Genomic DNA, 60,948 nt, shown 5'->3' with positions numbered 1-60,948 from the left:
TGCCTGTAGCAGTATAACCAATAGCGACACTACAAGGGAACAAGCACTTCATTCAGATAGGATTGTTGAATTGTTTCTCACTACTCTTCAGCAAGGACAGATCCTCCCAACAGCAGGGTGATGTAAAAAAAAATCACTGATAAGCCGAGCGAGCCGAGCGAAAAGAGGGGGAGGGTGTGTCCCCCTCCCAGGGTGAGAATTTTTTGCATTTTTATGTTGTAAATGGCGCAATTTGATGCGTGTTTTTGCGCGTCTTATGGACTTGAAACGGCCACACTTGTTTAATTAAGGTAGCAGGATATTTAGATTTGGATTATTATTGAACAACTTGCCTATAAAGACATTAGTGGTAGCATTTGAATAAACTTCTTGTATTACTTAATGAATTTCATGAATGCTGTCTCTTGTAAAGCAATCAAACAGAAAAGGCATGCACACGTCGAGGGTTTACATAAGGGATATTTTTCCTTCCACACTGAGGTGATTTTACATTTTCAGACCTGAAATTCAGCGATCTGGTGCAAACTTTTGTTGCAATACTTGGAGTTTTTTCTTGCTCCCCCCCCCCAATAAAAAAAAAAATAATGGAAACAATTAGGGCTTTTTTCAGGGAAGTGTTAATAGCAAAATCACAGGATTTAGCTATTATTCCCCATGTGCATCACCGTGTGTGTATGTACAAAGTCTAGAGGGGGAGGGTGTGGGAAGGGGATGCCCCCTCCCACTCGACGGAGCTATTGAGTTTTTAAAACTGAAATAAAGCGATCTGAAGCACACTTTTTGTGGGAAATTCGGAAATTGTCATTCCCCAAAGTGTACTTAGTCTATAGATGGGACCAATCAACGGGAGGGTGGCAAGATACCTCTCCCATTATTAGAGAGAGTTTTTTTTTTTTTTTTTTCATTTTTAGAACTGAAATTCAACAATCTGGCGCACACTTCTGTTGGAATATCTGAAAATTTGTCAAATAGAGAAGTGCAAGTCTGCAGAAGGAGACATAGCAGGATGATGTGGGAGAGGATAAGCCCTATTCTTCCTCCTACATGAGGGATATTCTGTATTTTCTGATTGCAGTTAAACGTTTTTGTGTACACACTTTGTGGTACATGTTTGGAAAACTCGAAGTGTAGCCATAGTCTACTAAGTTTGCACGGGAGGGGGGGGGGGGGGGATGGGGAGAAAGCGGAGGAGAGTGCTATCCTCACCCTCCCCGTACAGGGAGCTTTTGCCTTTTTAAAATTGAAATTGAGATCTAGACCTATATTTCGTATACGCATATTATTTGATGGAATATTTGGGAAAGTATTTGAAAAAAAAAATGATCGGGGGAACCGAGAGAGGAAAGGCTTGATTAAAAGGGCATATTCCCCTTGTACACGACGGAACTTTTGATTTTTTCGGAATGTAAGTGATAAGGCCTGTCTAAAATGACAGAATTTTCTATATACTTTTAAAATAACCGTTGAAAGTATTGCCATGAAAATTGTAGTAAGTAAAAAGTAGTGAGAAGAAGTAAGCAAAAGTAAAAATGCTCAAATTCCTTAATACTTGCTCTCTTAAACAATAAAAGACATCCATTCATACCTAGTTCAAGGAAAGTAAACATTCGACGCATTAAATTCGCATTAAATTTAGTGACAAATTTGCCATTTTTTCTGCCAATTATGTGAAACTGTCGTGTAACATTGTCAAGACTTACTCTACACCTGCTAAGAGAACAATGTAATATGGCGGAGGAATACCGGTCGCCATTAGGACATCTTTATTTGTGTGGGTTTTTTTTTTATTATTTGGTACAGATGTCACTGAGGATATCCCTCATATTATGTTATCCAGGTAAAGTACTTGTGCTTTCGTTCAACATGTCTTTTTTAGATATTATTTTTAAACAATTTTAGATCATTTTACATATACCTTAATATCGGTGACGTCACTTTTTCATGTTGTACATTGTACATAGGTGTATTCCTTTTGAATTACATACTAATCGGCCTTCATGTCAGTTTCATACATATGGGACTATGGTAATTGATGATTACAATGTATTTACGTGGGAAACAGTAATAACTGTGGAATTCGTCTATCCTCTGCACAGCTAGAATTGTAAATTTATATAATACATCATGTTGTTATACAATATTCTTGTTCCCTGGACAACTTGCTAAATACAATATACATAGCATACAGTCTAGTGAAAGTTTACGATACGACTTACTGTGAATTCTTCCTTTATTTTCACACCACTTTTACAGTACAGTGTATTACTTTACAGGAACCAACCATGAACGATAGAAAGTGATGCACAGACCAGGAAGGTGGACATGGAGAAAAACGTATAAAATTAATTTTCCACGTACACTCAGTACGAATCTACTGTTTATTAAATTGTTTGTTTGTCATATACCATTCCAAGTCAATGAAAGTAAATTAAGTTGTAATCTTTTCAAATATATCTTCATAAAATTGACTCATTGTAGGATACAATTTGTAGTTTGCTCGTAAGCCGGTTCTTTAATATTATATACACATTACCCTTTTAATTGAATGGATGACTTAAAGGTAGGGGATACCTTTTACAGACCTCCCAAAATGCAGCAAAACATTAAATATGAACCTCAGGGGACTTGTTTAGGCCACTGCTGAGAAATTTGGAAGTCAACAGTTATCTACAATTTGAATAATGCACAAAACTCAACTACTCAGTAGTTCTGTGTGTCAGCCACACTTAAACCTTTTTGTTGCAGTCTGCTGTATTTTTTTTTGATATCTATAAACGCAAATCTAAAAGTATAAGAGCTGATGTAATAACATATAGAGTGTGTGGCAAGAATGTATATAGAAATGTTTGTAAGTTTTGATGAACTTTCTTCACAAAATATACATGATGGACACACATGCAGTGCATGGGCCTGCAAAGGTAGCCTAGTAATGTACTGGAATTTACGGTGAGCCCCGAAAAAAATTCAATTCAAAATCTAACGGTCAATAAAAATGTACTAAATGTTACCTTCCACTTTCAATACTTTCTGGAATTTTCTAAAATGGTACTCTCTCCAACATACTACTGTATTTATGCAAATGGGATTCCCTACCTTTAAAGTGAAAACATAGTTTTGGTAAGGGTTTGAGAACCCGTCTGGCCCCATTTCATATTTGCTTGCAATATATCGAAAGAGTCTACAGAGAAACTTACCTGGCTGACGCGGTTTGCCGGAATGATGAGTCGTTTTGGAGTATTTTGAGAAAAATAAAAGTTGGAAAACCGACTTTTATTTCAGAAGGATCCAGACTAACTCGGTCTCAGGGAAAACTCGACCCTATTTCAGACAATTTACACGCAGTTTGTGATCGCCATATTGTACTGTATAGTACCAAACGAGGCCTAACTGAACAGACAGGAGAGTGCGTGCTAATCCTGTACAAACAAATGGACAGCGCGCGGTCCTCAAGCCTATACGCACATCACCTCACTAGTGGTCTTGCTGAGACGCACGGTCTTTGAAGTTTTTGTTGTTGTTTATCAAGCGTCTTTGATTGTTTTTAGAGGTGCTTGATAGGCGCACACTAATTTTGCATGCGCGCCAAAGAGGTTTTTGATGCGCGCGTTGTAACAACTCGGACCATACTGCGAGCATAGTAGCCAGAATGCGAAGCGCTACAATGTAGTTTATACAGGCCGCTCCCATAGTACAACACTACAATCCAGAGGGACAACCAATACAACTCATCCCGCCGTCAAAGCGAGGCCGAGTTATCCCCGAGTCCGAGTTTAGCCTGACCCCGTTCGGGTAAGTTCTGAGACTGAACCTTTTTGGTTAATATTTCGCATTTTCGTCGTTACCCATTGAATATCTTGTTATTACAGCGTTATTCCGCACATTTCCTAGGCATACGTTCACATTTGGGAGCGAAATTTGACAGAACTTAGTTTGGGCTTTAAGCAATTGCTTGCCCTAAATCTTTTACTAAACAAGCTTGTGCTTGTGCTTGAAGCAATTGCTTACAAGCAATTGCTAGTTTTAAGCATTTGGCCTTTTGGTTTTCAAATTTTATCTTGGGAGATTGAGCGCTGTGTCGAGCATGGCTTCAAAGCAAACAGGAATGTTGGACATTCCATTGTAATGTTGTAGAACCCAAACGTGTTTGCATCCATGGAATTGCCACTCCTTCCAGACACACATCCCTGTGCAAAGCTTGTCTTGTGTACACGGCATTGACAACTTTTCTATTACTAATTTGCACCAATACAGACACATCAGTGCACACACAAAGAATAGAATAATGCTGTTGTCACAGTTATATAAGCACAGTGCAAGTGCAAGCATACATGACTGCACATTCCCTCTTTTTCAGTTGTGGTCTGTCACTCCAGCTTTAACTTCCCAGTGAGCACTCTGGACATCTAATACAATGTAAGAGAAATTGGAGTCCACAAAAAAAGAGCCCGCTCTGCAGTGCCTGGTTGGCAGGTAGTTGTATAATCCTCTCCAGTATATGGCTATTTTCAAAGACAGGGTTCATACACTTCCACATTTTCAAAATTCCCTGACTTTCCATGACTTTCCAGAGCAGAAAATGTAAATTTCCATGACCATTTCACACAATGTACACATCTTATTCTAAAGTGTGTAAAAATACATCATCATAATACTAGGAAGCAAAATAAGTGTGTATACAGGGCTGTACACTAACCCATTTTTTTCTGCCGGTCCAACCTGTCTCTGTCGAACCAGTAAATGCACTGTTTTACCATTTTTTACTGGTCCGAGCAGAAAATTTACTGGTCAAAAACAACAACCTAAAAAAACATTAAATGACTTGCGAACTTATTTTGTTTTTAATGGACTACTATTACCCCCCCCCCAAAAAAAGTACATTTTATAGATTAGTATTTTGTAAACTTGCATTGTTTATTGCACAAGAAAGTGAAAAATAATAAGAAAAAAAATGAATGTTTGTTTGTGAATTACAGTGTAAAATCAGATCGTATCAGATGCGTTTGTGACTTTTTCTAAACATCGGCGCACGTATGCGTTTCTTAACTTTAGAGTATGCAAAGAATGCAGCTGTTGAAAAACTGGCAAAATTGTCAAACTAGCATGGGGGTTTGGAAGTGTCATCAATTGTTTGCAATATTGTGTTATTTTTAGTTTGGTGAGAATTTTAAAAACACAAGACCTGGAGGTCTCACGCTCACCCGAGTATTGCAAGTTCACCTTCCATACATTCTTGCAGACTCTTACCTGAGAAAATAGGAAATTTGGACAGGGGGCAGTTTTGACAGCTGGGGCATGGTGTATATTTCCATATTTCATTTCGGCCAAGTACACCGTACTTAGAAAGTTGGACAATGCAGTTTTGGAAAAAAAAAGACTTAAAGCTCTATCACTTCTGATTGTCGAGAAGAATATTATTGAATATTCCTTAATTTAGGAGGTTTAGGCCCCTTGGGGCCCCAAGGGGAGCATGATGCCCATTTGAAAACATTGAGATCCTATCCTCCTAGGAATGCTAATAAATTTAGGCCCGTATTTAGATCCCTCCCCCCCCCCCCAACCCCCTGGGAGCCCTGGATCTGCAATGAACAAACTTGGAACTACAGTCATCAATGTACTAACTCATGATATTAACTTGCTTTATCACTTCTGGTTATAGAGAAGAACATTTGTAAATATTTCTCTTTTTTGGGGGTGAGGTGGGGTGGGCCCCCTAGGGACCAAAAAGGGGAGCATGGTGCCCAGTTGAGCAAATTGAGATCCTAACCCCTTAGGCACGCTACCTGCCAAGTTTGGTGAAAATTCATCAATGGGTTTTCAAGAATGTGAACATGAACAATTCAAGTCCCCCATTTGGACTCATCCCACCCCCTGGGTCCCAAGGGGGGCACCCCTGATTCTGCCATTTACAAACTTGAAACAACAGTCGTCAATAAACTAACTCACTGTATTAAGTTTGCTATATTCTGGTTCTAGAGAAAAGCTTCAAAGATTCCTTAAGGGGGGTGGGTTGGGCCCCCTGGGGATGCTACCTGCCGTTCGTTGAAAATCGGTCATGGGGTTTTAAAAAAGAAGATGAAAATGTACAATAAAGGCCCCTAATCGGACCCCTCATACCCCCTTCCCTGGATCCCAAGGGGGGGGGGGGCACCCCTGATTCCACCATGAACAAACTTGAAACTACAGTCATCAATGTACTAACTCATAGTTTTAACTTAGCTCTGTCACTTTTGGTTCTATAGAAATTTTGAGGGGATTGGGCCCTCCCTGGGGCCCCTCAGGTGGGGCATGGTGTCCATTTAAACAAATCAAGATTCTATCCCCTAGGGATACTACCTGTGAAGTTTGGTGAAAATTGGTCATGGGGTTTTCAAGGAGACAATGAAAATGAACTAGAAATGTCGCTATGGCTTCTGGTATGCCTCTGCCATAATGCATGGTTCTCCTAATAAGTCTATTGTACAGTGTCTTGACAATGTGGGATGACAGTTTCACATAATTGGCAAAATATTGAAAAGACAAGTTTGTCACAAATGTGTTGAATGTTCACTTTCCTTGAACTAGGTTTGCTATATTTTCTTTGAGTGCAGGTACATGTATTTGGAGATTTGAGGATTTTTACTTGGCTTTTTGACCCTTTTATAAGTTTATGCAATGACTAAGTACAAAGTTTTATGATGATACCTTGAGTCGCTTTTGAGATATGGAGGAAGAAGTGAAATTTAGCTCTTCCACTTGAGCTGTGACTTTTTGACCTTTGACCGTTTGGCACGAAACTTCCCAGAAAATCTCTTATGGGTAATACATGTATACATCAAGTTTGAAGAAAAATTATGCTGGCAAGGCATAAATAGAGGGAAATAGTGAAATTTTGAGGAGTTGACCTTGACTTTTGACCCCCTGACCTGCGATTCCTGACCCCCAAATTAAGTAGATAATCACTGCCAATCAGTACATGCAGGTAAAAAAAAGTGAAATTTTAACATTTTCATGTGACCTTTGACCTTTCACGTTGACCTCACGACCCAAAACTCTCTCTGGGGAATCTTTATGTGGTAGTACATGTATACACTAAGTTTCAAGAAAATACCTTCAGTCATTGCATAGACATGGGAGAAATAGTGAAATTTTGAGCATTTGACCATGACCATGACCTTTTGACCTTTGACCTTGAGCATGGGCACTCAAAAGTTGAAAAGCACAACTTCGCCCACTCATACATATACATTTCAAGTTTCATTAGGATACGTTTTTTTAGTTACAATTGATTACGGACGGACGGAAGGACGGATGGACAGACAACCCGAAAAAAACAAGAGACCTGCGGGTCTAGCGCTCACCTGAGTATCGTAAGTTCACCTTTTACGCAGTCACTAAAAATCTAAATTATTCACAGCTCTACTAAAATTTGACCAGGCATTCTCAAGTAGAATATGAAAATGTACAATAAGGGCCCAAATTTTCTAAGATTCCTTAATTTGGGGGGATTGGGGGCCCCTTGGGGCCCTCTGGGTGGGGCATGGTGCCCATTTTGATAAATTGAGATCCTGACCCCCTAGGGATGCTACCTGCCAAGTTTGACGAAAATCCATCATGAGGTTTTCAGGAAGAAGATGAAAATGTACAATTCAGGCCCCCATTTGGACCTTCCCAACCCCCCCCCCCCCCATCTGCCCCCAAGAGGGGCACCCCTGGATTTGCTATGAACAAACTTGAAACTACAGTTATTAATGTACTCACTCATCTATAGTATTATCTTAGCTCTATAACTTCTGATTCTAGAGAAGATATTTAAAGATTCCTTCATTTTGGGGGGTTTGGCCCCCCTGGGGCCCCTGGGTGGGGCATGGTGCCCATTTTAACAAATTGAGATCCTAACCCCCTAGGGATGCTACCTGCCAAGTTTGGTGAAAATTGGTCATGGGGTTCTCAAGAAGAAGATGAAAATGTATAATTTAGGCCCCATTAGGACCCCTCCCCACCCCCCTCCCCTGAGTACCAAGGGGGGCACCCCTGACTCTGCCATGAACAAACTTGAAACTACAGTCATCAATGTACTAACTCATAGTATCAACTTAGCTCTATCACCTCTGGTTCTATAGAAAGATTTTTTTACAGATTCCTTAATTCTGGGGGGTTTGGGCCCCCCTGGGGCCCCTGGGTGGGGCATGGTGCCCATTTTAAGAAATTGAGATCCTAACCCCCTAGGGATGCTACCTGCCAAGTTTGGTGAAAATTGGTCGTGGGGTTCTCAAGAAGAAGATGAAAATGTATAATTTAGGCCCCATTAGGACCCCTCCCCACCCCCCTCCCCTGGGTCCCAAGGGGGGCACCCCTGATTCTGCCATGAACAAACTTGAAACTACAGTCATCAATGTACTAACTCATAGTATTAACTTAGCTCTATCACTTCTGGTTCTAGAGAAGAAGATTTTTACAGATTCCTTAATTTTGGGGGGTTTGGGCCCCCCTGGGGGCCCCCTGGGTGGGGCATGGTGCCCATTTTAACAAATTGAGTTCCTAACCCCCTAGGGATGCTACCTGCCAAATTTGATGAAAATCAGTCTTGGGGTTTTCAAGAAGAAGATGAAAATGTAAAAAGTTTACGCACGACGGACGACGGACGACGCACGATGCACGACGGACGCCGGACGAAGGGCGATCGCAATAGCTCACTTGAGCCTTTGGCTCAGGTGAGCTAAAAATGCCTCCGGCGACACTTCATGGCGGAGGCATAAAAAGTTTACACACGATGAACGACGTACTACGCCGAACGAAGAGAGATCGTAATAGCTCACTTGAGCCTTTGGCTCAGGTGAGCTAAAAATGTGAAAAGTTCTTGCTAATGCTTTCTGCATCCTGGGTTGTAATTTGCTTGTGACTTGTTCCAGAAAATGTTTGGAAAGCCTCATCATATTAAACAGGAACTACTCAAGACTACTAATTACTTCTACTTTACTACTCATGCGCAATGTTCGGAAATCTTAGTGAAACCCTAAGGAGATCCTGACAGTTGTGAGAATGTCTCACATATGTTTTGCAAAAGCAGCAAAATTCTTAGGATCATTTTACAACATATCTACAAACTGTTCGCATATAACATATCTCGAGACATTCTCATGAACATTTGGTGCATGTTGAGGGGCAAATCCCCACCATGTTATGTTCAACCTCTGTAAAAATGTATGGCAGAGGTGTCTGACTTTGTTTCATTTCATTTCACTGATAAGGTTTGTCTACAAATTAAAACTGTAACACAAATCTTCACATGAAACGATAGTAATAACAATTTAAAAACCTGTATAGAGGACAAAATTGATCACTCATAGAGAATGCTATATCCATGTTTGAAAATTAAGATCATGTGTGGGGAGACCTACAGAAAAGCAGTAGGTCCTTCAAAAGAAGTCAGCACACACATACAGGCACAACAAATGTGTGTGCACAAACCAAGAAACAACAGATTAAAATGAAAAAGAGAGAAAGGAGAAAGAGGAGAGAACATATAATATGACTTTAACTCTACACAGCTATTAACTCTCCTTGGAAACATTTTGCCAGTGATTATTGGAATATTTTTCTCAAGATTACTGGAACACCTGCATGTCCAAGTTCTTTGTGTGTGTGGACCAGCTGTTGTCCAACAATGGTATACACAACATTCACATACATGCATGTATTTTTCAATTCAATAGAACATTTATTTCCAGATCAATTCGTGCAACAGCAGTAACAATTCAGTAATGACAAACTGGAGGTGACAACTCAGTAAGCACAGCTTGAAGTGAGTGCACCTTTAACATTTGAACATGTAGTTGAATCTCATTGAAACATAGCTAAAAAGACATTTTTTTTTTTTTAATATACATATTTACAAGACGAAGTACAGATACACAAGAGACTAAAGCTAGGGATGCAGGAGGGAAAACAGATAGGAAGAAGGAAAAAGAGAAAGAAAAGAAAAGAGAAGAAAGAAAAAAATACATTAAGGAGAGGTAAAGAGAACCTAAAACACACACTTGTAATACTAAAACAAACAAGGCAACATTGTACATACATGTACATGTATTTCATTCTAGTATAATCAAGAGAAATTTAGCAGCCCTCACTATAAACTACCTTATATGGATGAATACAACTTTTTCTTGAGTCTTATCTTAAAACAATTTTGAAATGGTGCATTTCTTATGTCTTTAGATAAATTGTTCCATTTCTTGGGGCCCATAAAATGAATATTATGTTGGTAAGACATGGTTCTGGGTCTGGGCAAATGCATTAATGACGAGGAGCGTGTATTGTAATTATGCACATTCTGATTGATATCAAACAATTGAACAAAATGGTCAGGCATAAGTTTGTTGACACACTGATATACAAAAATACATTGCTGATAGGTGGTGATATTTTTCAAAGTAAGCAATTTTAGTTTTGAGTATAACGGGCCTGCTTTAGATTTCGGGTTCGCTCCATGTATAACTCTTACTATTTTATTTTGCTTTGAAGTCAATTTCTTTAGACTGGACTGAAAAGTACTTCCCCACACCATGTTGCAATAAGACAAATAGGGCAAAACAAGAGTGGAGTATAACATCCGTAATACATCAGTAGGTAACATGTAGCTTAGTCTGGATATAATACCAATGCTCTTTGATATTTTTTCTCTGTCTCTTGTATATGAGGTTTCCATGTTAATTTTGAATCTAAAATAACACCAAGAAATTTAGTTTTCTCTACCCTGGGAATTTGAACATCATTCAATACCACTTCAACAAAATCAGTGTCGTATGATTTGTTACGATTACTAAAAACAATAAAGTTACATTTGCGGGGGTTAACAGATAATCAATTTGCCTGAAACCATGTACACAATTTTGAAAGGCTACTATTTACTTGATCTTGCAAAGAAGGAAGATCCTTACCACTGAACAATATATTAGTGTCATCAGCATATAATATGTACGATGAGATATCGGAATTAGAAACATTTCCAATGTCATTTATGTATAATATAAACAACAGTGGTCCTAATAAAGACCCTTGTGGAACTCCACATAATATTTTCTTTAAGTCTGATATACAACTGTTATATTTTGTACATTGGTATCGATTGGAGAGGTAGCTTTTAAACCAATTGTATGCTACACCTCTAAAACCATAGTGCTTAAGTTTAGCTAACATAATATGATTAATTGTGTCAAAGGCCTTTGACAAGTCAACAAAAACACCAATAAGAAAGGAATTTTCCTCAAAGGTATCAACAATCTTATTCGCAATGTCAGTTAGGGCCATGGAAGTTGAATAGTTGCTGCGAAAGCCGTACTGATAACTACCCACAATATAATTTTGATCAAGAAACTTAACAGCACGGTTGTAGACAATCCTTTCCAAAATTTTCGAAAAACAAGGAAGCACTGAAATTGGTCTGTAATTTGACAATTCACATTTGTCACGATGATGATTGTCACGATGATGTATACGATGAGAACTACGTGTAAACTAGAACAAGATTTATTTTTTCTTGATTGTTGGGACACATTCAGAGAAAAACTTCTCTTATGGCTGGTATGAGTGCGTGTGAGTGTGTGTGTACGCATTTGTGTTTGTGTACATAGGTATGTGTGCATTATTTCCTCTGTGTGACTGTTGATGTCTTTTGACACATGGATGCTTGTGCAATGAGATCTATAAGAAGATCATCTGCAGTCTGCTTCGTACATGTTAGTGGAAAAATTTTGTTACACTTCTGAAAGCTGAAATTTAGCTATGCGGACTTTTGTTAATGTGGAAATTTGAATATGTAAATGTAAAGAAGAGCGATGGCACATTTTGTTAGTTTCTAGTATGGCAAATATTGGAATGGAAATGGAAAGTTAACTGTACTGACTAAATTCTGCAAATGTCAGCTTAATTCAACAGCAAACACTTCTAACAATATCAACAGAATTCATAATGGATAAACTGCACCAGGTAAGATTTGTAATCAAGAGCACTGAAGGGCACACACATTCAAAGTAACAAAGTATTCTTCAGAAAAAAAAAAAAACAATAAGAAAGAAGTCTACAAAGTTCTAATGATTTTTATATGACACAAAATGCCAACATATAAATGACAGAAAAAATAACAAAATACAGACTACTAGTTTAACAATGATATCACATTACACTTTCTTTGCTAGTGGTTAACTGAGAGGCTGAAGAGTGCACAACAAAAACTTTGATTGTGCTGGAATTGGATAAGGTCATGTTGGTCCTGCTGTGCTATCATTAATGTTTGACATTTCATTCTGGGCTTTTTACTGTATTCTCCAATGTAAATATAGCTAAATTTCTGTGCATGCCACGTACATAGAACACTTTAGCAGGCAAATCACTGGTGTGGTGTTCTAGGCAAAGAGCACTACTGGTGGAAGGCATTCAAGGTGTAACATCATCATTACTGGTCCAGCCAGTTTTCTAAACTGGGATAAGCATTGGGGCCAGAACCTAGCTGGCCGGATATACGCTTGAAGAGTAGGTGTTCTCTAATAAGATGAGAGAGGCGCTCTAGCTCCGAAAGGCGCAGTAGGAGCTCACCCGTCTTCATGCCCCCTGATGCACCCTCTTGAGCCATGCCCAGATTGAAGAGGTTTCCCTGCACTTGTTCCTGGTATTGCGCGATGTGCGATGGCTGAGAAAGGGCCTTCACATCTGTGAGGAAAGAGTATGCACGAAAATGGAAGACCACAAAGTCAGAATATCATGCCTCTTTGCCTTAACTTTTGGCTAATGTAGCAGTGGTGCTGAAAATGGAGATTTGATTTCTACTGGATTCTGGAAGTACAAATTTGTCCCCAAATCACAAAAGCCAGAATGATCCATCTTAGAGTGGTTTCCTTGTGTTGTAGCTATTTTCAATTCCCCAGACTCTAAACTTACCAATGATGTAGAATCTGTCTCTCTGAGTAAAAAAAAAAAAAAAAAAAAAAAATAAATTTGGCCTTTAAATTACGGGGGCTAAGAGTTGTGCATGTATGGAATCAAGGGATGTGCATTGAGATGGTTCCAAACATACCTCAATGGTAGTACACAGTGCATCTCTTTAAAAGTACTAAATGTATGTGTGAGTGTCCCGCAAAGTTTGATACTTGGGCCAGTGCTATTTTCACTATGTTGAATAATCTGCCTAATTCAGTAAACACGTGCATAGTATTGTTTTATGCACATGACAAGGTCCAGTTCTGCAATGGACATGATGAACATGAGATTGAATCAGTGATGAACATGACATTGAATCAGTGATGAACATGACATTGAATCAGTGATGAACATTGAATTTCACAATGTAAATAGATGGTTGGTAATTAACTGCCTTATGATGCTGAATGTCCCCCCCCCCCCTGAAAAAAAAATCATAAATCATAGCAACAGCGTACATATCTTTCTTGGAGTAGAAATGGGTCAACTTAATATCCCTATATTGTGTAAAGGTATCACCCTCTTTTTAATAATACTGTAAAAGTTCAGGTGTGAGCTTCTTCACTTTGTCTCCCTTTGTTAAGATCGCAACTGCGATCGCAGTTGCGATCTTAACAAATTTGATTTGTACAGGGAGACAAAGTGAAGAAACTCCCACCTGAACCTTCACCCCTCTGAATAATATCTTTCTTTCAATACTGTAAAAGTGTAATGTATGTTTTTGTCATATTATCAAAGACATATTTTTTCACTACATTCCGATTGTGACTTTGCTGTTTTGTTGCCAAGCCCCAAGAACAAGAGTGTTAAAACCACTGATGGGGTAAAGAATAGTGAATTAATAATAATAAAAAAAAATGAATATACCATGATGGACCTCCATACCAAAGAAAAAGAAAGTCAAAAGGTGTTGCTAGTGGAATGTATACAAGTCAGCTACCTAAATATGACCTTTGATGCTAAAAAAGATGCAACTTTAAGGGCAGCATCACCAAGAATAAAGGAGTATATAGATTTGGTGATCATACGCCTGAGTAAAGCATTTCTACAATATCCATCATGAACCACCACCTGTAAGTCACACACGAGTCCCATCAAAATATGACCTTTGATCATATAAAAGGCAGAACACTGGGAGCAGCATTACCAGAAATGATGGTCATAATTTCAACATGACGTAAGTCCATTATATAAGTGACCATGCATCACAAAACTGACAAAATGTTGCATGACCCAAATTTCTGTGTGGACTCAAAATAGGTGAAATGGGTCAAACTAGTCAATCTTTTTTTTTTCTCACTTTCTGGAAGAGCAATCCTTCTATATAATGCTTAAGTTTGGGATCATAAAATGAAAGGGATATTGTGATTTTTGAAGTTTTTCCAGAACACTTTTTTGTGTAGAATAGTGTGATTAAGTATGTTTTAGAGACCCCTTCTCATTTAGAACCCATTATACACTCTTCACTTTACACTACAATAATTTTTGAAAGGATGATGCTACTGCATTTAAAGTATGTAATCGTCATGCAATCAAGCTCGAAAACAGTGTTCATTGTTGCAACCAGTTTTTTTTTCTTTAAATCGCAAAGAAATTTTTTAATATGTTCAAAATTTCTCCTGAAACCCACAGTTCGCTACATTCACAAACATTCACCTCTCACTGTTTGATACTCCCTTATAATTTACATATCTTTTGAAAGGTCAGCTTAACATTACGGATACATAAAATACATGTACCGGTACACCATTTTTTTCTTCTGTAAGCCATTAAAGGGATCGTAGTTTTGGTTGAGACCTAATTTCAGGTTTCTAAAATTTTTTGGTGAGATAATGAGAAGCCTCTTATGAAATATAAAAGAGCATGTGATTCTATGAGGAATTCAACATTTGATGAAAATTGGTTTTGAAATGGCTGAGATAACCAAAAAAGAGCGATTCTAATAAAGTGTGGGACCCACCCTTTATTACGATCACTTTGTTTTACTTTGTTTTTGGATGTTTAAGTCATTCCAAACCCGATTTTCATCGAATAAACTTTGAATTCCTCTTACAATGGTATGTTCTGTACTATATCATAAGTGTTTTCATGGTATCTCGCAAAAAGTTAAAAGCCCAATTCTCATCTCCACCAATAGTCATACTGTACCATCCCTTTAAAGAACACTAATTACCGGTACCTCCGCCAAGGGAGGAGGTTATGTTTTCGTTACCGTTGGTTTGGGTGTTTGTTCGTTAGTTTGTTTGTCCGTGTGCAAAATAACTCAAAAAGGAGTGAACCGATTTGGATGAAACTTGCAGGAAAGGTTTAGAATGACACAAGTAACAAACGATTAACTTTTAGTAGTGATCCGAGAATTTTTGGGGAATTCATGAAGGATTTTTGATATTTTGTAGGTAGGGTCATTGATCTTGGGAGTTCAGGCTGTGCGTATTTGAGGTTTGCATGCGCGCACTAAAGTGCGTGCTCTAGTTTCTCCTAGGGCAAGGCGTGCCGTGCAACTGTGGGTTTATGACGTAACAAAGGCTTCTACATTGGGAAATTGGGCGACTTTCAGCACACAATGCTATATACGTAGGTATGGGTGGAAATCACTGATATCTCTATGGAAGAACAAGATCAGTGAAGGAAATGAGCTTCTTCTTCTTCTTTCGATTAAGTCTGCCTCCTTCAATAGACTGACGATTCTTGCAGACTGTGCTATTTACATTATAATACAATTTATTTACAGATATTTACAAGCACTTATAAAATTTGACGAAAATAACTAACCACTGTGATCAACCATTAGACGGTTTTGAAATGATCCCACAGATGGCGCTGAAACAATTTCTGACGACAGGGAATTCCAGTTCCTTACAGTTCTTGGAAAGAACGAATGGCGATGCTATTCAGTTCTCGAGTATGGTACCCGATAGGAGTTGCGAGGCTCTCGTCAACTGAGTAGCCTGGGGTGGTATTCTGAGGCCGTAATTAAGTCTGTAATTAACTTCGTAATTAAGTCAATAAATTAATAGACCCGTAATCATGGGCAAAATCGGTATTCTGAGGACGTAATTAAGGTGTGATTAAGTCCCCTATGATTATCTTAGGTTCCTCCCATCTAATTGTTATTCCATCCAATCAGACGCGTTGTTAGAAGCCAAAATGATGATCACGCGCGCAAATATGCCCTCAATGCGCGCAAGTTCCGTGCGCACACTCCGGTCTTTGATTACAACCCTTCACCTACGCACGCGAAGAGCTCAAATAAAATTACAAAATTCCTCGAAGGTCGCCTATATTTCTTTTTTTCTCTGAATTCTATGGATACCATGACAAGAAGACTCAAATGCTCCTCGGTTACCGAAGACGGTAAGCATCGTTTTGGCCGAGAAAAAACGCTGTAATGCGTGGTATCGGAGTAGTTAATGACACTCTTTGGTATCATTAAGTTTTCCATTAACTTTCATACTTAATCACACGCTCAGAATATTGATTTGTAATTAACTCTGTGATTCAGTCCTCTTAGAAGTGCACGCGCGTCAATATGCGCAAGCGCGTAAGACATTCCCGCCAAAACGCTTGTTGTCATGGTAGTTAATAGACCCCTACTTAAATTAAGCTCTCAGAATACCAATTCGGTAATTAAGTGTTAATCAGACACTTAATAAGCCCTCAGAATACGGCCCCTGTTCAATAATATAGTCCTGTGCTGAAAGAGGAGTAAGATTATTGTGTATTTTGTACCGGTACATCATAATTAGCCTGTCATTTTTTCTGCATTGTTCCAGAGTGGTCCAATCAAGTTCTTGTAGCATTTTGGTGACACTTGAGGTGTTATGGTAGCAATTTAAAGTGAATCGTGCAGCTCTTCTCTGGACCATTTCCACTTTGTGGATTAGGTTCTTGGAAGATGGGTCCCAAACTGTGGAAGCATACTCAACAATTGGTCGAACCAACATTTTGTAAGCTGTGGCTTTAACATCAGAAGATTTTATGCGAAGATTGCATCTTAGAAATGCAAGGACGTTATTGGCTTTATTGACAGTATTGTTGATTTGTTGGGTCCACTTCAAATCAGAAGTGATGGTTACACCCAAGTACTTCACGGATTCTGCATGCTTGGCGGAAGTCTGCGCTCTCAGAGTGCTTTTCTAGTTCATATTGTAGCATTTGTAATGACATTTAGGCCTATTCATTAACGAAGGCTATAGCTTCTAAATATTGCGATGCTGTTCCATCATGGCCCTCGGAAAGAGACTTTATGAACTTGCAGCGCATGCTCCTTGATTGCGTTCTGTTTGGCACTGGCAGATGTTAGTCTCTGCTCGCACGCAATGATAATTCAGACAATTGCACGGAGAACTGACCTTTTCTGGTCTTTAAAATTGTGTGATTTTGGCCGCTGTTTAGTTAGATTCTAAAAAAAAATTGTTATATCAGCACATATTCGTCTTTGTTTTTCTTTGCTTTTAGGCCTGAAAATGATCTTGTAATAACCAGAACTTAGAATCCCTAGAGGCTAACACACCTTTTTTTTTTTTTTTTTTTTCCATTCACTGCATGGCACATTGCTGGGTGAGATTTAAAAAGCACTTAGTATTTTTTTTTTTTCCAGAGAGTGTACTTTCTTTCCCTTATGTAGGTAAGTTAGGAAAGTCCACTTGGATTGAGTAATATGTCATTTTACGGCTTAAAGTCTGATTTGTCAGAATCTACCTTAAATCTATACCTGACATCTTTTTGTCGGCTTTGTGAAGCAGGGTCTTAAATGCATTTTGAAACAACAAAAACAAACAAAAAACAAGAGACCCGCGGGTCTAGCGCTCACCTGAGTATTGCAAGTTCACCTTTCACGCAGTCACTAATCTAAATTATTCACAGCTCTACCAAAATTTGACCAGGCATTTTCAAGTAGAAGATGAAACTGTACAACAAGGGCCCAAATTTTTAAAGATTCCTTAATTTGGGGGGATTGGGGCCCCCTGGGGCCCTCTGGGTGGGGCATGGTGCCCATTTTGATAAATTGAGTTCCTGACCCCATAGGGATGCTACCTGCCAAGTTTGACGAAAATACATCATGAGGTTTTCAGGAAGAAGATGAAAATGTACAATTCAGGTCCCCATTTGGACCTTCCCAACCAACCCCCCCCCCCTTGCCCCCAAGAGGGGCACCCCTTGATCTCCTATGAACAAACTTGTAAATACAGTCATTAATGTACTCACTCATAGTATTATCTTACCTCTCTAACTTCTGATTCTAGAGAAGATTTTTAAAGATTCCTTCATTTTGGGGGTTTGGGGCCCCCCTGGGGGCCCCCTGGGTGGGGTATGGTGCCCATTTTAAGAAATTGATATCCTAACCCCCTAGGGATGCTACCTGCCAAGTTTGGTGAAAATGGGTCATGGGGTTCTTAAGAAGAAGATAACAATGTACAATTTAGGCCCCTTTAGAACCCTTCCCCACCCCACTCCCCTGGGACCCAAGGGGGGCACCCCTGATTTTGCCATGAACAAACTTGAAACTACAGTCATCAATGTACTAACTCATAGTATTAACTTAGCTCTATCACTTCTGGTTCTAGAGAAGAAGATTTTTACAGATTTCTTAATTTTGGGGGGGTTTGGGCCCCCCTGGGGGCCCCCTGGGTGGGGCATGGTGCCCATTTTAACAAATTGAGTTCCTAACCCCCTAGGGATGCTACCTGCCAAGTTTGGTGAAAATGGGTCATGGGGTTCTCAAGAAGAAGATGAAAATGTACAATTTAGGCCCCATTAGAACCCTTCCCCACCCCCCTCCCCTGGGTCCCAAGGGGGGCACCCCTGATTTTGCCATGAACAAACTTGAAACTACAGTCATCAATGTACTAACTCATAGTATTAACTTAGCTCTATCACTTCTGGTTCTAGAGAAGAAGATTTTTACAGATTCCTTAATTTTGGGGGTTTGGGCCCCCTGGGTGGGGCATGGTGCCCATTTTAACAAATTGAGTTCCTAACCCCCTAGGGATGCTACCTGCCAAGTTTGATGAAAATCTGTCTTGGGGTTTTCAAGAAGAAGATGAAAATGTAAAAAAGTTTACGCACGACGCATGACGGTCGCCGGACGAAGGGCGATCGCAATAGCTCAGGTGAGCTAAAAGAAATGTGAATGACTTTTGACCAAACAAAAGATGGACTATTGGGGGCAGCAATTTCCAAAACTGATACAGAAGATTTGTCTATGATATACCTCTGTACAATACTTACACGAAGAGTGATAGCCTACTAGATTTTTTTTGTTGTAATGATACATCTGTCTATCAAATTTGAAATAAAAGTATCACTAAAGGTGATTAATACCCCCACTCTCGCAGCCCAGATTCCTATGAAAAAGAATTGAACCAGGGTTTGATAAAGGGTTATGTGTGTAGTACCTTGTGAGTACCTGTGAGTTGACTGCTTCATAATTGTGGAAGTAGTTCACTTCACAAGATTTTCAAGAAAATATGCAGTTACCATGGCAACACCATGTCAGGTACGAACACAGAGTGTCTTGAATAACTACACCTACAGATCATCATAGGCCCTACATACCAAATTTGCAATGAATTGCTTAACACTGTGGAAATAGTTTGCTCCACAAGGTTTTGGGAAAATGGTGGTTACCATGGCAACGCTTTCTCTGACAAACACAAAAAACATGTCTTGCCTATCTACACCTCAATGCCATTATGTACACCAAATTTGAGTTCAATTGCTTCAAAATTGTCGAAGTAGTTTACTCCAAAAATATTTTCAAGAAAATATGCCATAAAATCAATATAATGTGTATTCCAGCAATAACTTACCCCTCCCCGCTCGCAACCAATAATTATATGATATTGGATGGCTATGAGTGGGATACAGGGAATATTGCACGAGTTAGGGCCAATATTGCACGAATCGAAGATGAGTGCAATATTGGCCCTAATGAGTGCAATATTCCCTGGTATTGCATGAATCAAGGCCATCCAATATAATTATCATCATCTATACAATCAAGTAGAGCAAGCATAAACTGCACAAAATTATCCGGCTTCTACTCGTCTTTGAAGTTGACTCGGCAGTCACATCCCAGCGCTGAAAAGGGGAAGCCCCTAAAACTGCGTACATGAAACAAACAACTAGCAAGATCCTTGCGCGCTTGTGAATTGTAACAAAAACGACGCACACTAGTAGCAAGTGATTACCATGGCAACACATTTTTCTTGTATCAACACATTGGTGTCTTGCATAACTACACCTCCCGATCATCATACAAATATGCTAAATTTGACCTTAATTGCTTGAATGATGTGGAAGTTATTCAATCCACAAGATTTTGGTAAAATTATGGTTACCATGGCAACGCTTTGTCCGACAAACACAAAAATTTTGTGTTCCACATCTATGCCTCAAGGACATAATGCCTACCAAATTTGATTTTCAATTGCTTCAAAACTGGAAGTTGTTCACTCCACAAGATTTTGAAGAAAACATGCGGTTACCATGGCAACGCTTTGTCAAGTACAAACACAAAGAGTGTCTTGCATAACTACACCTATAGATCATCATAGATACCAATTTTGAAATTGCTTAAATACTATGGAAGTTATTCAATGCACAAGGTTTTGGTAAAATTATGGTTACCATGGCAACGCATTGTCCGACAAACACAAAAAACATGTCTTGCACATCTATACCTCAATATCATCATTTACCCCAAGTTTCATTCAAATTGCTGCAAAACTGTAGGAGGAGTTCGCGACGCAAGATTTTGCAACAGACCGACCGACCGCCCGCCCGACCAACATCACGGTAATTCCTATATACCCCCTTCACACTATGTGTGGCGGGGGTATTATTATACAAATATTGACTGCTCATGAGGATGATGGTGGAAATTATCATTCCCGAGGTGCTTTTCATACCAACCCTTCTATCACCCCGAGGCATTAGCCGAGGGGTGATGGAAGGGTCGGTATGAAAAGCACCGAGGGAGTGATAATTTCCTCCACCATCCGAATACAGAGCAGTTAATATTTGTTTTATATACCTCATTGTTTAAGATTTAACCAAGATCTAGGGCTAGACAAAAACGAAGTAAATTCTAACTGTTAGGCCTAAATGTTAGCCCTAAAATCAGGCCACAGCCTGCGCTTGCATGCATGGTTTTCGTGCATTTCGTAAGCACGGTACATTGTACTCACTCACACGGCCTTCGGCGAGCTCCTGCATAAAATCGTGGCAGAAGATTACAGTATACATCCAGTTTCCTGTCGCTCGTATTTTAATATGATATTTCCAACATGCTGAGCTTTGTCTCTGCCTCGAGATCCCAAGAAATCCTAATTGCAAAGTGTACGATCTTTGATCCAGCTCACTTCAAATCACGGAGGAGCGCTCGATCACCAAGCCACGTTGAAACATGCCTGCTGTGCGCTAGTGCGATGATTTTGCATGTGTTTATACGATGCGCGTAGTGAACGTCTTTGGGTGGAGGGGTTGCGGACACCGCGCGCGAAGTCTAGTGTACTTAATTTTGTGTACAAAAGTCGCGGAGCGTTTACGAATTCTATCACGAGGGTTTTGACTTACTATCACGAGGGTTTTGCCTTTCTATCACTTGCATGAAAACCCTAAGGCAAGATAGACGGGACTACACCTTGTCACGTGATATACTTTTGACCAATCAGTGATACGAATCTCACTTATGAGGTATATAAAAATGAACACTGCACATTCAGTGCAGCAGTTGTAACTGTTTACTCAGCAGTAACAGCAGTGCAATGCCATGGTTCTCTAGTTAGCAGGGGCCAGGGGGCAGGGTGCAAGGAGTAATAGGGTTACACGAGCCTCCTGCTGGCCGCCTGAAGCTGTACTGGTACAGTCTCTTGATGTTGGGGTATGTTTGACTGTTTATCATTAATGTATAGGAAACCATCACTATGCGAAACTTCAGTTCAATGCAGGTTTATCATAAAGAAAGTGACTGCTGTGATAGTTCAATTCTGTTTCAATGAGGAGAGTGCAGAAAGTTGTAGACGAGCATATGATCAACTGGAATGGACACTCGGAAGTTTGACTATTTTCAATAATAACTTTTATCCGTAGATTATCTTATCATTACGGCAATATCATAGGACAAGATTAATCTAAATTTAAAATAAAAAGCACAATTCAATTTGTAATTTTAGCTTGACAAGATACAAACACGCTTTATCTACTTTCAGGCCAACATCATTCACAAAATTAGAAATTACACAAAATGTGTGAAATCAAGGTTGTAATTGCCACAGACTTTTGTTCATAAAATGAATAAGTACTGATGCTCTTGATGAAAAAAATCATATCATCTGATAGCTGAATAAATTCTTTACAACATCTGTGAGACCTTTTTGTGATGCAAGAGCATGTTGTGTGAAAAAATGAGGTGGTAACATGTAGAAGTAAGTCTGCAATGATAATTATTTGACCTATGAGGGCGTCCTACTTAAAACTGAAGGCCGCCCTCACTCAGATTATTATGTAATATGAAAGTTTAGACCATAAGCTTTTAAATGCTGTATAACATGACACATAAATGTTCATAATAATAATCAGAAATGGCCATCAACAATCTTGTGTCTGTGCACTGCAATACGTCTGAGCAGTCTGGCTATGGCGTATGTGACAGAAATAGGGTTAACCATTTGAACTTTTTGGCAAAAAAACTTCCCACAGAATCTCTATTGGGTAATACATGTATACACCAAGTTTTAAAAAAATCCTGCAGGCATTCCATAGATATGAGGGAAATAGTAAAATTTTGAAGAGTTGACCTTGACCTTTGACCCCTGACCCTTGACTACATGAACCCAAAATTCCCATGATAATCACGGCCAGTCAGTACATGCATATGTTCCATGAAGATACCTTGAACCATTTGCAAGATATGGAGAAAAATTGAAAGTTTAACAGTTTCACTTGGCCTTTGACCTTTTGGGTAGTACATGTATACACTAAGTTTCAAGAAAATATCCTCAGGCATTGCACTATGGCGGAAATAATGAAATGTTGAGAATTTGACCTTTGACCTTGAGCATGTGCACCCAAAAGTTGTTAGGTACGACTTCACCCCCTACTGCACACACATGCCAAGTTCCATTAGGCCAAAAAAAAAAAATTGTTGCATTGGCGCAACATGAGATTTTCAAATAGGGTCGGTCGGGCGGATTTTTTTTTTTTTTTTGCTACCTGCATTTTACGTGTAAAACTCGTGCTCAGCTCAGTAAACAGTTACAACTGCTGCACCGAATGTGCTGTGTTCATCTATTCTACAAATCATTTATGAGGCCGATATTACTGGAATTTATACCCCTTCACAGAATTTAAAGATGTTGAAATCCCTATCCTGAATGTTTTCACTTCATATTTTACTATTTTGACTTAGATAAGATAGATGCAAATTGACCCATATGTACGATCTTTTCATCGCACACGGCGATCTCTATTACAGTCCCACATATACAGATTCGTGTAAGTTCTCCACACAAGAAACCTATGGCAAAACTGTGCACAATACATCGCAGTCTGAATGCTACGTATACACTGAATAAATCTTGTTAGAGTACGTGTCTGTGTTGGAAACAGATGACGTACTGATCAAGGAAGGCTTATGCGAGGCGCTAGATCTCTCCCTCGTACATCCGATATCCCAAGAGCCGTTTCCACTTCCGGGTTTGTGCGATCGCGATCGCAATCAACAAGACATTTGATATCGTTATAGCAAAAAAAAAAAATAATAAAAAAACATGGGGTCGGCGGAATTTTTAGGGTCGGGCGGGTTACGCCAATGCAACAAATTTTTTTTTTTTGGCCTTAGGATACCTCAAAAGGTTTTTTTAGTTATGCTGTCCTCAAAAGGCCTTTTAGTTACACTGTCCACAAAATTGATTACGGACGGATGGAAGAACGGAAGGACAACCCGAAAACATAATGCCTCCGGCATCCCTTCATGGCGAAGGCATAAAAAATGATAAGCAAACAAACCGTTTGTTAGATGTCTGCACCAAGGACACAGAACAAGGGACATCTACCATCCAAGTTTGGTCACAAACAGACATAGGGATCAAAAGTTATGAGCAATAATCAAAACGTGCCGCAAAAACTTAACATTGCGCCCTAAAAATTTGTTGACCCTTGTCTGTGACCTTTGACCTTGTGATGACTTTCAAATCCCCAAGGAACATCTACCATCCAAGTTTGGTCTCAAACAGACATAGGGATCAAAAGTTATGAGCCATAATCGAAACGTGCCATAACGACTTAACATTAGGCCCTAAAAATTTGTTGACCCTTGTCTGTGACCTTTGACCTTGTGATGACCTTGAAATCCCCAAGGGACATCTACCATCCAAGTTTGGTCACAAACAGACATAGGGATCAAAAGTTATGAGCAATAATCAAAATGCGCCGTAAAAACTTAACATTGGGCCCTAAGGCCCAAATTCACGAAGGTGGTACAAACAAAACCATGGTCTAAACCATGGACAAAAACCATGGAGAGCCAAGTGTCAAACGGAATATTTCGTTACGAAATTGGTCATTTCGTCAACAAAATGACTGTTTCGTTAACGAAATGTTCATTTAGTTACAAAATGTTGTCATTTCTTTACAAAATAATCATTTCATCGACGAAATGACTGATTTCGTAACAAAATATTCCATGCGACACTTGGCGCTCCATGGTTTTTGTCCATGGTTTAAACCATGGTTTCATTTGTACCACCTTCGTGAATTCGGGCCTAAAAGATTATGCCTGTCTGTGACCCTTGACCTTGTCATGACCTTCAAGTCCCCAAGGAACATCTACCATCTAAGTTTGGTCACAAATGGACATATACATCAAAAGTTATGAGCCATAATCTAAATGCTCCGTAAAAACTTAATATTGGGCCCTAAAGTTTATTGACCTCTGCCTGTGACCTTTGACCTTGAGGTGACCTTCATGTTTGGTAAAATGTGTAACTTTGTATAACCACTCTTTCCTCCAGGTTTGATTGAAATTGAAGTCCTCAGTAGAGAGTTATTCAAGTTTTTGCAGCATCATGGAAGGACGATGGATGGACAGACGACGCAGGCGATCCCTTAGTCTCCCCTCACCTCCGGTGGGTGCGTCAAAAATTACATCAAATAAAGACAGAATAAACTGACCAGAAAGAATATAAATTATTAGTGGAAAAGTGAGCAAAGAAAATGGGATTACATCACAACAAATTGTATTCAGATTTGGACCTCTTATACCCCTTTCATAAACTCATCCTCCTATTATCCGCATAAGAATAATGCGGACAATTCAATAAAAAATGCGTTCACAAACTCTGAAAATAATCCGCATTATTTTTACGAGCGCCCGTCCTGAAAAAGGCGGATAATCGTCATGGTGACTGCACACGTCCCTCCTGCGGGAAAGACAGGTGACGTTTGACCGCACCCCGGCAATTATCCGCATTATTTGGGTTTGCGTTCATAAACTCAAAATCTGGTCCCGACGCTGCTATTATGCGGATAATAGAAGGGTCGAAATAATGCGCATTATTCTATCCCCGCTCCGATTTTACGACCAAATGTTGCGGATATTATCCGCATTATTGAGTTTATGAAAGGGGTAGTTCTAACCTCTAAGAGATGCATGGAGAATTCTGCATCACAGCATCTCATTATGGATCTTAGTCTTGTAGTAAGTGCCCAACATATTATATTAGTACTCTTGTGCTTCTCTTAGGTCTACCCCCTCGAAACTGCCGCTTCCCCCATTCCTGCAGGCTACCGCTGATATAAATTCTCATAGGATCTTAAGGCCTCTACTGATGTTTGCCTGTGTCCTCCATTTCGTCTTTGTTACCAGCTAGCCGGGAAAAGCAAAGTTTGTTTACGGTTCCCCCAGATGGATGCAGATGTGATCATGTTTGTATGGGCTGTCCACATACAGAGTCCTACATACCGGTAAGCATTTCTTAACCACTTGCCCAGCTGGGCAAGCAGATTTTAAAGTTGTTGTAGAACACTTGCCCAAACATGAATTTTACTCGCCCAAAAAAGAAAGTTCAGAGATATAAAAAGAAAATGAGATAGAAAATCACTTGTAAGTCAAGGGCTTGATTAAAACCCAATCATTTGAATAAATGGCAGATGTCGGTTAGCACATTTAAACACACTTGGAGTAACAAACATGGTATTATGAAGTGTTGGTGCTGCATCGCAATGGTACTTCTTCATGTACATGTTGGAAAGTTGCTGAAATGAATTTGAAGTGCTTTGCATCACTAAACAGTCACTATCTTTGGGCTTCTGTATGGATTATTTCATGGGTTTGAAGGGGGTGAAAGTAAAAAAAACAAGTTATCGCGTAAATGAATGCGGACGGACGTACGTACGGACGGACAACCCGAAAACTTTTTTTTTTTATGCCTCCGCCACGAAGTGGTGCCGGAGGCATAAAAAAAAAAGTGGCTTCAAATCTGTTTACTTGCCCAATTTGGGCAAGCATTTGTTCTAACTGCTCCAAAATACTTAGGGTAAGGGCACCAGTATTCGGTCAACCCCCGGTATTCGGTCACTTATCACTAGTCACCAGCCAGTAAGTTCAACTGTCACAACACACGAAAATCACATTAATTCACATACTTCCACACTCATTCACAACAGGAAACTCCCTTAGCCCCCTCCAAATATCCATCCAAAATCCCAAATTTTACCGTCAAAAGTGCAGAATCGGCGCTACTTTCCAAAAGCGCACGCGGATAAGGCCCAGTTTTAAGAGTTCGAGTCGCCGAAAAGGCGCTAAAAATCGAGAAATACGCCGTTCTCTCGCGGGATTTTTCGCTTATCGCAAGCTTGGAGTGTAATGGTATCCTAAAAAACGCAAAAGAAAAACAAAATTTCCGTACGTGCCGATACAGTGTCCCAATGTACAAGGGTTGAATGCAAGTGCCGAGGCCCCAGTATTCGGTCACCAACGGTCGCCACAACGTCCCCGATGCAATTTTGCGCCAACAAGGTAGCGTGCGCGTGCATTTTTCAGCTGCCTTGAACACGCATTGACTTTGAACGCGCACATCGCGTGACCGAATACTGGGGAATTTTCAAGGTGAAATATTTCGGGATTTTGTGCAATTCTGTGAGATATTTAACCCTATCTGTGTCACGGGCCGATTAAATCGGCCCAAAACCTGCCATGTAAATGCTTGGGCCGATTAAATCGGCCCTATTTTGATTAACAGATTACTTCAAAGGCTATGACACTACCACTCTACAAACTCATTTGTGATTGGCTGACAGTGTAAGGAAACGATATCCAGTGGGCAAAAAAGCTTCCCCACCTTCAACCAATCAGGAACGCCTTCTCAAAGTCAAAAAAATTGTGGTGGCCCCGCCCATGTTTATTTGCATTCAGACTGCAATGTATTGAGTACAGTTTTGCTATAGGTTTCTTGTGTGGAGAACTTACACAAATCTGTATATGTGGGACTGTAATAAGATCGCCGTGTGCGATGAAAAGATCGTACACATGGGTCAATTTTCATCCATTTTATCTAAGTCAATATAGTAAAATATAAAGTGAAAACATTCAGGATAGGGATTTCAACATCTTTGAATTCTGTGAAGGGGTATGGTCTTAGTGATATCGGCCTCATAAATGAACTGTAGAATAAATGAACACTGCACATTCAATGCAGCAGTTGTAGCTGTTTACTCAGCACTAACAGCGGTGCAATGAGTCTCTAGTTAGCCGGGGCTAGCGGGGCAGGGTGCTAGGAGCAAGAAGGGTACAGTAGCCTCCTACTCGAAGCTGGACAGTCTCGGTCTCGAAGCTTAGAAGCTGAGGTATGTTTGACTGTTGATCATTATCATCTAATAAACCGTTACTTTGTGAAACTTATGTTCAATGTAGGTTTATCATAAAGCAAATGACTACAGTGATGGTTCAATTCTGTTCAATGAGGAGAGTGCAAAGGAGTCTAGCATACTCGACAGGAATGGACACTCTGAAGACTGAATATTTTCAGTGACAATTTTTACCCTTAGATTATCTTACCATACATGGCAATATTATAGGACAAGAATAATCTAAACTACAAGTAAAAGTCGTATAATCAATTAATATCTTCATCCTGACTAGATGTTAGCATGCTTTATCTACTTTCATGCCAACATTTCATCCATAAAATCAGAAATTGTGCGAAGTGTGTAAAATGTAGGTTGTACTTGCCACACACTTTTGTTCATAAAATGAAAAGTACTAATGCTACTGACGAAAAAATCACATCATCTGAAAGCTGAATAAATTCTCTATAACATTTGTATAGACCTTTTTGGGGTATAAGAGCATATTGTGTGAGAAAATGAGGTGGTACCATGTACAAGTAAGTCTGAAAAGATAATTGTGACATAAGAGGGCGTCCTACTTAAAATTTGAGGATGCCCTCACTCAGATTATTATGAGATATGAAAGTATAGACCATAAGCTTTCAAATGATGTATAACATGACACATTAATGTCAATAATGACAATCAGAACTGGCCAACAACAATCCCATGTCTCCGCACTGCAAAATGTCTGAACATTCTGGCTTCGTCTATGTGACAGAGATAGGGTTAACAAAATGAAAGTTGAGATTAAAGAAATTTGATATACTAGTCAATGTACCCGTGGAGTGCCAGAAATCCTCTATGGGGATTCCCCCACAAATGGTCAAGGTCACTGGGTCAATGGAGGTCAAATAACTGTTTTGCGCTACTCCTTGGTCCGATCTTGGCCAAACTTGCTGGGAGCTAAGTAGGCGTACACCTGGGAATCCCCATATGAGTAGGACTACATAGCGCCCTCTATCGGGTGTCTGATTATATTTCTGGGGGAATCCCCGTATAAGTAGGCCTACATAGCGCCCTCTATCGGGTGTTTGATAATTGCAGCTGACGAAGATTAGAAGTTATTCGACCTTTGACCCCAGTGACCTTGACCTTGTCAAAAATGAACCCCTCAAGGGCAATTTCGTGGTCAACCTGCATCCATCCACTAAGTTTGATGGAGATTGGACCAAGGACCTGGGAGGAGTAGAGGAACAAACAGACAGACAGACAAACGTTGCTCAAATTATAGTATGATGATGATTTCACATACATTGCTGTAGATATGATGTATGTATGTATTAATTCAGTTTGAAAAAAAAATATTGCAAAAAAGCTTACGTGACCGAATACTGGGGATGTTACCCTACCTGACTTTCATTTTCATTTGCCCCGAGCAATTGGGCAAGTGCTTATGTAGCATCCTGCACATACCAAGCACCTTCATGTACATACCTGCTGCTGAGCTAGCTGAGGTGCTTGCTGTAAGTTACACTACTATAATTACACTACGGTCTTTAGGTGACAGTCCTTACCATGCTGGTGGCTCATACGTGCACGTAACATGTTCGCTGGCTGTCTGGGAGGCTGATGTGATCCAGATAAAGCCAGTCAAACTGATTTGAGTATATTATGGGGGTGTAATGAAATTTTCCTTTAAAAAATCACAACTAAAATCTATACTCAAATCAACATCACAGTTTCCTCAACTTTATTTTTTCACTTGAACATAGTATGTAACACACATTTTTGTGGTAAGGTACACCCTATCCCATAAGAAAAGTAACAATTCATATCAGTATTAAAGTAGAAACTAATCTGTATTGGAAATTCTACTGAAACCGGTGTTAACCCTAACCAGGCTGGGCTTTTTTGGCTGTTCTGTGGCTGGGAGAGCATTGAATCAACCCCCCCCCCCCCCGAGATCTCGGCTGTCGATCCTGCAATTGTCATGAAAATTGGCACATACCTTACCTGTGGCGTAATCTACCAAACTATAAAAAAAAAAAGAAATTGAAATTTTCATTACGTACAAATCAATTATGCTAATATATTCATAAAATCATACATTTTGCTCTAAATCAGTAAATTAAGTGCCTAGAATCCTAATGTTTGGTGATAACATTCTTTGTAGCATTTCGAACAATGTACTTGAAAAAAAAAGTCTGGTATCAAAATTGATTTCTTGTGCATTGTATTGTTTTACGAATTTCTTATGTATTTCTTTGTTTTTTGACTTTTTTTCATTTTATCACAAAATTTATGTTAGAAACTTTTTCAAGCATAATTAAGCTAAAATTAATTGATATCAGCCAGTGAACATGAAAATAATCATATCTTTTTTAATATGGTGAGAAAACTCCATTTGCATAGACTTTGCACACAACATTATATTTTTGAGCCTTTTTTGGTCTGTCAAGCATGCATAAAACGTTGTGCATTGTTGTAACGGTATGCCTGATTTTCGCAAAAATGGTGTCATAAGATGGGTGAGACTTGAAAGTAAAAACTCAGGGAGCGGCGTGATCAAAACATTTCGTGCGGCAGAATAGTCATGGAAAATGTGTGTGTGTGTGTGTGTGTGTGGGGGGGGGGGGGTTGATTCAAACCCCCCTCCCTTCCCCCGGCCATTTTAGGGTTAAACTTTTGATCTCAATATAAAATGTTTACCTCTGAAATTCAGCTGTCAATGCTACAGCCTTCATAAAGCGAAATGACCCATCTTCACCTTGATCACGCGATGGTCAATAAGCGGGTCACAGACTTTCGGAAGTTTGTAAGTTTGTGGGTGTACGTTGGTGTACAACTGTTACAGTTGATACAGTCTCAACAAATTTTATCATCTATATCCTTTACATGTAAAGCTTTTGCTCATTTGGTACAATATCGAACATCCTATGTCATGTTATCTAATCTTTTTTGTTTTCATTATTGTTTGACAAATGTATTTGATGAGTTCTCATACTGTGAAAGATTTATCATGTTAGATATTCAACAGAATTCATCATGCAGAAAATAATATCACTATGATGTACAAAGTACACATAGTCACAATTAACTGAACCAACTGACACATAATTTGACATTAATCAGTACAAAAAATGAAAATAAAAAAAATAAATAGCTGACCTGGATTAAGCAGTAACAACAGCTTGAGGTATAAATATTCTTCTCGAGTTGTCTTCATTTGGTGGAAATCTATTGCAAGCTGTTTCACTCTGCGAACAATATCCAAGACTGTGATGGTCTGTACAAGTTCTGTCAAATCACAGCAAGACTGATCTGGGAAGAACACAATTCCCTTGTCATCATGGCAGCAAAAGCACAGGGTGAGGGCCACAACATGGAGCCAACTTGCCTGAAGTATTTGGACACGGTCAGAGAGCTGAAGAAAATAAATTCAGATTGCAGTGCTGGTAAGTAACAGAGCAAAAGACAGGCATTAAAATGTTAAAGACAAACAAAATGGAGTATTGCAACCACAACGGTCCAATGCAAGAGCTCTGCACATACCTGGTACACTCATTACAGAAGCATGAATTTGGTAACCTTTCACTAGTGTACGCTTGCTGGAGTCAAGTGTGTGAGCACATATGTACATGTACTAACAGCAGTATACAGTATGTCCCCCCCCCCAAAAAAAAACAAAACAAAAACAAAAACAAACTAGAAATGTCGCTTTGGCGACTGGTATGCCTCCGCCATAATGCATGATTTTCCCAATAGGTCTAGATAGTACATGTGGACAATGTGTGATTACATTTTCACAAAATTGGCAAAATATTGAAATGACAAGTTTGTCACAAATGTGTTGAATGTTCACCTTCCTTGACCTAGGTTTAATTGGATGAATAGGAGAGCATGTATCTAGGGATTTAAGGACTTTAACTTGACTTTGACCCATTCATACATTTAGGCATTGAGTAATTTTCAAGGTACAGGTGTGGAGAAAAAGTGCAATTTCTGAATTGAATAGTAAATTGTTACCATTTTCATCTGGCCCTTGACCCTAAAATTCATAAGATAATCACTTTCAGGTAGAACATGCATAATATGTACTAAGTTTCAAGATAACTTGAGCCACTTCGAGATATGGAGGAAAAAGTTAGTTCAGCACTTTCACTTGATCTTTGACCTTTTGACCTTTGAGGTAAAAAAAGAAGAAAAAAAAAAAAACTTTCCAGAGAATTTCTATTAGGTTACACATGCATACACCAAGTGTAAAAAAAATAATAACCCTGCTGGCATTGCATAAATATGAGGGAAATAGTAAAATTTTGAAGTGTTGCACTTGACCTTTGACCCCATGAACCCTACATTCTCTAGATAATCACTTCCAGTCAGTACATGTATATACTATGTTCCATGAAGATACCTTGAAACCCAGAAAAAAAAAGAAGTTTTGAAATTTTTACTTGACCTTTTGACCTTTGACCTTTGACCTCATGACCCAAACTTTCACCAGAGAATCTTAATTGGGTAATAGATGTATACACTAAGTTTCAAGAAAATATCTTCAGGCATTCAATAGATATGGCGAAAATACTGAAGTGAAATTTCATGTATTTGACCCTGACCTTTTGACCTTTGACCTGTGACCTTATGACCCAAACTTTCACCAGAGAATCTTAATTGGGTAATACATGTATACACTAAGTTTCAAGAAAATATCTTCAGGCATTCAACAGATATGGTGGAAATAGTGAAATTTTATGTATTTGACCCTGACCTTTTGACCTTTGACCTTGAGCATGTGCACCCAAAAGTTGATAGGCACAACTTCACCCCCTAATACACATACATGCCAAGTTTCATTAGGATACCTCAACAGGTTTTGATAGTTACCTTGTCCACAAAATTCATTACGGACGGAAGGACGGACGGACGGACGGAAGGATGGACGGACGGACAACCCGAAAACATAATGCCTCCGGCACCACTTCGTGGCGGAGGCATAAAAATGACAATGGGACCCTCCGCAATGATGACTTTAAAAACAGTGAATCAATACAGGCACGATTTCATGATATGAAACTGTAACTTATCATCAACACCTAATACAGAAAACCCCATCCAATCTGCTTCAGTGGTCAAAGAGTAATGATGACCTAAGTAGAACCAAGGAGGTTTTATACATGGAGTAACAACAGTTTTATTCACTTTGATCTCATGTTTGATGCCGCCACTAAGAAATATTTGAAGTATGTGCTAAACTGGAGCTGCCTCACAGATAGGAAGACAATTGACTAGTGTCTCATTGCATAATCATCAGCCACTTTCAAGGAAGATATGTCTTTGTGATGGTAATTACTTTTCGCTACCCCTTCTTAATAAAAGGTAGGTGGTATAGACATGAGGATGCGCGAACAGAAATTGAGTAAAAAATGCTGAAATAAAGCTGAAAATTACTCGACTGGGCATATGTGGGCACTAATCTGATATATCTATCAGTAAAGAATTATACTTGAAGATTATTCCATATTACTTTTAATTGGGGAAATAAAGCCGAAAAGTGATAAAACCAGCTTTCCAGGATGGTACAGTTTTAAACATTTTCACATGATACAGCTCTGATTTACACTTTTGTGCAAATTTCTGGACGGAATTGACTTTTGTTTTACATGCTTTATCTTTAAGTGAAATTTCATTTCATTTAATGAATTGATAGGCAAAATATGGCCAACATTATGATAATGTTCAAAATAAATCTTCAGATTGCTCAGCAAGACGGCAGCGTCGAACATCGATTATCAAAGGCACAAGCGCACCTGTGGAATTCTTTTGTACACCAATAGAAATCTGACAACTGTTTGAATAATTACAGCCAGTTGGAACTCAATGTATAAAACCTCCTTGGTAGAACATGTCAGGAATCCCTTTTTTCCAAGCTCTGTCCATTGTATTCAACACTAATATGCAGTTCCAAGAGCATCCAAGTGTTTCCACTGGAAGAAAAAGACCCATGACACGCTTCACAACGATCCTCATTTCTCTTTGACCACTTAACCAAATTGAATGGGGTTTTCTGGTATATATATCTAGGTAAGATGTTATATTTTTAGACCCTGAAATAGCATTGTGACTATTTAATCATATTGAAAGTTATCAAAGCCAAAATCCAATTGTACTTTTTTTTTTTTTTTTTTGGGGGGGGGGGGGGAGGACATAATGTACAGTACAACAGAATCATTTAAAGAAAAAAAATTATCTAGTTGGCAAACATTAATTCTACCCGATTCTGACTCCTTGCTCCTTTCCAAGATACTCATGTGCTTGGATATCTGATCAAAGTCTTGTCTTTTGGTATACACCCAAAAGAGAATTTTTGGCTTATCTGATTTGTCTGTCCTCCTGTTTATTTGACAGCAGTTTTTTCTGTGATTTTCCACTCAAGCAAGCTGAGGTTTATTATTATTTTTTTTTAAGAATAAAATGCAGTTAAATTGTTCCCAGATTGTCTGGAGGGGGCTGTTTGTGGTATTTTGGTTACCTTATTCAAAGTTTTTTTTTTTTTTACAATTTGCAACTTTCTTTGGCAGGTCTTTAGTAAAGCTTCAAAATTCCCAGTCCTTTCAACTCTTTTCAGGTTATCCAAATTACATTGGTCTGAATTTCGCTCAACAAGAGAAATCCAAATCAGTATGTGCAAGTGGTGAAGGATCTGCAAAATCAGCATGTGTACACATTGCGATACACATAGCACACGCAAGCGATGTGCGGACCAGAAGCAACTGAATGGGTGTGTCGAGTCCTGTGGCTGTGTGCATGGTGTGTATGGTAGCCTGACCAGACTCCATCTTGAACAGTGTTGTGTAGAGACAGGGCAGTGTTGTGTAGAGACAGGGCTGTGTTTGTGCATGATTGACCAATCAATATCATATTCTAACAAACTTAGACATTTTTACTGGCATTTACTTTATTGTGAATGATTGTGGTGTTGTAAAATCAAACTTCCAACATATGACTTAAAATTAGTACTGAGTAACTCTGTCTCTAAAAATGTTTTGCAAATGTACCAGTGTAACGCAGAAATGGCAGAGGTACTCGGGGTGTAAAACAGTAACATGAAGAAATCCCAGCTCTCCAGAGTAAAATATATTATGAATTACCACTTTTTTCTAATCTTCTACAGTAACTTTAGGTTAGACTCTTACACTACTTTGCAGGTTACTGTTGTCTTTATTGTTAACAAAATATTTTTGGAAAAATTAAATCTATATCACTGTTCCTTCATTATTTTCCCATGGCTGACACAGTAATTGTCCAGTACATATGTATGCCATCAAACCTACTGCTGTGGTGCAAAATACAACTTCCATGAATGATTGCATATCAAAATATATGCATTTGTGAGCTGATAAAATGTGACATTTACTGACTCCAGTTTTCATTTAACGCTGTAAACGTCTGATCAGCAAAATGACAATTTTAGTATGAAGTGGCAAGATACATGTGACACTTTTATTGAAATTTATTAAACAGGAGAGTTGTTAAAATAAAACTTGGGGGTGGGTGCGGTGGCTAGCTTTTTTTTTTTTGATGGGGGGGGGGGGGGGGGGGGGTAAGTCTGCATCATGAACGGCAACTGGTACACCTCCGCCAATATTGCATGGATCTCCCGGACAATACGTCTAGGATAGTACATCTTTACATTGTGTGATGACAGTTTCACGTAATTGGTAAAAAAACTATTAAAAATGACACGTTTGTCGCAAATGTTTCGAGTGTTCACTTTCCTTGAACTAAGTTAACTTGGATGAATGGCTGTATTATTTGGTGATTCGAGGATTTTACTTGACCTTTGACCCTTTTACGAGGTTGTGCACTTTTTCTCTATACCTCAAGGTATAGAGAACTAGAAATGTCACCTTTGGCGACTGGTATGCCTCCGCCATAATGCATGATTTTCCCAATAGGTCTAGATAGTACATGTGGACAATGTGTGATTACATTTTCACAAAATTGGCAAAATATTGAAATGACAAGTTTGTCACAAATGTGTTGAATGTTCACCTTCCTTGACCTAGGTTTAATTGGATGAATAGGAGAGCATGTATCTAGGGATTTAAGGACTTTAACTCGACTTTGACCCATTCATACATTTAGGCATTGAGTAATTTTCAAGGTACAGGTGTGGAGAAAAAGTGCAATTTCTGAATTGAATAGTAAATTGTTACCATTTTCATCTGGCCCTTGACCCTAAAATTCATAAGATAATCACTTTCAGGTAGAACATGCATAATATGTACTAAGTTTCAAGATAACTTGAGCCACTTCGAGATATGGAGGAAAAAGTTAGTTCAGCACTTTCACTTGATCTTTGACCTTTTGACCTTTGAGGTAAAAAAAGAAGAAAAAAAAAAAACTTTCCAGAGAATTTCTATTAGGTTACACATGCATACACCAAGTGTAAAAAAAATAATAACCCTGCTGGCATTGCATAAATATGAGGGAAATAGTAAAATTTTGAAGTGTTGCACTTGACCTTTGACCCCATGAACCCTACATTCTCTAGATAATCACTTCCAGTCAGTACATGTATATACTATGTTCCATGAAGATACCTTGAAACCCAGAAAAAAAAAGAAGTTTTGAAATTTTTACTTGACCTTTTGACCTTTGACCTTTGACCTCATGACCCAAACTTTCACCAGAGAATCTTAATTGGGTAATAGATGTATACACTAAGTTTCAAGAAAATATCTTCAGGCATTCAATAGATATGGCGAAAATACTGAAGTGAAATTTCATGTATTTGACCCTGACCTTTTGACCTTTGACCTGTGACCTTATGACCCAAACTTTCACCAGAGAATCTTAATTGGGTAATACATGTATACACTAAGTTTCAAGAAAATATCTTCAGGCATTCAACAGATATGGTGGAAATAGTGAAATTTTATGTATTTGACCCTGACCTTTTGACCTTTGACCTTGAGCATGTGCACCCAAAAGTTGATAGGCACAACTTCACCCCCTAATACACATACATGCCAAGTTTCATTAGGATACCTCAACAGGTTTTGATAGTTACCTTGTCCACAAAATTCATTACGGACGGAAGGACGGACGGACGGACGGAAGGATGGACGGACGGACAACCCGAAAACATAATGCCTCCGGCACCACTTCGTGGCGGAGGCATAAAAATGACAATGGGACCCTCCGCAATGATGACTTTAAAAACAGTGAATCAATACAGGCACGATTTCATGATATGAAACTGTAACTTATCATCAACACCTAATACAGAAAACCCCATCCAATCTGCTTCAGTGGTCAAAGAGTAATGATGACCTAAGTAGAACCAAGGAGGTTTTATACATGGAGTAACAACAGTTTTATTCACTTTGATCTCATGTTTGATGCCGCCACTAAGAAATATTTGAAGTATGTGCTAAACTGGAGCTGCCTCACAGATAGGAAGACAATTGACTAGTGTCTCATTGCATAATCATCAGCCACTTTCAAGGAAGATATGTCTTTGTGATGGTAATTACTTTTCGCTACCCCTTCTTAATAAAAGGTAGGTGGTATAGACATGAGGATGCGCGAACAGAAATTGAGTAAAAAATGCTGAAATAAAGCTGAAAATTACTCGACTGGGCATATGTGGGCACTAATCTGATATATCTATCAGTAAAGAATTATACTTGAAGATTATTCCATATTACTTTTAATTGGGGAAATAAAGCCGAAAAGTGATAAAACCAGCTTTCCAGGATGGTACAGTTTTAAACATTTTCACATGATACAGCTCTGATTTACACTTTTGTGCAAATTTCTGGACGGAATTGACTTTTGTTTTACATGCTTTATCTTTAAGTGAAATTTCATTTCATTTAATGAATTGATAGGCAAAATATGGCCAACATTATGATAATGTTCAAAATAAATCTTCAGATTGCTCAGCAAGACGGCAGCGTCGAACATCGATTATCAAAGGCACAAGCGCACCTGTGGAATTCTTTTGTACACCAATAGAAATCTGACAACTGTTTGAATAATTACAGCCAGTTGGAACTCAATGTATAAAACCTCCTTGGTAGAACATGTCAGGAATCCCTTTTTTCCAAGCTCTGTCCATTGTATTCAACACTAATATGCAGTTCCAAGAGCATCCAAGTGTTTCCACTGGAAGAAAAAGACCCATGACACGCTTCACAACGATCCTCATTTCTCTTTGACCACTTAACCAAATTGAATGGGGTTTTCTGGTATATATATCTAGGTAAGATGTTATATTTTTAGACCCTGAAATAGCATTGTGACTATTTAATCATATTGAAAGTTATCAAAGCCAAAATCCAATTGTACTTTTTTTTTTTTTTTTTTGGGGGGGGGGGGAGGACATAATGTACAGTACAACAGAATCATTTAAAGAAAAAAAATTATCTAGTTGGCAAACATTAATTCTACCCGATTCTGACTCCTTGCTCCTTTCCAAGATACTCATGTGCTTGGATATCTGATCAAAGTCTTGTCTTTTGGTATACACCCAAAAGAGAATTTTTGGCTTATCTGATTTGTCTGTCCTCCTGTTTATTTGACAGCAGTTTTTTCTGTGATTTTCCACTCAAGCAAGCTGAGGTTTATTATTATTTTTTTTTAAGAATAAAATGCAGTTAAATTGTTCCCAGATTGTCTGGAGGGGGCTGTTTGTGGTATTTTGGTTACCTTATTCAAAGTTTTTTTTTTTTTTTACAATTTGCAACTTTCTTTGGCAGGTCTTTAGTAAAGCTTCAAAATTCCCAGTCCTTTCAACTCTTTTCAGGTTATCCAAATTACATTGGTCTGAATTTCGCTCAACAAGAGAAATCCAAATCAGTATGTGCAAGTGGTGAAGGATCTGCAAAATCAGCATGTGTACACATTGCGATACACATAGCACACGCAAGCGATGTGCGGACCAGAAGCAACTGAATGGGTGTGTCGAGTCCTGTGGCTGTGTGCATGGTGTGTATGGTAGCCTGACCAGACTCCATCTTGAACAGTGTTGTGTAGAGACAGGGCAGTGTTGTGTAGAGACAGGGCTGTGTTTGTGCATGATTGACCAATCAATATCATATTCTAACAAACTTAGACATTTTTACTGGCATTTACTTTATTGTGAATGATTGTGGTGTTGTAAAATCAAACTTCCAACATATGACTTAAAATTAGTACTGAGTAACTCTGTCTCTAAAAATGTTTTGCAAATGTACCAGTGTAACGCAGAAATGGCAGAGGTACTCGGGGTGTAAAACAGTAACATGAAGAAATCCCAGCTCTCCAGAGTAAAATATATTATGAATTACCACTTTTTTCTAATCTTCTACAGTAACTTTAGGTTAGACTCTTACACTACTTTGCAGGTTACTGTTGTCTTTATTGTTAACAAAATATTTTTGGAAAAATTAAATCTATATCACTGTTCCTTCATTATTTTCCCATGGCTGACACAGTAATTGTCCAGTACATATGTATGCCATCAAACCTACTGCTGTGGTGCAAAATACAACTTCCATGAATGATTGCATATCAAAATATATGTATTTGTGAGCTGATAAAATGTGACATTTACTGACTCCAGTTTTCATTTAACGCTGTAAACGTCTGATCAGCAAAATGACAATTTTAGTATGAAGTGGCAAGATACATGTGACACTTTTATTGAAATTTATTAAACAGGAGAGTTGTTAAAATAAAACTTGGGGGTGGGTGCGGTGGCTAGCTTTTTTTTTTTTGATGGGGGGGGGGGGGGGTAAGTCTGCATCATGAACGGCAACTGGTACACCTCCGCCAATATTGCATGGATCTCCCGGACAATACGTCTAGGATAGTACATCTTTACATTGTGTGATGACAGTTTCACGTAATTGGTAAAAAAACTATTAAAAATGACACGTTTGTCGCAAATGTTTCGAGTGTTCACTTTCCTTGAACTAAGTTAACTTGGATGAATGGCTGTATTATTTGGTGATTCGAGGATTTTACTTGACCTTTGACCCTTTTACGAGGTTGTGCACTTTTTCTCTATACCTCAAGGTATAGAGAACTAGAAATGTCACCTTTGGCGACTGGTATGCCTCCGCCATAATGCATGATTTTCCCAATAGGTCTAGATAGTACATGTGGACAATGTGTGATTACATTTTCACAAAATTGGCAAAATATTGAAATGACAAGTTTGTCACAAATGTGTTGAATGTTCACCTTCCTTGACCTAGGTTTAATTGGATGAATAGGAGAGCATGTATCTAGGGATTTAAGGACTTTAACTCGACTTTGACCCATTCATACATTTAGGCATTGAGTAATTTTCAAGGTACAGGTGTGGAGAAAAAGTGCAATTTCTGAATTGAATAGTAAATTGTTACCATTTTCATCTGGCCCTTGACCCTAAAATTCATAAGATAATCACTTTCAGGTAGAACATGCATAATATGTACTAAGTTTCAAGATAACTTGAGCCACTTGCGAGATATGGAGGAAAAAGTTAGTTCAGCACTTTCACTTGATCTTTGACCTTTTGATCTTTGAGGCAAAAAAAGAAGAAAAAAAAAACTTTCCAGAGAATTTCTATTAGGTTACACATGTATGCATACACCAAGTGTAAAAAAAAAATATCCCTGCTGGCATTGCATGATAGGAGGGAAATAGTAAAATTTTGAAGTGTTGCACTTGACCTTTGACCCCTGACCTTTGACCCCATGAACCCTACATTCTCTAGATAATCACTTCCAGTCAGTATATGTATATACTATGTTCCATGAAGATACCTTGAACAATTTTCCAAGGTATGGAGAAAAAAAAAAAGTTTTGATATTTTTACTTGACCTTTTGACCTTTGACCTCATGACCCAAACTTTCACCAGAGAATCTTAATTGGGTAATACATGTCTACACTAAGTTTCAAGAAAATATCTTCAGGCATTCAATAGATATGGTGGAAATAGTGAAATTTTATGTATTTGACCCTGACCTTTTGACCTTTGACCTCATGACCCAAACTTTCACCAGAGAATCTTAATTGGGTAATACATGTATACACTAAGTTTCAAGAAAATATCTTCAGGCATTCAATAGATATGGTGGAAATAGTGAAATTTTATGTATTTGACCTTGACCTTTGACCTTGAGCATGTGCACCCAAAAGTTGATAGGCACAACTTCACCCCCTAATACACATACATGCCAAGTTTCATTAGGATACCTCAACGGGTTTTGATAGTTACCTTGTCCACAAAATTCATTACGGACGGAAGGACGGACGGACGGACAACCCGAAAACATAATGCCTCCGGCACCACTTCGTGGCGGAGGCATAAAAAGTGTAATTTCACAATAAGATAGTAAAATCTTAGCACTGTAACCTCGCCTCTGAACTTCGACCTTTGACCCTTGACCCTAAAATTCCCAAGAGAATCACTGTCAAGGAGTACATGCACAAATATGTGCTAAGGTTCATGGTACTTTGAGCCACTTCAAAGACTTTCTTAATCTTATGTTGTTAAAATTCTTTACTCCTCTTATCAGGAAACCTACTCGAATATCTGATGCTACCTCTACTCTCATTGATAATATATTCTTTAATAATCTATTTACTGATGTTACTTCTGGTATTGTAGTTTCTGATCTCACTGATCATTTCCCCATATATGCGCTTGTACCACAGTTTTCTACTAGGAAAATGCCGACCCTTCATTCAGGTTTTTGTGACATGTCAGAATGTAATCTTGATAGACTTACGGAGGGATTGAGGTCAGTTGATTGGTCCTCTGTTTATAATCAAAGAAATGTAAATTCGTCCTTCAATGTTTTTATGAACATCCTTATAAATACTTGTAACATTTATATACCTTTATCAAGACGATCCAGATTGAATTATAAGAAAGTACCAAAACAACCATGGATCTCAAGGTCCCTACTTAGGTCTATCAATAGGAAGAATAAACTGTTTTGCAAATACCAAAGATCTTCAACTGATGTAACTAAATCCTGTTATATTCGTTACCGTACTTACTTCTTCATTGCGTTTAGCCAAGCAACTGTATTTTGCTAATCAGTTTGAAAAATGCAAGTTCGACATGAAGAATACGTGGAGGGTGATAAACACAGCTATGAAATCCAGCACTGTTACAAATTCCCCTACTCATATTTTGAATGACGGTCATCAAGTTGATGATCCACAGGAAATGGCAAATGTATTTAATGATTACTTTGTTAACTTAGGACCAGATCTTGCCAGCAAAATACCAAATACCCAGACAACTTTTTATTCTTTTTCAAAAGACAGGAATGCACAAACCATGTTTTTCATTCATGTTGTTGAAGAAGAAATCAAAGAAATTGTTGATAACCTAAACATTAAGACAAGTATAGGTAATGATGGTATCTCAGCTTTTCTTTTGAAGAACATTATAAATGAAATAATTTCTCCACTTACTTACATTTTTAATCAATCTTTATCTAGTGGCAAAGTCCCAGATAAAATGAAAATCGCTCGAGTTGTTCCCATATACAAAAAGGGTCCAAAAGAATTTGTGAATAATTACCCCTCGATATCTCTTTTAACCTCAGTTTCAAAAATTCTGGAAAGGCTTGTTTATAAACGAGCTCTTAGATTTCTTGTTAACTGCAATATTCTTTCCAATTTCCAATTTGGATTCAGAAAACAGCAAAGCACAACTCACCCTTTATTAGCCTTCGATAAAGTAGCTCATGCTTTAGATGATGCTTCCCACACCATCGGTGTTTTTCTCGATTTTTCGAAGGCTTTTGATACCATTGACCATTATATTTTGCTTTATAATTTATGCCATTACGGTATCCGTGTGAGGGTTTTAGAGTGGTTTAAAGACTACCTCACAAACAGAAAACAATTTGTTTACATAAATGGTTGTGAGTCAAGTATGACGTCAACTTTTTGCCGTGTCCCCCAGGGTTCTCTTCTTGGCCCACTTTTATTCATCCTGTACATCAATGATCTCCAAAATTCATCACAGATTCTTTCTTTTATTTGTTTGGGTGATGATACAAATTCATTTCTGTCTGACCGCAATCCCAATATGCTTGTAAGTATGATGAATAATGAATTGAAATCTGTTCAGTCTTGGATTTACGCCAACAAGTTATTATCAAATGTTGATAAAACACATTATATGTTATTTAGCAATTCCCTGCAAGTTATTCCTGATGATGTAAGATTAATGATATTAATTTACCCCGAGTAGATAGTACTAAGTTTTTAGGACTTTACATTGATATCGACCTCTCCTTGAAAACTCACTTTAGTTTTCGAAGCAAAATTTTGTCACGAGACACAGGAATCCTCAACAAACTGAAACATTTTTTGCCCAACCACATTTTGCATATTGTATATTCAACCATGATTTCCCCATATCTTAACTATGGAATTCTTGCATGGGGTAAAGCATCCAAATATTTGCTGGATTCGCTTTTTCTTCTTCAAAAGCGGGCGATCAGAATTATTAAAGATAATATAAAGTTTTGGTATTACCTCAAAAGTTTCCCTGAATTTCCTTGTCTTAGCTTGTGTTTCAGGTTAAAGTACCTTTCATATAACTAACACTGTGAGACTTACTCGCCCCAAAGTGCTCTCATGTCTTGGTAATCATGCAATAATGCTTTCGTACCAGAGCCGCCGCCGTACGGCGGCGAGGTAGTACACGTATTGTACGAAACCATTATTGCATGATAACTGCGACCAGCAGCGTGCAGCCCCATACGCATACTGAGTAAAGAACTGCGACCAGCAGCCCCATACGCATAGCTAAATGGGGCTTCGCATTGTAGCTTACAGGATCATGACAAATTTAGTATCGCGGGTAAATATCAACTTAAAATCCAAAAATTTCTTCAATTTGAAGACTTACCAGTTAAGTTGAAGTATTGAAAACAGGCTTCGGGCAACGTTAGGTTTTGCCAATAGTCCCTTTCTGTTCGAATTGATGACTGAATGTGACTCGGTCGAGGACCTTGGGAGAGCTACACTGAATTGACGGCCAGCGCATGCGCACACAAACATCTTATCCGTTCATGGATTTGAAATTTGTTCACATGTGATGTGTGCGTATGCGCTGGCCGTAGTAATCAGTGTATGTAGCTCTCCCAAGGTCCTCTCGACAGTCACATTCAGTCATCAATTCGAACAGAAAGGGACTATTGGCAGGACCAAACGTTGCCCGAAGCCTGTTTTCAAGACTTCAACTTAATTGGTAAGTCTTCAAATTGAAGAATTTTTTGGATTTTAAGTTGATATTTACCCGCCATACTAAATCTGTCATGATCCTGAATGCTACAATGCGAAGCCCCATTACGCTATGCGTATGGGGCTGCTGGTTGCAGCTAATTGCATGATTACTAAGAAATGAGAGCACTTTGGGGCGAGTAAGTCTCACAGTGTTAGTTATATGAAAGGTACTTTAACCTGGAACACGGAAATTCAGGGAAACTTTTGAGGTACCAAAACTTTTTATTATCTTTAACCATGCTGGGTATTTATCTCACACAAACGCCTTATTTCAGAAAAATTAAATTTTGAAACTGATAGATTTATTTGATTATAACTTAGGTATTTTTATGTATAAATTTTCCTGATTTTTTTTTACAGATGTTCATGAGAAACAATTCTGTCCATCACTACCCAACTCACCAGAGTGGCGCTTATCACCTTCCACGCACTCGGAACAATTTTCGCTAAAAATGCAATTATGTATACAGGTCCAAAATATTGGAATGATCTCCCAACAGAAGTTACAAGCTGTTTGTCATTATCATCCTTTAAGCGTAAACTCAGACAGCATGTATTGAATACACTGTAGCTACAACACACAAGTGCACTAACATTCCATTTCATTATGCTCATGGATGTTCTGCTATATATACTGCTCGGTTGTTGCCATATGAACAGACTTATGCATATACATGTAGTTGCATGCTCTTTCAAATTCCTGCTAATCGGTGTTTTTCCTTCCACTTCTAGTAGGACCTTCGGTCGCGTCGTATAGCGTCATAGTTTCCCCTTCTTTCTTTCCTTTTTCATGCGGCATTGCAGCTGGCTGGTATATCACATATAGGAATTATAATTGATTCATGTCTTCCATTTTCCAACTCTTTCCCCGTGTCAATGGAAGCCGGAATGTTTAAACCCTAAAATTATGTCGCATTCACATTATCACTCCCATGTCAAAATTGCTATTAGAACAACTGCTAGTGTGCAGCATGTGGTTACTTGTTCTCATTTTATCACACACAAAAATTTATGTGAGAAGAATCTTCTGTACCCCCCCCCCCCGAGTATTAATAGTCATTCTCTTTTGTTTATCTTTTAGTTTGGTCTTTAGTTGTACCCGTGCTCCTCATCCTGTTCTCCACACTAGGCTTTTGTTGGGACCTACACTCAACAAGCTTTGCTTTTTAGTAGGTTCCATCATACTTCTCCTAGCATTCTTTACTTTGATTGAAAATGACACATCGACCGCTATGTACATGTACTATGTTTGTATTCCTATTTCTTTTTGTATATATCCAAGCTGGACATTCTGTATTATTATATTTTGTTATATTTTATGTATTTTCCATCGAGAAATATGAAAATAAATTGAAATTGAAATATGGAGGAAGAAGTGAAATTTAGCATTTTCACATGGCCTTGGAACATTTTGACCTTTGACCTTTTGGCCAAAAACATTCCCAGAGAATTTCTATTTGGGTAATACATGTATAAACTAAGTTTCAAGAAATGAGGGAAACAGAGAAATTTTGAGGAGTTGACCTTGACCTTTGACCTAAAGACCCTAAAACCCTCAAAAGAATCATTGTCAGGCAGTACATGCATATGCACTAAGTTTCATAAAGATAACTTGAACCATTTCCGAGATATGGAGAAAAAAGACAAACTTAAGCATGTTTACTTGACCTTTGACCTCATGGCCTGAATCTTTCTCTAGAATCTTCTAGAGAATCTTCATCAGGTAAAACGAGCATACACTAAGTTTCAAGAAAAAAAAAACCTTCAGACACTGCATAGATATGGGGAAAATAGTGAAATTTTGAGCATTTAACCTTGACCTTTGATCTTTAGTCCTATATGCACCAAAAAGTTAATAGGCACAACTTTGTCCACTCATACATATACATGCCAAGTTTTATTAGGATACCTCAAACATCTTTTTTAGTTACTCTGTCCACAAAATCGATTACGGATGGACGGACAACCCGAAAACATAATGCCTCCAGCGACAATTCGTAGTGGAAGCATAAAAAGTCTTCACATTTATTGGTGCCATTTCTCTCCCAAAATCAGCTGACAAGAAGAAGAAGAAAAAAAAAAAACAACCCCACATTCACCAAACACAAAGAAAAACAAAACAATAATGGGCCAATGGTACCTCAAGGTCTTTGACGAGGGGCATCACAGCTATCCAGTGGGGCATACTCATGAGGAAGTGATCAAGAAGAAGGTAGGCACCACTCAGTAATTCTTGTTCACTGTTGCTCCAGTCAAAATTGACAGTAGGGAGGACAGAGAGGTTGAAGAACATCTCCTCAACATTTTCTAACTCCTTGAGGTGTGGGTGCACTGTCACTGACAATGAAGAAGGCAATGATGCCTCAAAAGTGTGAGACGAACAAGTTGTATCTACATACTCAGATACTTCCAGCTCACTTTTTGAATGTTGGGTTAATGTACTTGTAACTTTGTTCAAATGTCGCTTTCCTGTATTTGTGTGACTTTTTTCTCTTTGCCCATGTTGTGCCTGCAGAAGCTTGCGCCTGCGGAACTCAGTTGATCCTTCATACATGCTGCGTCCCCCACGTTGACGGTCCACTCGCACAGCTGCATGAAATAATGTTAGAGGATATATTTGTACCAACAACATAAAATTTTCTCTTCCTATTCAAATGTTTACAAGGAACTGAGACAATCTCAGTATATCTTTCTGTCATCTTCTCCAAAAGGAAAAAAAGCAACTTTTTTTTTTTTTTGTCTACAGGTGCAAGATACCTACCCATTTATTTATCACCGGAATCATCAATCTGGCCAGTTTAAAGAATACATGATGCTCAAAAATCAACAGTCTAAACCATTAAATCTGAAAGTCTCAGTTTCATTACATTTGATATTGTACATGTCACATCATTCTTATAGCTTTTATTTCCACAGATTTTACAAGGTGAAGGATACAAAGTAGATTTGTAAACATTTGCCCTTACATTATTCAAAATAATAAACTAAACTTATTAATGAAATCATTGTGATCCAGCCAGGCACCAACAGTGTATTAAAAATAACTTTGATAAAATAATGTACATACAGATGTATGTTACTCTCGTTGTGCTGATGTTCAGAAAAAGTAGCAAATGCATTAAAAATGATCTGATCTTGTTCATTTTCATTGTATTTCACAAATGATTATTTCTATTCTTTCTCAATCGTTCAATACATGAAGAAGATGAAATAGATGTAAAAAAGGATCAGGAATTCAATCCTACCTTTGAAGAGCACATATGTATGACATGTGAAGAGATTTTCAGGTGATAAAAAAAACAACACACACACACACCCATTTTCAAGGCCTTCTCTTTCTCATACCACTTCACAAATGATTTTTTTATTCTTTTCAGTCAAGTTCAACTATGAAACGCCTAGAGGTTTTGCTACAGCCTATTGCATGCTGTCATGCTATGTTGCATTCACCCCATTTAATTATGGGCTACTAGATTCTCATCAGCACTATGACTGCCGTAACAAGATTTTTGACAGTTTAAAAATCTGACATGGCATCCATGGTAATCACAGCCCGCCAAGCCTGCCCATCCCATCATCCCGTATTGTTAAGTCTATCCTGTTTTGTGCATGATGGGCTGAAACGTGATTGCCATGGCTGCCGGGAACATGGTGTCAACATAACTTTAATTCAGTAAACTGCCCTTAGGCTAGCTCTGGTGTCTAGAAAAGCTATATATCATGCTACAGTCACACGCGGCCGCGTCACAAAACGGATCTGATCTGGGTGAATATGAGCCGGATTAGTCCCGGAATGGAGGGTAATTCATGCTACAGTCACACACAGCCGGATTTCGAACCAGGTCCATAAGGAATTAAAACCGTATTGACCCAGTTCGAGCTGTAGAGACCCGTATCGAACCATATAAAAATCTGCTTTAAATCCTTAACTGAATCCTTTTCGACCCCTATCGACCCGGTCAACCCACTTCGACCCGTACCCGACACGGATGTAAACATTGTCATCTTCCGTTACACAAAGGCAATGCGGTATACATCCAAGGGTCCATACGGTTTTACGCTGCGGGTTGCAGTGGGTCAATGCTAGTCAATGAAAATTGAAACGGGTCAATTCGGATATCAATACGGAATTGAAATCCATGAGAAAATTTTGAACATGACCAAAAATTTTTCACCGCTGTATCGTAGCCCCCAGAATCTATCAGGAATTGACACAGGTTATGATGCTGGTCAATGCGGGCCTCTACGGCTCGAACTGGGTCGATACGGATTTAATTCCTTATGGACCCGGTTCAAATTCCGGCCGTGTGTGACTGTAGCATTATGCTGCTTTGGGCCATCAACAACCCAGCACTGTCCCCGCCCCTCACCCAAAGAGTGTGTTTTCTGCTTCCTAAATTTGTTATAGATCATGCAAGCTTTGCATCCTTGGATACTGATTTTTAATGCAAACAAATTCTACACACAATATTAATAGTCAAGTTCGTAATTCCACATTGCACATGAGCAGTTATTTGTACCAACTAGCTGTTTGGTTTGTCAATTCACTGAGATAAGCATCTGTGATGTGATGAGCATTCATGTGATCCTTATCTAAATGTGCTTGCCAGCACATCCACCTGAGAGGAAGCCTGGTATTTGTCAATATCACAAGAAAAAGGTTGTTATTGCATTCAATACCAAGTAATGGAAAGGATGCCTGGTAAAATGTCAACTGATGGACTATTCTGGTCCCCTGGTCTAAAGGCAAGTTCATTTTTTGTTTGAACACGAATTACATAAATTGTTTTGTCCAGCAAAGCTTTGCATGCATTATGCTGCTTTGAAAACAAATGACATGCCTAACAAACTGAGAAAAAAGAAAGGTCATTTGTACCAATGTGCACAGTGCACAAGCTAGTTACGAACTGGCTTTACAGGCCCGCTTTGGGAAAATTGTTCTTTTTAATTTACCCTCGTTTTACAATCTAAATTTTACTTGCTTGATTGGGCATGAATAAACCTGTAGCTACAGTCATCACTGTACTTACTCATAGTGCTCTAATTTCGGGGGGTTTGGGTTTGGGTCCCCTGTGGGCCACGGGGGGGGGGGGGGGGGGGGGGGGGGGGCATAGTGCTCATAGTGCTTATTTGAACAGAGATCCTATATCACCCTGGGGATGCTACACGTACCTGCCAAACATGGTAAAAATTTGTTGTGAGGTTTTCAAAAAGAGCCTGAACATATAATAAGAGAATTGGGGTTCTCGTGCTCACCTGAGTATTGTAAGTTCACCTTCCATGCATTCTTCCAGACTACTACCTGAGAACACTGCAAACTTGGGGGATGGGGTAGCTTTGTGGGCTACTATGGGGGCATGATGTTCATATGCATACCCAGGTAAAAATACCTGCCAAGTACACTGTGTTCAGAAAAGTTAACTAAATACTCAAATGTAAAAAATTGCCCCTCCCTTTGATTCCCGTTGAAGGCCTGCAGCTTACATAAATAACCTTAAAAGTGCTTTCACTATAGTACAGACAAACCTGCCTTAGCGGCCACCTGTCTATAGCGGCCACTGAAAAATCCCCGAAGAGAAAATCCCTGTTAAAGACCTGTGTATAGCGACCACCTGTCTAATGCGGCCAGCGGCCACAAAGTTTGTTTCCCGCGGGAGATTTTAACCTGTCTATAGCAGCCAGTCCAGATAGAGACGTAGCCGAGTCAATAATTCAGCATGTTTTTCTGCTTTGTAGCCATGCCAGTTATTCCCTGACAACGTTCAGTGGTCGCCACCGCTGCATTTATCATTCATTTAGTTATACAAGTACTGTGTAATACTTCACGACTGTTCACATGCTACTGTACAACAATTTCATAAATACCGGCATTGCTCAATGCATGAAGCACACGTGTGCAGATACATACACACATACATTGTACATGTACATGCTATGTATGTGCAAGTACTTACACAAAGTAGATGTATACAACGATAATACATGCACATGTAAGCAATGCACACAAAGTTGGATAACCTGTCTATAGCGGTCACCTGTCTATAACGGCCACCTTTTTCGTCTCCCTTGGGTGGCCGCTGTAGACAGGTTTGACTGTATTTACTTAAAAAGAGTTTTTCCAGTGTTAGAGAATATTTTTCTATTTTTTCCTTTTTAGAAATATATGTAGGGGTTTCTATGGTCTTTGTATTACTCGTAAGTATTCTAAATGTCATCCTTGTGATAACGCACTGGATTAGTGACAAATTTGACCATGTGATTTTAAGTATCTAAAAGAGAAAATGTGTTGGCCCCCAACTTTAACTCCAACTCCACCCCCCCCCCCCCCTTGGATCTGCCTGAACAGAGTAGAAACTACAGTCACCAATCAACTTACTCACAAGCACTAAGCTTACCCTTTTCTGGTTCTAGATAGAAGATTTGTAAATTGAATTGAATTTATGGGCTTGTGCCCCCTCCCCCAGAACATTGTGCTCCTTGGAGCCCTAAGGTGGGGAATGGTGCCCATTTGCAAAGATACATAACTTGTATTTTATCAAACTGGCAATAATCCTTGCCAAATTGTGTTTTCAAGAAGATGAGAATGTGAAAATTGGTCTCAATTTGGTCCCCCCACTCATCCCCTGACCTGCCAAAAAAAAAAAAGAAAGAAAAAACTAGAAATGTCGCTATGGCGACTGATGCCTCCGCCATAATGCATGATTCGCCCAATAGGTGTATAGTGCAATGTCTTCACAATGTGTGATGACAGTGTCACATAACTGGCAAAGCATTGAAATGACAGGTTTGTCAGAAATATCTTGAATGTTTGCTTTCCTTGAACTAGGTTTGCTATAATTGTCTAAGAGTGCAGGTACATCTATTTGGGGAATTTTTACTTGACTTCTGACTGACCCTTTTATAAGTTTATGCATTGAGTAATTTTCAGGGTATGAAGAAAGAGTGTAATTAGAGTATGAAATAGAATTTTTTTTTTTGCATTTAAACCTGGCCTTGACCCTTAACCTCTGACCTTTGACCTTCTGGCAGGAAATTTCCAAGAGTCTGCATTAGGTAATACATGCATATAAAGTTTTAAAAATAATAATGCAAGCATTGTATATACTAGTAAATGAGGGAAATAGTAAAATTTTGAAGAGTTGACCTTGACCTTTGACCCCCTGACTATTGATCCATGACCCCTAAATTCCCTAGATAATCCCTGCCAGTCAGTACATGCATTTGCACCAAGTTCCATGAAGATACATTGAACCATTTGCGAGAAAAGTGAAATTGTAACATTTTCACCTAACCTTTGACCTTTTGACCTTTGACCTTATGACATGAAACTCTCTGGAGAATCTTTATGCAGTAGTACATGTCTACACTAAGTTTCAAGAAAATACCTTCGGGCATTGCATGGATATGGGGGAAATAGCAACATTTTTAGCATTTGACCTTGACCTTTTGACCTTTGACCTCTTGCCAATGTCACTAAAATCTACTCAACTACTTGCCCCATCATACATCATCCTTGGACCAAGTTTGGTGAAAGCTGCTTCATCCAGTTTTGAGTTATCACATAAACAGATAAATTTCAGGATTTGACCTTGATCTTTGACCTTTGACCTCTGTCCGATTTCACTCAAAAATTAATCAAGTAATTATCCCACCATACATCATCCTCGGACAAAGTTTGGTGAAGTTTGCTTGATCCAGTCTTGAGTTATCGTGTAAACAGATACAATTTCATGATTTGACCTTGACCTTTGGCCGATTTCACCCAAAATCTAATCAAGTAATTGCCCCATCACACTTTATACTTGGGGACCAAGTTTGGCAAAATTCCAGCCAATATTACTTGAGTTATCGCGTAAACGAAAGCGGACGGACGTAAGTACGGACGTACGTACGGACGGACAACCCGAAAACATAATGCCTCCGGCACCACTTCCTGGCGGAGGCATAAAAAAGAAAAAGAAACTGCAGTCACTAATCTTAACTAGAATTATCACTGAAGGTGATTAATACCCCCGCCCCTAGTGTTGCTTTACCAATAGTATGTGATGTCATGAGGGCAATGACATTAATACCAAGTTTGTGCACTTGTTGAATTGGAAACAGAATAATTTTAGTTTACTGTACAATTACAGAGTTGACACTGAGTTCCACAAGGTTTTGGTAAAAAGTGTGGTTACCATGGCAATGCACTGTCTGATACAAACACAAGGGACATTTTGCATAACTACACTTAAAGACCATCAAACACACCAAAATTTGACCTTCATAGCTTGGTTTTTGATAAAAAAAAATGGGTGGTTACCATGGCAACACATTTTCCTTAATCTAACACATTGGTGTCTTGCAAAACTACACTTCTAGATCATGATACATACTAAATTTGACTTTTATTGCTTGAATGATGGAAAAGTTATTCAATCTGCAAGGTTTTGGTAAAATTGTGGTTACCATGGCAACGGTTTGTGTGACAAACACAAAAAATTATGTGTTCTACAACTATACCTCAGGGCCATAATGCCTACCAAATTTGATTCAATTGCTTGAAAACTGTGGAAGAAGTTCACTCCACAGGATTTAAAAAAAAAATGCGGCTACCATGGCAACGCATTGTCCGATACAAATACAAAGGACATTTTGCAAAACTACACTTAAAGAGCATCATACACACCAAATTTCATTTTCATAGATTGAATGGTTCAATTTGATACAAAAATGAGTGGTTACCATGGCAACACATTTTTCTTATATTAACACATTGGTGTCTTGCATAACTACACCTCCCGATCATCATACATACATACTAAATTTGACCTTAATTGCTTGAATGATGTGGAAGTCATTCAATCCACAAGGTTTTGGTAAAATTATGGTTACCATGGCAACGCCTTGTCCGACGAACACAAAAATTATGTTTCACATTTATGCCTCAAGGTCATAATGCCTACCAAATTTGATTTCAATTGCTTCAAAACTGTGGAAGTTGTTCACTCCACAAGATTTCGAAGAAAACATGCAGTTACCATGGCAACGCTTTGTCAAGTATAAACACAAAGAGTGTCTTGCATAACTACACCTATAGATCATCATAGATATCAATTATTATTATATTGCAGTTATTCACTGCACAAGGTTTTGGTAAAATTATGGTTACCATGGCAACGCATTGTCCGACAAACACAAAAAACATGTCTTGCACATCTATACCACAATATCATCATTTACCCTAAGTTTCATTTAAATTGCTTCAAAACTGTAGAAGGAGTTTGCGACGCAAGATTTTGACACAGACTGACTGACCGACCGCCCGACCAACATAACGGTGATTCCTATATACCCCCTTCACACTACGTGTGGCGGGGGTATAACAACAGACTGACCGACCGCCTGACCGTCCGCCAGACCAACATCACGGTGATTCCTATATACCCCCTTCACACTACGTGTGGCAGGGGCATAATTACTCCTAGCACTACCTTAGTTTATCATTTATTGGTTTGAGAGAAGATTTGTAAGTTTCCGTAATTTGGAGTTTTTGTCTGCCCCCCCCCCCAACCCTGGGCATTGTGTGCGCTCCAGAGGACCCCAGGTGGGGAATGATGCATATTTGCACATTCACATTTTTACACCACCCAAGCGATAATACCTACCAAGTTTACTGAAAATTTTACCATGCGTTCTCAAGAAGAGGATGAAAATCTACAGTTAAGACCCAAAATCTACTGTTGTTTTCAAGCTTTTTTTCCCCAACAGGAATACTGTATACGCCGAATATTTCGCGAGGCTTTTATTTTCGCGAATTTCGCGAGTCGGATGCTATTCTTGAAATTAAAGACACACGAAAATATTGACTCTGATTCCAATGTGAATGTGACGTACACGTGTACACTTCTCCGTTCAGTGCAGGACTCCACGATCGCGAATTTAACCACTCGCGAAATCGAGAATTCCGGAATCGCGAAAATTTAGACTCGCGAAATATATGGCGTATACAGTACTCAGTAATGATGAAAACCATATATCTCACCTTCTAGCTTCATGCCTGCTTCCAAACATTTCTTGTAACGACAGAAGGCACAATGTTTCCGATTCTGCAGTGTGATAGTACAGCTCCCACCACCAGCACACTCTAGTCGCTTATTCCGCTCGTTCTGAATGGTCCTTTTGAAAAAACCTTTGCAGCTCTCACAAGAAAAAATGCCATAGTGGTAGCCTGAAATCTCATCTGTACAGATTGGACATCTGTTGTCAGCAGGTCTGCACACATTTGGCTGGAGTTCTGCACTGATATTACATTGCTGAACACTAATATCTGAAGGGGTTAAAAACTCAGTTCCAAACCTCAACACTTCAAGGTGTGAATTTTGGTTAATTTCCCATTTTTTCCCAGATAGGCTTATTGGACAGCTCATTGGCATCTCTGTTAAAGAAGAGCTTGTGCTCACTAGGCAGTCAGCTGATTTTGAGGAACTAATAGGCTTTGAATGTTTTGGTACATACACTGGAATGCCTCTTGGTCTTTGTTTAGTGATATTTCGAGAATCACTACATTCAGTTTGTTTAAATTTCTTTTTTCCATGGGAACTTGCAGAATGGGCACTTACAGGTGCTTCTTCTTCTTGCTCAATCCATGTTGGTGCTGATCCTCCGAGAAAAGATGTATTTTCTGAATATTCTGAATTCTGTGAGTCACAGGCAAATACCACAGCTGTGTTGCTTCTGTCACTCACAGGATATTGTGGTGGAGCTCCTTCTATTTCAGGAGTTTTCAAAGTATCTCCAGACATCCTAGGTGTCATATGAGAAGCAGCCAACTTCAAATTCTGTGTAGTCTGTTTTTGGCTTAAATAAGAGATAGAGCCAATGTGACAATTTTTTTGTTGTTGGAATTGTAGACCATTCAACTCACCATTACCCATCTTATCAAGTTGAGTTCGTATATTTATGGATTGCCTGGTATGATCCTGGTCAAACAACACATGACAAACCTCAGTTCCTTCTAAAGAGCTGTCAAGAATATCTCTCCTTGCACCTACAGGCAGAGAGGTTGTACTTGGTTCTGACAGCGTAAGTTCCGTATCTTTCCAGATGTCATTTCCATCAGGTTGGTCAGTCAGTCCGGGAGTGTATTTTTGTACTTGGTATTGCTGTTGCCTGAGGCAACATGGCAGTGTTTTTAATTTCTTTTGCCTTAAAGAACAGCCATCAAGACAATGCTTGGATCTTCTCCTCTTCAAATGATTTTGCCCTTCACCTCCCTTTCGATTTAGACATGAGGATGACCACTGCTTCTGGTCATGGAATTGATTGCTCAAGAGATCTTTAGCCTTGGTCTGCTCACAGCCACAAATCAAATTAGAAACCACGCTGCTTATCTTTAAAGATTTGTCGAGATTTTCCCTTTGTGCACTATCACAGGAATCCTGCATGCAGGACTTTAGCCAGCGAAATTTAATGGGGACACATTCAGTAGCAGCGGACGAGGAAGGCAGGTTAGCAATTGCGTGACCAGACATCTCAAGATGAGCATCATTGAGGATGCTGCAATCCCAATCAATGCATCTCAAAACAGTGGCTTTAGGCTCTTTGTTCTTATCATCTTGACCAGCTGCTTTGATGAATCGAGTGACAGGACAGCGTTCATGTGCAACTTTTCTTGTGTCTGAAAAAGAACAAAGGTAAAATACACTGTGGATAAGTAAATCATGTCTTTCTCAAAATGAATTGTGATATATGTGGTAAATATACATTGGTAAGCCATTGTTTGACCAAAAAACGTCTATGTCTCTCCCTATCAACATAAATGCTTTTTAAAAAAAAACTGTATTGTTTAAAAAAAAACCAAATGTTTTTTGACTATTGTAGCATCTACACATAAATGACTTCACAACGTGCAGAGTGTTCAAACAAGAAACCAGAAAGCACTCGGAGGGCGTAGACTTCCTTCCACCAAGCAGCTCATTTTTGCACCTACACACACATGCTGCAAATCATCCTTATTTCTCAAAGAGCGTGCCTCTACAGAGCGACAAAATTTGAGATGATGTGAGGTAATTTGCAGTGATTTGCATAAGTAGAGATGCACAGCAATGCACGGTAGCACCTAAAATTTTTCCTCAGTAGAAACATATCGGGCAGTGGCCAATGCGTGGTGATGCGAGATGCTCCATCATCCACCTTTTGAGGTGGTTGACACATGGTGATGCGAGGAATGATTTTCAGAAGAAACACATCGGGCAACAAAATTCGCAGATAAATTTTAGGATTTGACCTTGATCTTTGACCTTTGACCTCTGTCCGATTTCACTAAAAAAAATAATCAAGTAATTGTCCAATCATACACCATCCTCAGACAAAGTTTGGTGAAATTTGCTCACTCCAGTCTTGAGTTATCGCGTAAACGGATACAATTTCATGATTTGACCTTGACCTTTGACCTTTGGCCGATTTCACCCAAAATCTAATCAAGTAATTGCCCCATCATACTTTATACTTGGACCAAGTTTGGTAAAATTCCAGTCAATATTACTCAAGTTATCGTGTAAATGAATGCGGATGTACATACGGACGGACGGACAACCCGAAAACATAATGCCTCCGGCACCACTTCGTGGCGGAGGCATAAAAAGTGTAATTTCGGAATTAACCCGTTCCTTCTCGACAGAGAGGCAGACAGGTTGGTAATCCACCTGTGTGAAGGTAGTCAAGCGGCACAGTGTATTCCCCCTTTCCATGGTCAACTACATGTGCCAGTGAACAATAGAAATATCGATCGGGTGCAAGGTATGAATAGAGCGTGCGCTGATGAGCTCACAGAATCTTTTGTTCTACATAAAACCAGGTACCTGAATGAGGTGACAGGGGTCAGCGAACCCAGATATCTCACTGATCTCAGCCTTGATCGTTATGTACGTGTTCGTACGAGTTTACAGCAGAACAAGCGAAAAACTAAATCAGAAAAAAGATACATAATACTGTGAAATATGCATTTTTCAAACAGGAGAACAAATGGTGATAGAATAAACTCTGATCTTTTTATCAAACCAACTTTTCTGGGCATTTTAACACAAAGAAACATGAATTTAGGCCACTCAAGCAGGCACTCTTGTCTTCACTTCGGGAACCTGGTATACCAGGTTCCCGTAAGGAACGGGTTAAATAGTAAAGTGTTAGCATTTCAACCTGACTTTTGACCCTTGACCTTTTATCCTATGACCCTAAAATTCCCTGAAGAATCACCATCAGGAGGAGCATGCCTAAATATGTACTAAGTTTCATGATGATACCTTGAGCCACTTCCAAGATATGAATGAAGATGTAGCACTTTCACTTGACCTTTGACCTTTTGAGCTTTGACCTTTCTGGCAAAAAACTTCCCTGAGAATTTCTATTGGGTAATACACTAAGTTTCAAGAAAAATCTTGCAGGCATTGCATAAATATGATGGAAAAAGTGAAATTTTGGGGAGTGGACCTGATCTTTGACTCTGGCCTTTGACCTATGACCCCAAATTTCCCTAGATAATCGCTGCCAGTCAGCACATGCATATGCACTAAGCTCCATTAAGATACCTTGAACCACTTCCGAGATATGGAAAAAAAGTGAAATTCTAACATTTTACTTGACCTTTGACCTCTTGCCAATTTCACTCTAATTGCCCCATATGTCATCCTTGGACCAAGTTTGGTGAAATTTGCTTCATCCAATCCTGAGTTATCGCGTAAAAGGATAAATTTTAGGATATGACCTTGACCTTTGACCCCTGGCCAATTTCACTCAAAACTAATCTAGGAGCTGCCCTGTCATATGTCATCCTTGGACAAAGTTTGGTGAAATTTGCTTAATCCAGTCTTGATTTATCGTGTAAACAGATCATACTTTATACTTGGACGAAGTTTGGTTAAATTCCACTCAGTATTACTCAAGTTATCGCATAAAAACATGGGGACGGACATACGTATGGATGTACGTACAGATGAACGGACAACCCGAAACATGGTGCCTCTGGCACCCTTTGGGGCGGAGGCATAAAAACTGCCTTGCTTGAAGGACCTCCACTCATGAAATGTTAAGTGTGCTACATGTAGATAGTAAATATCTCAGTGAAAAAAAAAAAAAAATCATGTAACTTGCAAGGATGTACAGTGCGTATAAAAAAAAAAGGTAATCCAACTTTGGAGGGCTACTATTTTATAATTGTCGGCTATGGAGAGTGCAATGTTGGTTGAGAAGAAAGGGGAACTCTTCCTCTTTCCATTGATACCTATTTATGTTGACAAATGTCATGCATGACTGAGCACATGAACTTTAAAGACAACAATGACAAATTGCATGTTTTCCAAGTTTGCGTGTTACCATGAAGGAACAATGCATATCTCACTGCATGGATGAGATCTGTCAATGGAGGTGGTCGAATCATCAGGCCAGCCTGCATGACTGCAGGTTCGTGTTTAGGGTTTCTTCTAACCATTTATGGTTCATAGCCTTCAACATGGCCACGTTGTTGAAAACTTGGTCCTTCCCATAAAGGCTAAACCATTATCCATTTTTCTCTCTTCACATTTAAGACATGGTTTGTTGCTGCGAGCTATGTGTTGAATATGAACAGAGAAAATGGATTGTGTGGGTCGGCCTCTGTGGGAGTGACTTAAGTTATCCGACAGGTGGCCATCTTAAAGGTTATGAACCATAAAAGGTTAGGAAAAAATCCTAAACACAAACCCTAAACACAAATCTGCATTCGTACAGGCTGTCCTCTTTGGCCACTTTCATTGACAGATCTCATCCTTGCAGTGAGACATGCATTGTTCCTTCACAATAACACGCAAATTTGGAAAAAGTGCAATTTGTCATTGTTGTCTTTAAAGTTCATGTGCTCAGTCATGCATGACATTTATCGACATAAATAGGTATCAATTGAAAGAGGAAGAGTTCCCCTTTCCTCACAACTAACAGTGTGCTCTCAATAGCTGATAATTATGAAATAGTAGCCCTCCAAAGTTGGATTACCTTTTTTTTTGATACACACTGTAGTACACCTTTTTTCCCCGTTTGTTAATACGGTGCTTTGAATATTCTTTTATTACATCACCATGCTCCACATCCTTGTGAGATGAAAACAACAACCAAAAAGATATGCAGTAAAACCAGAAACATTCAGCCATGAAACTTTTGCGAATTGGAGCTGACAGTCATTTCTGAGCTTGAAGAAACTTTCGCAAACTGCTGCTGGCAATCAATGCACTGTGCAGACAAAGTCTTTCATGTGCGCTGTTACTTTTGCCAATTTTGACTTCTTGGGAAATTCATGCAAGTTTCATGCATGAGAAAATTTCTAGTTTTACAGTGAATGCTTTGAAATACCTACACCTTATGGCCCGAATTCATGAAGGTGGTACAATCTTTGTCCATGGTTTAAATCATGGACAAAGACCGTAGTTTTGTATGGGGCACCAAGTGTCGCATGGCCTATTTTGTTACGAAATTAGTCATTTATTTCGATGAAATGATCATTTTAATAACGAATTGACTGATTTTGTAATGAAATAGGCCATGTGACACTTGGCACCCCATACAAACCACGGTCTTTGTACATGGTTTAAACTATGGACAAAGATTGTACCACCTTCGTGAATTTGGGCCAATGTGACCAAGTAGGTTTAATAGATGGAGTTTTAAACTGACGGTAATTATTCAAACAGCTGTCAGTTTTCTACTGAGATGCACAAAAGAATTCTTCAGGTGCATTTATGCTTTTGATGATCGGGGGTTTGATACCGCCATCTTTCTGTGCAATCTGAAGATTCATTTGGAATGCTAACTTTGTGTCGGTGATATTTTATTGTTTATTAACAAAGGTAGGGAATCCATTTGCATGCCTTAAATGAAGAGTTGTATGAATACAGTGGTATGTTGAAGAGAGTATCATTTTAGAAACTCTCATAAAGTATTGAAAATGGAAGGTAACATTTAGTACATTTTCATTGACCGTTAGATTTTGAATTGAATTTTTTTCGGGGCTCACCGTAAATTCCAGTACATTACTAGGCTACCTTTGCAGACCCATGCACTGCATGTGTGTCCATCATGTATATTTTGTGAAGAAAGTTCATCAAAACTTACAAACATTTCTATATACATTCTTGCCACACACTCTATATGCTATTACATCAGCTCTTATACTTTTAGATTTGTGTTTATAGATAAAAAAATACAGAAGACTGCAACAAAAAGGCTTAAGTGTGGCTGACACACAGAACTACTGAGTAGTTGAGTTTTATGCATTATTCAAATTGTAGATAACTGTTGACTTCCAAATTTCTCAGCAGTGGCCTAAACAAGTCCCCTGAGGTTCATATTTAATGTTTTGCTGCATTTTGGGAGGTCTGTAAAAGGTATCCCCTACCTTTAACAAATGTATAAAATGAAATGAAATTTCACTTCACAAAAGTAAATCCTGTCCAGAAATATGTGCAAAAGTGTAAATCTGAGCCATATGTCACGAAAATATTTGAAACTGGACCCTCACTTGAAAGCTGATTTTATCATCTTTCCAATCACTTCCGAAAATGAAACTGTTATATGGTATAATCTTCAAGTATACGTGACAAGGAAGGAGGTTATGTTTTCAGGTATTTGTTTGTTTGTCTGTGTGCATTATAACTCAAAAAGTTGTGAACAGATTTGAATGAAACTTACAGGAAAGGTTGAGAATGACACAAGGAACAGATGAATAAATTTTGGTTGTGATCTAGGAATTTTTTTGTGGATTATATGAAGGATTTTCAATATTTTGGGAGGTAGGGTCGATGAACTTGGGAGTTCAAGCTGCGCATTTTTTAGGTTTGCATCCGCGCACTAGAGTGCGTTCT

At 38.8% G+C, this 60,948-nt stretch overlaps 1 protein-coding gene across 1 annotated transcript; it reads right to left on the bottom strand.

Moving 5' to 3' along the window:
* Positions 1-9,676: 9,676 nt before the first annotated feature.
* LOC140240409 (uncharacterized) lies at positions 9,677-55,726 on the bottom strand. Its single transcript, XM_072320177.1, has 4 exons — positions 54,105-55,726; positions 46,221-46,669; positions 30,955-31,210; positions 9,677-12,684 (listed from the first exon to the last, which is right to left on the bottom strand). The coding sequence occupies exons 1-4, from the start codon at positions 55,591-55,593 to the stop codon at positions 12,431-12,433; spliced, it is 2,448 nt and encodes an 815-aa protein (XP_072176278.1). The 5' UTR covers positions 55,594-55,726; the 3' UTR covers positions 9,677-12,430.
* Between the last annotated feature and the right edge of the window lie 5,222 nt (positions 55,727-60,948).

This window comes from Diadema setosum, chromosome 17, assembly GCF_964275005.1.
Source record: "Diadema setosum chromosome 17, eeDiaSeto1, whole genome shotgun sequence".
Lineage (NCBI taxonomy): Eukaryota > Metazoa > Echinodermata > Echinoidea > Diadematoida > Diadematidae > Diadema > Diadema setosum.
Note: the sequence above shows the minus strand (reverse complement) of the source record. Positions and strands in the feature narration are given on the sequence as shown.

What these genes read in the sequence shown, in the direction of transcription:
- LOC140240409 (XM_072320177.1), bottom strand. Translation starts at nt 55,593, where the DNA reads ATGTCTGGTCACGCAATTGCTAACCTGCCTTCCTCGTCCGCTGCTACT. An exon ending in CCCTCGTCAAAGACCTTGAG is followed by an intron (nt 31,211 to 46,220) that starts GTACCATTGGCC and finishes TATTTTCTTCAG; the next exon opens with CTCTCTGACCGTGTCCAAAT. An exon ending in GTTGTTACTGCTTAATCCAG is followed by an intron (nt 12,685 to 30,954) that starts GTCAGCTATTTA and finishes CTTTCCTCACAG; the next exon opens with ATGTGAAGGCCCTTTCTCAG.